Here is a 72089-nt window from a genome sequence, read left to right as displayed (position 1 = left end):
AGCTCACAATGAGCTACAAGAAACTACAGGGAAGCTACAATGAACTCACTGCAGACTATATCAGCATGAAAAGGGAAATAGGAACTATCAACAAGGGCCATGAGGAAATGAAGAATACAATTTCTGAACTGAACAACACAGTAGAAGGAATCAAAGGCAGGATTGATGAAGTAGAAGATTGGATCAGTGAGTTAGAGGACTAAGTAGAAAACAAAACCCAGAAAGAGCAAGAAAAGGAAAAGAGGCTCCAAAAGAATGAGGAGGGATTAAGAGAAATGCAAGACAATAAGAAATGTAATAATATCCGTATAATAGGGATACCAGAAAAAGAAGAAGAGCAAGAGATAGAAAACCTATTTGAAAAAGTAATGATAGAAAAATTTCCTAATTTGATGAGAAAAAACGTCACACAAATCCAGGAAACACAGAGTCCCAATCAAGAGGAACCCAAAGAGACCCACTTCAAGACACATCATAATTAAAATGAGAAAATTTCAAAACAGACAGAATCTTAAAGGCAGCAAGGGAGAAACAAGAAGTAATATACAAGGGAGCCCCCATAAGACTAGCAGCTGACTTCTCAATGGAAATGCTCAAAGCCAGAAGAGAATGGCAAGAAATATTCCAAGTAATGAGAACAAGAGGCCTGCAATCAAGGTTACTTTACCCAGCAAGGCTCTCAATCAAGATAAGGCCAAATAAGGAGCTTCCCAGACAAAAGAAGTCTAAATACACCTCCACCAAACCAGCTCTGCAACAGATGCTAAAGGGACTGATCTAAGGAAAGGAAGGAAAAGAGAGAGACAGAGAGCAACACTGGTATGAAAATGGCAATGAATAAGTGCCCATCAATAATAACCTTAAATGTAAATTGATTAAATGCTCCAATCAAAAGACATAGAAGAGCTGAATGGATAAGAAAAAATGACCCACACAAATGCTGCCTACAAGAGACCCACCTCAGGATAAAAGACCTACACAGGCTGAAAGTAAAGTCCTGGAAACAGATTTTCCAAGCAAATGGACAGGGGAAAAAAAGCCAGGGTTGCAATACTCATATAAGACAAAATAGACTTCCAAACAAGGGCCATAAAGAGAGGCACAGAAGGTCACTTCATAATACTCAAAAGAAGAATCCACAAAGAAGACGTAAATATTGTAAATATATATGCACCCAACATAGAAGCACCCAAATACATAAAGAAAATCTTAGAAAACTTCAAGAAGGATATTGATAGCAACACAATTCTAGTAGGGGATTATAACACCCCACTGTCAAAAATGGACACATCTTCCAAACAAAATATCAGCAAAGATATTGAGGCATTGAACAAAGCCCTAGATGAAATGGACTTAATGGATATATACAGGGCTCTCCATCCCAAAAAGCTAAATACAGATTCTTTTCAAATGTACATGGAACATTTTCAAAGATAGACCACATGATGGGACACAAAACAAGCCTCAACAATTTCAAAAAAATTGAAATTATACCAAGCATTTTCTCAGATGATGAAGGACTAAAAGTAGAAACCAATCCCAAGGGAAAAACCCCAAACACTCAAAATCATGGAGATTAAATAGCATACTATTAAACAATGAATGGGTCAAGAATGAAATTAGGAAAGAAATCAAAAGGTTTCAGGAAACAAATGAAAATGAACTCACAACAACCCCAAATTTATGGGACACAGATAAGGTTCGCTGAACTTTCCTGAGAGAAAAGTTCATAGAAATTCAGGCCCATCTAAAAATGATAGAAACATTCCAAACAAACAACCTAACCCTACATCTACAAGAAGTCGAGGAACACAACAAAGAGAGCCCAGAGCAAGTAGAAGGAAGGAAATAACCAAGATCAGAGCAGAATTAAATGACGTAGAGACTAAAAGCACAATTCTAAGGATCAACGAATCCAAGAGCTGGTTCTTTGAAAACATAAACAAATCAACAAGCCTTTAAGCAGATTCATCAATAAAAAAAGAGAGAAAACCAAAATAAACAAAATTTGAAATGAGAGAGGAGAGATTAACACTGATACTACAGAAATACAAAGGATTATAAGAAAGTACTATGAAGAACTATATGGCAAGAAATTTGAAAACCTAGGTGAAATGGACAAATTTCTAGAAAAATATAATCTTCCAAAACTCAATAAAGAAGAAGCAGAAAGCCTGAACAGACCAATAACAGCAAAAGAAATTGAAGATGTAATAAAAAAGCTCCCGAGACACACAAAAGCCCTGGACCAGATGGTTTCACAGGTGAATTCTACAAAGCATTTAAGGAAGATCTAACCCCTATCTTTCACAGACTGTTCCAAAAAATCCAAAATGGTAGAATCCTCCCAAACTCTTTTTATGAGGCCAACATCATCCTAATACCAAAGCCAGATAAAGACACAACAAAGACAGAAAACTTCAGGCCAATACTGTTCATGAACATAGACGCTAAAATTCTCAACAAAATACTGGCTAACCACACCCAACAATATATTAAAAAGATCATACACCATGACCAAGTGGGATTCATTCCAGGGATGCAAGCATGGTACAATATTCACAAATCAGTAAATGTAATACATCACATAAACAAAAGCAAAGACAAAAATCACATGATCATATCAATAGATGCAGAAAAAGAATTTGATAAGGTACAACCTCCATTTATAATAAAAATACTCAGCAAAGTGGGAATAAAGGGAGCATTCCTCAACATAATAAAGGCCATAGATGAGAGACCTACAGCCAACATCATACTCAATGGGCAAAAACTAAAATCTTTTCCACTAAGATCAAGAACAAGACAAGGCTGTCCACTTTCACAACTTCTATTCAATATAGTACTGGAAGTTTTAGCCACAGTGATCAGACAAGAAAAAGAAATAAAAGGCATCCAAATCGGAAAGGAGGAAACAAAACTGTCACTGTTTGCAGATGACATGATAGTGCTCATAGAAAATCCTATAGACTCCACCAAAAAACTTCTCAACCTAATAAATGAATTTGGCAAAACAGCAGGATACAAAGTCAATATCCAGAAATCAAAGGCATTTCTGTACACCAACAATGAAACAGCAGAAGCAGAAATCAAGAAAAAAAATCCCATTTGAAATAGCAAAAAGAAAAATAAAATACCTATGAATAAACCAAACCAAAGAGGTAAAAGCCCTATATTCAGAAAACTACATAACACTGAGGAAAGAAATTAAGGAAGACACAAACAAATGGAAGCATATACCATATTCATGGATTGAAAGAATTAGCATCATCAAAATATTTATACTACCCAAAGCAATTTATGCATTCAATGCAATTCCTATTAAAGTACCAATGGCTTATTTCACAGACATAGAACAAACATTTCAAAAATTTATATGGAACCATAAACAACCCCAAATAGCTGTTGCAATTCTGAGAAAGAAGAGTAAAGTAGGAGGGATCACAATACCTGATACTAAACTACATTACAAAGCCACTGTAATCAAAACAGCCTGGTACTGGCATAAAAACAGGCACATGGACCAATGGAACAGAACAGAGAGCTCAGAAATAAACCCACGTCTCTATGGTCATTAATATTTGACAAAGGGAGCAGGAACATAAAATGGAGTAAAAATAGCCTCTTCAACAAATGGTGTTGGGACAACTGGACGGCTACGTGCAAAAAAATGAAACTCGAGCACCAACTTACAGCATACACAAAAATAAATTCAAGGTGGATAAAAGACTTAAATATAAAAATGTGACACCATTAAAGTCCTAGAACAGAATGTAGGTAGGAAAATCTCAGATACTTTACACAGAAGCATTTTTACTGACATGTCCCCTAGAGCAAGGTACATAAAGGAAAGAATAAACAAATGGGATCTTACCAAAGTAAAATCTTCTGCATGGCTAAAGAATACAGTATTAAAATAGAGAACCACTGTATGGGAAAACATATTTGCCAATGATACCTCAGACAAGGGTTTAATCTCCAAAATATATAAAGAACTTGCATGACTCCACTCTAAGAAGACAAACAACCAAATTAAGAAATGGGCAAAGGACTTCCGGCAAGATGGAGGAATAGGTGGACGCACCGTACCTCCTCGTACAACCAAGATTAGAAAACCAATAATTTACAACAATAGTTAACTATCAGAATAACACCCAGATCCGGCAGAGGATTTATCTGAATGGAAGTCAGGCAGCCAAGAAGTTGAAGTAGACACGTTCATCCGGACTGGTAGGAGAAGACGAGCCGGCGGGCGCAGAGGTTGGGGGAAGGTTTGGCGCGAAATCAGCAGAAAAGCCATCCGGCGCGCAAGAAGGCAGCGGTGATCCCTGAGTACGCAAGCTGCGGCTGGCAGACCCAGAGGGGTAGCGATTGTGGACCAGGGCAGAACTCGCGGCCCAGAAGCCCAGACAAGGGTCTGAGTCCAGGGGAACCGAACTACCGCCATTGTTTTCTCCCTCCCCGCTCCCGTTCCCGCCCGGCCCCCACATATAACGTCACAATCTAGCAACTGGGGTGCCCAGCCCAGGTGAGCACCTAAGGCTCCGCCCCCCACCGTAACAAGAGCAACCAGACCGGAAAAAAAAAAGGAGAGACAGGGGGAAAAAAAAAAACCATGTTTTCAACAGAGCAGATCAGTCCCCCGGGACTCATCCTTTTGAGCGACCAAGAATTAGCCAATCTATCAGATGCGCAGTTCAAAACACTGGTGATCAGAAAGCTCACGGAACTGGTTGATTTTGGATGAAATTTAGATGAAAGAATGCAGATTACCATAAAACAAATGCAGGAAGACACGCGGAGGAGAGCCAATAGTGAAAGGAAGGAATATGAGTCTCAAAACAATACAGTGGACCAGAAGGAAGATAGAATCAACCAAGCAGGAAAGCAGGATGAAATAAGAATTCAAAAAATTGAGGAGAAGCTTAAGAGCATCCAAGACACCTTTAAACGTTCCAATATCCGAATTATAGGGGTACCAGAATCAGAAGGGGAAAAGCAACAGATTGAGCATGTATTTGAACAAATAATAAAGGAGAACTTCCCCAATCTGGCAAAGGGAACAGTCTTCCAAGAAATCCAAGAAGCTCAGAGAGCCCCAAAGAAGTTGGACCCAAGAAGAAACACACCAAGGCACATCATAATTACATTAGCCAAGGTAAAAACGAAGGAGAGAATCCTAGAAGCAGCAAGAGACAAGGGGACAGTAACCTACAAAGGAGTTCCCATCAGACTGTCAGCTGATTTCTCCAAAGAGACCTTACAGGCAAGAAGGGGCTGGAAAGAAATATTCCAAGTCATGAAAGACAAGGACCTACATCCCAGATTGCTCTATCCAGCAAAGCTCTCATTTAGAATGGAAGGGCAGATAAAATGCTTCTCAGATAAGGTCAAGTTAAAGGAGTTCATCATCACCAAGCCCTTATTTTATGAAATGCTAAAGGGACTTATCTAAGAAAAGAAGATAAAGAAAAAACATGTATAGTAAAAGGACAGCAAATTCACAATTATTAACAACCACACCTAAAGCAAAACCAAAAGAAACTAAGTAAACAATTAGAACAGGAACAGAACCACAGAAATGGAGGGCACATGGAGGGTTAGCAGCAGGGGGGTGGGAGGAGGAGAGAGGGGGAAAAGGTATAGAGAATAAGTAGCATAGAATGTAGGTTGAAAACAGATAAGGGGAGGGCAAGAATAGTACGGGAAATGTAGAAACTAAAGAACTCATAAGTATGACACATGGACATGAACTAAAGGGGGAAATGTGGGTGGGAGGGGGGTACAGGGTGGAGGGGAGAGAATGGGGGAAATGGGACAACTGTAATAGCATAATCAATAAAATATATTAAAAACAAAACAAAACAAAACAAAACAAAAAAGAAATGGGCAAAGGACTTGAACAGACGCTTCTTCAAGGAGGACATACAGAGGATCCAGAGACACATGAAAAGGTGCTCAGTATCACTACCTATCATAGAGATGCAAATTAAAACCACAACGAGTACCACTTCATGCCGGTGAGAATGGTCACCATAAACAAAGCAACAAACAACAAGTGTTGGAGAGGTTGTAGAGTAAAGGGGACCCTAGTGCACTGTTGGTGGGACTGCAGACTGGCACAACAACTATGGAAAACAATATGTAATTTTCTCAGAAAACTAAAAATGGTTCTGCCTTTTGACTCAGCAATTCCACTGCTGGGGCTATATCCTAAGAACCCTGAAACATCAATCCAAAAGAACCTTTGCACCTCAATGTTCATAGCAGCACAATTTACAATAGGTAAGTGCTGGAAGCAACCTAGATGCCCATCAGTAAATGAATGGATCAAAAAACTATGGTACATTTACACAATGGAATTCTATGCAGCAGAAAGAAAGAAGGAGCTCCTACCCATTTGAAACAGCATGGATGGAACTGGAAAGTATTATGCTAAGTGAAATAAGTCAGGCAGTGAAAGACAAATACCATATGATCTTACCTTTAACAGGAACCTAAACAACAAAACAAAGAAACAAGCAAAATACAGTCAAAGACACTGAAAAGGAGGACAGGCTGACTTTGACCAGAGGGGAGAGAAGAAGGAATTTCAGGGGAGAATGGGAAGGGTTTACAGGAACAAATATGAAGGACACATGGACAAAAACTAGTGGGGGGGTAATGGGAGGGAGGTGGGGAGGGATGGCCTAGTGGGCTGGAATGGGAATAAAAGGCAGAAAACTGTACTTGAACAATTATTAAAATAAAAATAAAGAAGAAAATCTAATCAAGGAGTTTTGCATTTAGATGTTAGGTCAATTTAGTCTTCTATATTCTAAAATGGTTTTCCAATGTTTTTGTTGTTGTCATAGTTAATTTTTAAGACATATTTTTTATAGAGTACAGATGAGTTATAGATTTTTATCAAGTACAGGTCTGTTGTTTTACAAGATATTCCTCATATATCTATTTATCTAACATTTCTCTCATTATTGGATTCAGGTTGTACATGTTTATCAATAATTCTACATAGGTGATCTTATGTCCTTTTTCAATGCAGTCAGACATTAAAAAAAATATATTGGAAGACACATTGTGTCATTTTGTCCCATTACTGGTCTTTCAGGGAGTACTCCTCAGTAATGTACTGCATGGAAATCTCAGAGTTCTAAGAAACCAAATTTATGAGAGTCTGTTTACTGTACTTTTACTACAGTCGTCATAGCACTATTTGTTAATGTTCTATCTAACTCATTTTGAGAGGACAGAATATTGGGGAGAAGTAATATCCTTTGGCTATGGCTGAGACAATTAAAATAACACTCTTTTTGTTTTGCTTAAGAGGCCACATCTTTGCTTTTTGTTTCACATTTAATTTTTAAAATTAAATCTATTGGTTAATAAAATTATATGTTTCAAGTGCTCAGTTCTACAATACAGCATTTGTATATTATATTTCATGTTTATCACCCCAAATCAAATCTATCACTGTATATTTTGTGTTTATCACCCCAAATCAAATATGTCACTACACCCCGCTTTTCCTCTGGTAACCACCATACTGTTATCTGTGTCTATGAGTTTTTGTTTGTTTGTCTTGTTTGTTCATTTGTTGTTTGCAGTTTTCTATCCCACATATTAGTAAAGCCATATGATTCTTGATGTTTTTCTGTCTGACTTACTTCTGTGTTACACATATACAATGGAATACTACCCAGCTGTAAGAAAAGATGAAAAACTGCCATGTGTGATAACATGGATAGATCTTGAGAAAACCCTGCTAAGTGAAAGCTATTTATCTTTGAGTTGAGATAAGCATGAGGTCTCCTTTACAACTTTTATGGGATGATTTAGAATTTATTTTTATTCATAGATATTAATAAACTAATACCAAGCTAAGTCCTTAAAATATTCTTACTTCTAGATTTCTGCTTTTCATTCTTCCTGCAATTCTTGCATATCTTAAAGTTTCTTCTTTCTTTTTAAACCATCCACACTTCCTTTCTTTGTGAGCCCTCTGTCATGGGACAGCTCACTATTTTAAGTACACCTAAGTTTTATCTAAGTTATAGCTTAGTTCCAAGTAATATTCAGAGGTTTTCAACTAGGTATAGCAGGCTTAAACAGTGAGTGAGCCCCATCTCTTATGTATGGTTTTCTGCTCATCTGGTGGTTAAAATAATTGAAGGCGGTGCCTTTCAATTTCAGACAAGTCTGCCTTTGATTGAATTCTGCAGAGATCTGCCTATGCTCTTGGCACCCTCTTTCAGTGTGAAATTAGTTGCACTGTTTTTGAAAACAATTATTCATATAGTATGCTGCAGGGTTAATACTGTCTTCTAGTTTTATTTTTAAAAGAGTATCTGATGTATTTAGTTTTAACATTTTTAATTGACACAAATTAAGAGATTGAAGGCAATTTTCTTTAAACATCACTGTGTAGAAATCCCCAAGATTTCAATAATCATTTTATTAATGAAAACATATATAAATTTTATGTACTTATTTGAAATAGGGGTGAGTATATGGTCCTTGTTTTTAGATTTATTGTTTTACATTATTATCCTGTGATTTTCCTTTCATTGTAATAGATAGAATGCTTCAGCTTCAAAACTAAATTTGCTTTACCTTTATTAGATTTTGGATTTGGAAGGAACTGGCATTTGTATAACATACTGATATCAATAAGTTAAATGAGAGTTTTTACTTGTCTTTTATAGAAACATGGTTTTAAGTATATTCAGTCAAGTTTGAATTCCTTTTCTAGGAATTCAAAGCAAAGTTATCTTGTTAATTGTAGCTTGGATTCTCTAGTTACATTAGGAATCAGAGTGTGAATACTCTTTGGATGAATTATATTCAAATTTATTCTTCAGAGAGTCATGCAGGTTGGCTCTGGTGTTTCAAATCCTAAGTAGAATTATATTGTAATTTCAGATAAAGATGTATATAATTATTGATATTTTAGTAAGTAAAACATAATTTATTCATGCTTGTGTGTGAAAATTTTAGATCATTGCCAATATTAAGTTCCATTCTGATAATTATACACAGATGCTTATATTTGTTTCTAAAAGATTTGTCTTACTTTCAGAGTATTTGTCAGAAGTGTCCTGACTTAAACAATAAGGAACAACATCACCTAGCTGCCACTGCTCAAGCTGCTCTCTTGCTAAAGGCAAACATGGGTGTCTCTCTCCCATCTCACTGTTTTCTTTCTTATTTATCCTGTGTACCAAGCTGATTGTGTATGTTTTTCTGTGTATATTTCTTTGATCTCATACTTAATAAATTCACTTTACCTAGTGAGTATTAACAACTTGCTAACCTGTAACATTTTATTTGAAGAGGAAAAGTGATGTGGCAAGGGTCTTGAAAAGATAAGCTGGCCTCTTGGAGTCTCCATACCTGCAATTGGGCAATTCAATCATTTAAATTTTCTCAACCTCACTCATAATCCATAAAACTGGAAGATCATATAATCTCTAATAATCATTGTAGCTCTATCATCTATACTTTTGTAGTAATTTTCATGATCTATTCTTGTTGGATTCTTACATGAAAACAACTGAAAATTGTTTATGACTCAGTGAGTAAGGAACAGAGAATTGAATAGAAAATCACTCTCCTGCTAAGAAATCCTTTATACCTCTATTTCTGCCTTATACCTCATGTGTAAATGATATCCATTATTTAAAATCTCATATGCAGAGACCATCTGGTCTTCATAAATGCTGTTTCTGCTTTACCAAATATTGATAAATTGTGTAGCTTTGTGCTTCCAAATACTTAGGCCTCTTTGTCATGGCTTCATACCAAATTCAAAATGAATATTGAAGATAATTATTAGGGATGAAAGAGGAATAGTAAATAAAGCCATATGCTTATTATTAAAGCATTTTATTTGAATAACTCTTAGTAGCATATTTTCAAAACTTGGTCCACTTGTAATGCTGGAAGAGTCCCATTTTCATTTGATTCCCAAAATGATAACTTTTGGGCAATAAGCCCATCTGTATTAATGGTCCAGGCTGAACTGAGTTTGATTAGTATTTGAAATGATTCTGTCCAGATACCAGATGGTCTAAGTTAGTATTTTATTTTTCACTTTCAAAGGAAAAGTATTTCTTTTTCAGGGGGAATGAGTAGATTGAATATTATAACTGTTCTCCCCCAGGTTTACAAACAACCATTGAGTATTAATGCTTATATAGATGGTCCCCAAAACTCACAATTAACTAATGACTCTGCTCCAGATATTTATAGACTGTATTTTTCTCTCAGTACCCTAGCCCTCTTTAGAGTTCACATTTTATTCCTAACTCTTTAAAAAGTCTAGTTTCTTAGCTACAATACTGCAGCAAGGGTATGGCATGCTTCAACTTCTGGAATTGAATGTGCAATGAATGTGTTAATAGCCTATGTTTTAGAGGAAATAGTGAAGAGTTGGCTGGTATTAACTGAAGTGGTGGATTTATAAAATGGAGAGTAGGAGGTAAGATGGGAGAATAATGACAAGCTTTTAAGGCAGCTAGATTTTTTTAATTTAGGAAATAGCAATTCTGAAAAAACTGTCAGGAAAGTGTGCAAGAAGAACTAAACTAAAGCAGGGGTAGAGAGATAATTAGTGTCGATCCAGGTGGGAGATGATGAAGATTTCTGTTTGGCAGGTGCTGGGGCAAAGCAGGGATAAGGGACAAGTACGAGTCCTTTGAAATAAGAATTCATGGCAGATAGGATGAATCTGATGAGGGAGCTGCACTGCCATCTTGGCTCCTCTGCTTTTCATCCTCTGACAAAAATAAAGACTGCTTGGGAGAGATCTGCTGACCCCCTTCTCCACAAGCCCTTGCAGGCATTTTGAAGGTAGTGTGAACAACTCTTAACAATGAAAGTAGAAACTAAGAGTTGTTTTTATTCTTACTCCAAATAAAAAAAAATGCAAGTGGGAGCAGAGAGCTGACTTCTCCTCTCAGGGCTCACTGGAGTGTGTCTGTGTATCAGGGGCAAGTTACAAAGCCAACCACTGACTCTCAAAAAAGGAGATATTCAGGTTCATGATTTACCAAGCAATGTCTTTTTGTTTCATTTTATAATTTTTTTAAAATCCTTTAAAAAATGGTAAAGTAAAATAAAACACACAAATGAGGAGATATGTTTGGCTGTACTTTGAAAAATTTCAGGATACACATTTTGCCTTTCCCACCACTCCCTTGCTCTGATGACATGCCATAGCTCAGGGAATGGGATCTGCTTTCCTCAGGGATCACATGGAGGGGCCTACAGGACAGGTCATGAACCACAGCCAACAATGGCCAATGAGATAAAGGACACAAGGTAGAGGTTTTTTCCCCTTTTTGGTGGAAAATTTTCCAGGACATGTTAAATCCTCAGTTAATATTAAATATTATTATTTTTCAGCCTCTCCCTTTCCACTCTTGCTAGATTTATCTTCCTAAAGTAGATAGATCAACATTAATTTCCTCTTAAATAGTAACAATAAATGTTTTCTATAAGCACCTCCATTATATACTAAATAGTTATCTCAAAAATATTGAAAACAGGTAATGGGTTTGTGTGTGTGTGTGTGCACATGTGGTTGTAACTTCTGCTTTATTAAGATAGAGCAACAAAGAATGGGAGTACATTGTAGCAAGAAAGGGCTGGATGAAGCCAACATTGAAGAGACTTGTAGAGAATTTCACTTTCATGGAATTTGTAAATGAAAGCCTGGTTGTTTCGATATATAATTAAACAAAGCAGACTTTGTTTAACCTCAATTTTCATTGAGAACAGGGAAAGACAAATCACTTAGTACAAGTGTTTTACTGTCCTCTAGTGGTTACATATGGTATATGTGCACAGGGAGGACAATGCCTCCTACCTGAGAGCAGGAAAGAATCTTAGAGAATTAATCAGGAGCCAGGTCATCCAGGGTTTCATAGGCAGTTACTCCAAAGGAAGGTCTTGAATGATGCTGTGGATTTAGGGAAAACAGTTTTAACTTTACATTTTTGCTGTGATTAATGAGTTAATGTATGCCTCCTCAACCATCTTGAAATCTTCAGGAGACAGGGACAATGCTACTTTAATCACTGTTGTTCTAATAGAATCTAGATATGGATATGGATAAGATTACAGAAGTGAATAATGAATGAATAAATTTAGTACCTAGTGTGGAAGTCAAGTTTTAAGAAACAGCAACAGTTCAAACTCAATTATGAATGTCAGTAAAATATATCATTGACACTTGGCAATCATCATGATAAAAGGAGCATGATAATAGGAATAGTATTGTCACCCAATTTTATATATAAATACTTCAATGCATAGAAAGCTAAAATAATTTGTTTAAGGTTATGTAGCAACTAAGAGGCTAACTCGGGACTTGGCCAAAGAGACTTTGCTCTAACCCCTACCTTATACTGTCTCTAAACAAAATTTTCAGAGACATATGCAGTGAATAGGAGGTGAGGTGGACATAGGATTTGTGGAGTGTTATCAAAATATTTCAATGAAAAGAAAAGAGAAGTAAGGGAATGGTAGTTAGAAATAGACACAAAGATAATTATTTTAAAGGAAAAAAGAGTTTAATATGCATGTTAGTGAAAGTGGAAGAACAGCTGGAGTGAAATTATTAGATAATGAATTTGATATAAATAATTTAGAATTAGTTATTGATGGAACAAAATCTGGATGGAAGGATACAAATTTAAAGACATAAGTAGAATTTTCAAGTGGATAATAGAGACAACAAGCAAAAAGTGAAATGATAGAAATATGTAGATGTGTAGAAGGTGGAGGGGATATTTAAGGTTGATCATATTTATTTTCTCAGTAAAATCTGAATAAAAATAAAATGCTTGTTTATTTCTTAAATTTTGACATTTTTGACCTTGAGTAGAAATTGAACAACAATAAAATAATTTAAATTAAAGAAAAGAAATAGTTACTGGCATATTCTTATGTGATTTTAATTGATTATAATATTAGAAAAACTCTCCTGAGAATAGATTATTGTTACCTTTTTCCTAGTCCTTTTAAAAATGTTCTTTGGGATTTTCCATTTGACTATACAGTTCCATTTCTAGTTCATTTTAGCACCTGGAATAAAGAGAGTATTAAATTGATTCGTCCACATGTAAGTAGCCTCCTTTTCCCCAATCATGGCTTTACTTACACAATTACTCATTAATTCATTATGCCTACTTTGTCATAATTTAAATATTTGAATATATTGAAAACAGTTTCTAGAATATGCATGCTTTTTTCCTTATGTTTTTCTATACAATATTAAAAGACTAGAGATTAAACTGTCCAGAGATTATCTGAGTGTCTATTGCAAATCTTCATTTATTAAGACTCCTCCATTCAATTTTATTTTTTATCCTCACCAGAGGACATTTTTTTTCCTCAGAGCTTTCAAGAGAGAGAGGAAAACATTAATGTGAGAGAGAAGCATTGATTGGTTGCCTTCTCGTGCACTGTGCCTCAAATTCACAACCTACGTATGTGCCCCGACTGGCAGGCAACCCTCCAGTTTACAGGACATCGCTCCAACAGACTGAGCCACACCGGCCAGGCCTTCATCCCTCATTTCATTCTCCAGTTTCTTCTCTTATTGCAGCTACTATTGTTGAATAACAAGCATAAACAGCTATTTTATATTGTTTATAGATTGTGTGTATCAGACATTGGGAAAAGGGCTCAGCAGGGATGCCTTATCTCCATTCATGAAATCTGGAGCCTCAGCCAGGAAGACATGAAGCCAGGAGGTGACTTGATGGCTGGAGACTGGAATTGTTTGAAGGTTGTTGGCTCACATGTCTGTGGGTTGATGCTGGCTGTCAGCTGAGACCTCAGCTGGGGCTCTATGATGCATGAGATCTCTTCAAGTAACTATCTGGACTCCTCTACAGATGGCAACTGGGTTGCGAGAGCAAGTATCCTCAAAGCACAGGCAGCAATGCATGGCACTTGCATTGATCTAAACTCAGAGGTCAAATAGAATCAGTCCTACTGTACTCTGTTGGTTGAGGGAGCAACCAAGGTTCACCTGGGTTCATGGTGATGAGACATAGACCAATTGTCAATGAGAACAATGACAAGGTCACAGTGCAAGAAGAACATGTGGGAGGTATTATTGTGGTCATTATTGAAATATACAATATGTCATGGTATCACTACTTTGTTTTTAATACTTAAGATTTCATGAATTTTATTTTTTTACTGTATATGCACAAAGAAATAAAAGTATAATGCTGTATTATGTGTTATAAAACATTATGCAAATGATATACTTAAATATTTCCTAATGCTGTTTTGAAGACCGATCCAGATTAATATATGTAGCTGTGGTTCTTTAATTTGAATATTAGTATATCTTTCTGTATGACTACACCCCTACTGATTTGTTCCTACTCTTGCTAATAGATGTTTAGCTATAGCTATATTGGATACCACATAGTTTATTAATATTTCCACATTGATCTCCCAAACTATTAATAACAAATGTGAGAATTCAGTGGGCTTTTTTGTTTGAAACTAAAATAATGCTTATAGGCAACATAGGCAGAAATGTATTTATTAGAAAGTTACTGAATAACTCATAAAACAGAAGGAAAAGCCAAATAACCAAGTCTAAGGAAGGACAGAAACCAGGGTTTTGTGTCAGAAGCAGGAATTAACAGTTATCTGTTTTCCTTGATAAATGTTTTATTGTGGTAAAGACATAAAACATAAACTTGTCCTTTAAACCACTTTAGAGTATATGACCAGTGGCATTTTCACTGTTTTGCAACCATCACCATTACCTAGATTCAAACATCATCCCCAAAGGAAACCCTTACCCATTAAGTACTAATCCCCATACCTTATCCTCTCCCCACCAGCTTCTGCCAACTCCTAACCTGTTCTGTCTTTACAAATTGGCCTGTTCTGTATATTTACTACAAATGGAATCATACAACATGTAGCCTTTTTGTATCTGGTTTCTTTCATTTAAGATAACATTTTTAAGGCTCATCAATGTTTTTTTTGTTTATTTTAAAAATTGTTTTATTTTTAGAGAGAGGGGAAGGGAGGGAGAAAGAGAGGGAGAGAAACATTGATGTGAGAGAGAATCATCAATTGGTTGCTTCTGATATGCACCCCTTCTGGGGACTGAATCCACAATCCAGCATGTGTCTGACTGGGAATTAAACTAGCTACCTTTCATTTTGCACGATGATACCTAATCCACTGAGCCACACTCGTCAGGGATCAACCATATTTCATGTATCACTATTTCATTCCTTTTAAAAAAATAGTTGAATTTTATTCCATTTTATGGATATAGCACATTTGTTTATTCATTTATCAGATTTAGTTTATTACCATAGTTTTCTTTTTAAAGTCTTGCTATTAGTCACCTGATGCAGACACTGGCCCGCAGTGTCCACGTCATTATGGATGAAATGAAACATTCACACAGACTACCTAGTCCAGTGAAGGAAAAGGGACAGCATGGCTTTTCTCTCAAGGGGAGTAAAAGCCGTGGCCTCCGCTGTGACAGGCCTTTATTTCTCTTCTCTGTATATTATATGATGGTCCTCATTTGCTATGTACAGGTTTGCTTTAGGTGGTTACCTTTCACAGAAAACAAAGGGACCAATGTCACTAATCACATCACAGAAGAGGTATATTTACAAATGAAAAGGCAAAAGTGGTTGAATCAGTTACACTCATCCTTGGAAGGTTTAACATGGATTTTAGGAAGTTATTTTGCAGTAAATGTCCTCAATTCAGGGTGAGGGAGTTTTTTAGCAAGACAAAGACTCAAAGCAGCCTAGGCACATTGCAGGCCTGATTCCCCACGGGAGAACCTACTGTGGGCATGGGTCCTATGCATCTCTGAGTGGGAGCTGGGCCCATGGCCACACAGAACAGCCTCCTACAGTCATCTCCATCTAAAAGCACATTTTCATGTCTAGTTTACATTCTTGGGACAGTCAGTCTCACTGGCCTAACTTAGCTCTGTCACTGGAAAGTGATGTCCTGTGAGTGATAACCTTATCAGATTTACATGAAGTTGAGATGGTGGGTTTGTTGTATTCCTTAAAAAGTACAAAGTAAAATGAATAAAAATCAATGCTCATTTTGAGTCCTTTAGACATTTATCTAGCAGAATTTTCTAGCATTACTCTAACATCATATGTTATTTGATGATGATCATTTGCTCACTATATACTCTGTGGAGATTTTGGGTGTGGGAGAGAGTGCTGCTCAGATTATTAGGTAATCAAAAGCTATGATCTAACTATTTACAAAAAACTGGTGATGGTATGTGAACTACCTCTGTCTAGAAAAGGATCAGCCACCAAATGATCCTGGAAACCAATTGGGAAGATAAGAATCTTCTTTTAGAAAGAAAAACACTTGCAGCTAACTTCAAAACTGTTAATAATCAGTTGAAAAATATTGATCCCTATGTAGTTACTGTGGGATGAAGCAGCTGTGGGACTTTATGAGGGAAGAATTTGGCTACGTATAAGGAAGGAACATCTTTGATAACTAGACATGACCAGCAAAGGAATGAGCTGACTACTGCAGAAAGTGTGCAATGAGGCCTCATGAAGATCTATCACAATGATACAGATTCCTTCATTTATTGGGAGTTATGTGTACCTCAGATACCTAGCAGCTCAGTAATTACAGGTTTCAGATGAAAGCTAGTTAGGCTTTCCTTGCCTATTTACTGGTCTTTTAAAATGATACATCAAGTTTTATGTAGGAAAATAACATAAAAAGCCACAGGACCAAAGGTGATAGCTTATGTTTGTTTTAGGTATTTAGTGCTAAACTGATGAAAATTTGTAATTCCATTCCTTTCTAGACTACTGATAAAATAATTTTAGTTTTGTAAATTTTTAAAACTAGATTCATCAAAATCCTTATAAAATATATTTAATAGATACTAAATGTTTTTCAATTAAAATGCAGTGTTTTAGGAGCTTACAATAAAATATCACAGTTACTTCACTAGCATGCCAAGCATCCATCACTTGCAAGCACATGGTAAGCACATGGGCTGTGCCTGTGCACTGCTCACTGGAAAATTTTCCATCAACATGAGTAATCATCATACTATTAGGTGGTCTGAGGAGGGATGAGAGGACTGTGTAAAGAAGACTTCCCAGGGGAAATAGTTATTTAAATGGGTATAGAAGAATAAGCTATCCCAAAGAACTAGGACAGATAATGTCATTCCAATAGAAAAAAATGTTCAAAATAATTAATATGGCATGTTTTGAGGGTTGTATGAAATTTGAAAATGTTGCAGTAAAAATGTGGGAGATGAAGCTGGTAGGGACCATATCCAGAAGAGCTTTGTATGCCACTTAATAAGATTAAATTTGGTTTGCGAACACATTGTGGAGCCAAAGAAATATTCAAGATTACATCACTACCAAGGTTGTAACAATCAGGAACAAGGAGGTTGGGAAGTTAGGTAACAATGAAGAAGCTCTGTAAAAAGGCAAGGACATTGTTCAGAACAAGGAAAGGATCGAGGCTTGAAGAAGGGAGGAAAGTTCATGCCCAGCCGCCATGCATTGAGGTCAGAGAATATAATATGTGTATGATGATATAAAAATATTGGCTTCTGGTCAAGATGGCAACATAGGCAGACATGGCTTGCCTCTTTGCACAATGACATCAAAATTACAACTAAAATATAGAACAGCAATCACTCAGGAGTGTCAGAAATCAAGTTGAATGGAAGTCTGACAACTATGAAATTGAATTGAATGCAAGTCTGATAACTACTAAACAGACTTGAATGGCAGTTTTACAACTACTAAATCAAGTGGAATGGAAGTCAGAGGACTACAGAATTGAAGGAACCAATCCATCTGGACTAGTAGGAGGGGCAAAGATGTGGAACGGGCTGGCCGCATACCCATGTGAATAAAAATTCGGAAGGGATATCTTGGGAGTGAGGAGTTCTAGACTCACACCAGGCCCCCTAGCCCAGGACTCCAGTGCTGAGAAGATAAATCTCTACAACTTCTGACTAGAAAAACCAGCAGGGATTGAGTTGGTGGAGGAGGCTGCTGGAGCCCTAAGCATTTTCTCTTGGGGAACACACACAGGCTCACCTATTCAGATGTACTCCTTCTGAGCTCCAGCACTGGGGTGGCAGCTTGAAGGGCACTAGTGGTGTTCAGAGAGAGACTGAAGTGTCTGGCATTGGGGCAAGCAGAGGCCATTGTCCTCTGAACCCTCCCCCTAAGAGATTCATCTGGCTTCACCTAATAATTTCCAAGCCCAGCACAAGTAGCAGCCATCTCAGATTGCTTTACAGCTCAGGAAGGGTGACCTGGTAAAAACACAGATAGGGGCTAACCTTGGCCTGCACCACTTAGGAAATCCCACTGCCAGCATACCCAGTGGACACCAACAGACCACACTGGAGCACCACCACTCTGCCCCTGCACGACTTATCTTCCATGGTGGGTAGAGGTGGGTGGTCAGTGATCACAGCCATTCCTTACAGCTGATTGGCCTGGGTAAATCCTTCCCATTGATCCACCAACAGCAACCAAGGCTCAACTAAAAGAGGAGGGTGTACTCAGCCGACCGAAAAGGTGCACCTCAAGTACCAAGCTTGGGTGATAAGGGAGGCTGTGCCACTGGATCACATAGGACATCCACTACATTATACCACACTACGAAGACGCTCAGTCAAAGCAGCTCTACCTAATACATAGAAACAAATGCAGGGAGGCTGCAAAAGAAACAGCCCAAATGAAAAAATAAGTCAAAACTCTACAAAAAGAGCTAAATGAAATGGAGATAAGCAATCTATCAGATGCAGAGTTCAAAATACTGTTCATAAAGATGCTCAAGGAACTTAGTGAGGACCTCAGCAGCATATAAAAGACCCAGTCAGAAATGAAGGATGTACTAATTGAAAAAAAGGACAATTTACAGGAAAACAACAGTAGAATGGATGAAGCTGAGAATCAAATCAATGATTTGGAACATAAGGAAGCAAAACTGAAGCAATCAGAACAACAAGAAGAAAAAAGAATCCAAAAAAATGAGGATAGCATAAATAGATTCTGGGTCAACTCTAAGAGGTCCAACATTCATCTCATAGGTGTGCCAGAAGGAGAAGAGAAAGAGCAAGAAATTGGAAATCTATCTGAAAAATAGTGAAGGAAAACTTCCCTAATTTGGTGAAGGAAATAGATATGCAAGTCCAGGACACATAGAGAGCCCCAATTATAATGGATGGAAAGAGGCCCATTCCAAGACACAGCATAGTTAAAAGGCCAAATGTTAAAGATAAAGACTCTTAAAAGCAGCAGGAGAAAAGAAGTTAGTTACGGAAAGGTTGCCAGATGGGAGGGGGGAGTAGGGTAAGAGTTTGTGAAGAGGTGAGGGGATTAAGGAGTACAAATAGGTAGTTACAGAATAGCCATGTGGATTTAAAGTACAGTACAGGAAATGGAGTAGCCAAAGAACTTATACACATCACCCATGGACATGAAACAGTGATGGAGGGATTGCCTGAAGGAGTGGGGGTTGCTGGGCAGAGGGGGAAAAATCAGGACAACTGTAATAGCATAATCAATAAAATAGAATTAAAAAACACACAGGTGAAGAAATAGCACAGTTATAAAATAAATAAAAATATTAACTATCCTGACTAGTGTCAGAATAGAAAATAACACACTTCCTTAATTATATTCAGGTGGGGTTAGAGACAATTTAGGCATAGAAAGGGGATGTATGATGTATAGAGGAATATACTGGAGAATGAATATTATAGAGCACCCAAATTATAGATTTTTTTCATGTCAAAGAAAACAGGTACTCCATTCATTACTGTGAAAATGGTAGCAAACACTTTTTTAAAAAAATATTTTATTGTCATTCAATTGCAGTTGTCTGCATTTCCCTTCCCAACCACCTCCACTCCAGCCAAACAGTAACAAACACTTTGGTTATGGCTTCTATTTAATGAATTTATAATTATAAATGGTCCAATTTATATTTTCTGACAGATTACTACCAAATTCATAGAATCTTTAGATTAGGTTGAAACTTTATAGATATTATGCAAAAAGTCCTAAAAACAGCAGAATAGGAAATTGGAATTTATTATATTTAGGTAATATGTTTGTATGCATTTTGTGTGTATTAATCCATCAAAAGATAATAGAGAAAATCAGTGATTATTTTGACAGTAGAAATAAAAAAGAATATTTTCTAGAATTAGTTAATAGGTTATAGAAATAGTACTGTAGAAATATAGATCTGTTTTCTGAGGTAAGCATTTGCTGACTTTAGTAATTAAAAAATCTTAAAAAGTATATGAGTATTAGGGGAACAAAACATTCACCTGGCTGGTGTAGCTCAGTGGATTGAGCGCGGGCTGGGAACCAAGTGTCCCAGGTTCGATTCCCAGCCAAGGGTACATTCCTGGGTTGCAGGCCAGAACCCCCAGCAACCGCACATTGATGTTTCTCTCTCTCTCTCTCTCTCCCTCCCTTCCCTCTCTAAAAAAATAAATAAATAAAATCTAAAAAAAAAACAAAAACAAAAAAAAAAACATTCTTGGATAATGTCATTTAAAGAGGCAGTCAAGTGAAACAAAATAGCCTCAGAGTTGTGATTTTGCTCTTGACAGTCCCTACTTTATCAAACAGTGAACTGTCTTTGCTGGGAACCATTAGAAACTATGCTTTCACCACAGCTGAGAGATATGTTTTCATTATTAGCTGCAGGGAATAAAATAGAAAACTAATTTAGTGAAAATTATTTTACAACAATTACATTTTAAGCAGAGAGAAAGAATAGTTTATCTTTTAAAAAGAGAAATTAATATTAAATTATACATAATTTTTAATTGCAGCATGTCAAAGAAATAAAAATCTTTTTTTTTTAAATAAAAAAGTTCTTTTGATTTGGAAGGACCAACTATGGATTGTTTTAAAATAATACAAAAGGGAAATACATATATTTCCTGAAGGAAGTGTAAATGAAGACTTTTGTATTTTGCTCTTTTCCTTCCAACAACACTTTTTCCTATTTAGGGTTCTGCCCCAGCCCTGGGTTAGTCTGACCTGGACTAACTCCTCCCAGTTCCATGGTTCTGCTTCTGTAAACTGATTACTTCAGGTGGTGGCATAACTCAGGCCTTGTGTTGAGGGGTTCTGGTAGATTTTCACAGGGAGAGTCTTCGGCCAAAAATTGGAAGACAGCCAGGGGAGAAAGAAATGGAGGAGAAGCCTCAGGTGTCGCATTTCTGTCTGCAGCCTGCCTACATTGCCCCAGCTTCTCCTGGATAGAATGACATGGTTCCACCCTCTACCCAGTGACACCATCCATGGCTTCTTCACACTGTCTCCCATATTTGTGTCTCCACCTACGGACTCGTACTAGCTTCCCATTACTATCAGCCTTTGAGTTTCTTCACTCTTCCCTTTCATAACATGTGTAATGAATTTTTATGTATTAAATACTTTGTGTTAGAATCATTGGACTCTTCTTAGATCTCAACTGAATCAGAAAGTCACATATTCCGTTCTTTCATAAATTTCTTTCTCTTCGATAAAACTACATAATGAAGTAAAATCCAGAGATGACAATGATGTTGGAATGGAAAGAAACCATCTTAGCATATGAGATGGATAAAATTATGATGAATTGGCATTTAAATATTTGAATATTGTACAGCATCTGGCATTGAAATAGCCTTGTCCTGCCTGAAGGAAGTTAAAGGTGGTCCCAGTAATCCTTTTCATCTCCAATGACATTGGCTCTCAAGCTTCCTCCCTCACACAGGGGCTCTTGAGAATTTTATCAGCACAGAAGCCATGTTCAGGGGCTTTTGATAACTTCTCCCAGTATGAGGGGCTTTTGGTGCCGTTACAGTGAGGGAGGTTTAAGGACTCTTTTTCCCTGGGACAATGTAAAGATAATGATCTATATTGAGCATCTTTGCAGGGGCCAAATGAGGGTTCTATGCCTAGAACCAAGTTGGGATTAACACTATGATGCTATTGAAAGAATGCTGGAGGCCAGGTCCCCAAAGGAGATGCCAGTGACTTTAAATAAGAAAAAAAAAATTACTATTTCCACATGTAAGATCTGCCTTTTAACCTATGAGCTTGATTTCATAGGTACAGAGAACAGATTGGTGATTGCCACAGCTGAAGGGTGAGGGTGGGTAGGAGAAATGGGTAAAGGGGCTCAAAATGTACCATCTTCCAGTTATAAAATAAATACACCCTTGGAATGCATGTACAGTGTGTGACTGTAGGTAACACTATCACATATTGGAATGTTGTTAAGAGAGTAAATCTTAGAAGTTTTCATAACAAGAAAAAAAAACTCAGTAACGTGTATAGGGACAAATGTTAACTAGACTTATTGTGGTGATCACTTTGCAATATATACAAATATTGAATCATTATGTTATACACCTGAAACTAAACTATTTCATTATACCTTGATAAAAAAGAAAACTCATAGTTTTCTTCTTGATCTCAAACCATAACAAAATAGTATGTTATATAACTGAATCGAATTCCTTTTGTAATGGGAATTCATTTTTAAAAATATGTCTTTAAGACAAGAAAAAGAGAAGAAAGCAATTCAGGCCCTTTTATCAGAACTGAAGTTGATGTTGGTGTTTCTATTTTTGATGATTCTAAAGGTGTGAAAGTGCTGCATACAGGTGCACAGTGTGGGCAGGATGGGAAGAGAACACTGTAAGAACAAAGGCAGTTAAAAAACAGTTCAGTAGTTTTATTTTTTCCCTGCCTTTGGTTTTTCCAGTAAATAAGAAGAGCTGAAGTAAGCATGACCTATGCACTGGGTAATTTCCCATCCAATATCTGACATGAAATTAATAGGGCTCTTTGTTTTACACAATGAAGGAAAGAGAAAGAGAAGTAGACAGAATTTTGAGGATAGTGGGAAGAAATCAGATTTAAGCATCAGCACGCATGACTGAGAGACCATGTTTTCGTTACATGAGAAACCTTTAATAATTCAAACAAACAGTAAATGGACTGAGAAAAATGAATAATAAACATTTAGTATCTTCATTGATGTATTTGTAAAAGAAAGCTGAAAAAGGACATAATATAAGCTTAGGGATAGTAATACAAATCTAACACAAATAGAAGAACAAGGTAAACTTTGTTGAGACATTTAATAAAACATCTTTTTACAATTTTTTAGATGTACTTTGTGATGATGATTTCAAGTACTGAATCACCTGAGATTGATTTGTACTTTGATTTCATCTGGATATGAAGTTCTTATGTATTCATTAGATAGTCCTTCTAGTGCATTGCTTTGCTATATTCTTTCTATTATCTTTTGTTCTAGTCCCACTGCTAAAATAGCGTATTCTTTTTTTGAGATAACTTAACACTAGGTGTTGAGACTTCTGAGGTGCTTTGCTGTAGTTTCTTATCTGCTACCCTATGACATCGTACAGTAAATAAGTAAAGCTAAGATGTTTCTATGATTGGTTTAAAGTACTATAAGAGCTTTAGGGTATGACTTTGTAACTTCAGAATCTGAATATTTTACTGACTCCAAATTCACCAAACTGTAATTTCACAGTTGCTTAAAACTTTAAGGCACATCCTATTTCAGTCAATAAACTACTTATGTATATAGATTTGTTGGTTGAAGGGTTTCAGTTATAGTAAAAGTCATTGTATTTCATTCTGAAATAAACTTTAATTTCCTGGATAATTAGATTTTGAATGAAAAGAAAATATCAAAACCCTGGGTAACCCTGGAGATGTACTTTTTCTGGTACTTTGTTATTGTGGCCTCATGATGGCACCAAAGAGTAGGGAATTATTTTTTGAATTCCCGTTTAGTTACTGAATAGCAATAAAAAATAAATAAAATGAGTAAAGGACAGCTAAATTTTCTAAGCTTTTCCTATAAAAAAGGTTGGAGGGGTTGGCATGCTTTTGCCTATGTTCTGTTTGGTATAGATGGTTCTAGGTCCCTCCTAGACACTTTTTCTTTTTTCTCAAATTATTTTTGTCCCCTTTCCATGATCCTTTCTCCCAATTCATTTCCTCTGTTGTAGCAAGGCAGGTGCTGATGACAAAAAAAAAGGAAAAAGAAAATTTAGTTTGATTTAATCAGAACATAAACTGTATCTTAACGACTTTGAAAGACACACAATTAGTGGATGACCAATAAGGAGACTAACGTGAAAGAAAATATACCTCATAAAATATAACAAAATGCCATTTCTGATGGTATTTTACTCATTTTCTAATTTTTTAGAGAATAAAAATTTTAAATCTAATTTGACACCATAATAACTCTTACTTAAGATTAATGGCAGCAATCTTGGCTGTTATTGTCTATCTCTTGTTGGTAGATGATGTGCTCCATGTGCTCCTTCATATATCACACCTGAGCTCTAGGTTCCTGTTACACACTGAGAGGGAATGAAATAGATATAAGATGTGTCCTTTTTCCCTTCACAGATGCTTATAACTCAGCTCCAATGAGAAAATATGTGTATGTTTCAAAATAACTAATAATAATGGTAACAATTGGAAAGTCTTGAATAATTGGAAATGAAAATAGTACAAAATGACTTGATTACGAAAAAACTTACAATGCTATATAATGGATTTTTCCTCCAAATGTAAAACAAAAACACATTTTTAATTTGGGTAAATTATGTTTGATTACACAGCCTTCCTCAATCTGAGGAATATAAAGATTTTTTAACATGTTTTCTGTGTTTTCTCAGTTATCATAATCTTTTGGGCTGGTACAAAGCATTATAAAAATAGTTTTTGTATAGCACCCAATCCTTTTTTTTCTATTCTCTTTGGGATTTGGGGCCCTCACTGTTGCGCGTGGGTCACCGGCCAGCAGTGATCTCGGAACGCTGTGGATGGCTTGCCGAAAAACACGCGAGAAAAAACACGTGCACAGAGACAAACTAGTTTCTGTGGGGAAGTAGGGACGAAATGGCCACCCCTCCCCAGTGGGGAGCACGCCGATTTACCATCCATACCTGCTTTTATTGGGCTCATTTTGCATAATAATTCAGGTAAAGTACAGTACTCATTAGGGGGAAGTAAGGAACTATAGAAAACAAGGAACTCTGCTGGTCTATTGATTCGGGGTCAAAGAGCTGTAAGACTTTGAGGAACAAACTAACTTCCTCCTAGGACCCCTCTCATTCAACTGAGAGCATTCTAAACAAAGAAGGTTTCACAGTAATTTACATATTCTTTCTTAGGCCTGATCACCCGAGGAATCCGCCCTTTTCAGCACAGAGCTACACCACCCTGTTATTGTTTCAGGCTTAGGTGGAGCAAGGGAACTAAGGCAATAAGGAGATTTTGTCCCAGACGATGAGAACTCAGGCTAGGTCAAATCCGAGGAGCGAGGGTCCATCACCCTCTTTTGCTGCAGCCCCCCAAGTCCTTCTTTTGGGGGGCCTCCCAAAGTGATTGTGCCTGTCTTAGGTCATTCCCCCCGTTAGGAATCTTACCCGGCTTTGGCTAACCGACCAAGCTTTTTGGGGTTCAGTTATGAATAAAGCAGCAGAAGCAGCATTCCTGCCAGGGAGGTAAGCTTTTGTCTCCTTGCTGGCTTACGGTTCCAAGGGCGTTCCCTTAGCTTTAGCCTAGGCAGGGGTTTCAGCTTCTGATACCAGTCAGGGCTGTTCCCAACACCTCACACCATATTATGTGCAGTGATTGCTGGTATCATCTTCTTCTACCTTCCACCACAGTCTCTCTTTTCCCTACAACTACTTCTGGTGAGAAGTATTTTCCTGTTTCCCCAAAGACCCCCAGACCAGCTAGCTTAGATAGTGTTCCTTGCTTTTATGTAATGAGTATCACTCTCCAAAGTCATAGCAGTAAACAAAGCATGTATTGCTGACATTGGTGTAAAATGACATAGTTCTTTGATACTGCTTTGTTATCAAATTTTGCATTTGAAAACATGCATATTTTCTCCCTTGCTAAAAATCCCTGAGATCCTTGAGGCTGGGGAATTTGAGAAGCATGACTTGAGTCACTGTCTTGAATTGACTTTATCTTTTAACTAGCTTTGCCTTTTAAGGAAAGTTCCTTCTCCACTGGGTACTGTGCCTAGATAGCTAATGGATGGACTTTGTCCCTCAATAGTCTGGATACCTTCATTTTAGAGGTTTTTGTATGTTAGCTCTTAGCATCTAAATTACCATGTTTATGAGGGTTATTAGCATTCTCTTTAAAATAAATCCTTAGTGGGATCAGCTTGCCAACTATATATATATAGATATGTATATATATATTCATATATATATATTCATATATATTATTCTTAGTGTGTTTGTCTAGCTTAGCCCTTTACTCTGCATTTTTTACTTCATTGGAAATAATCTATAGCTTCAGATTGTTAGTAAAATAACACAACACAGAACAATTTTACACATTAAAATGTTTTAAAGGTCATTGTAATTTTAACAAGAAATGTAAAAGATTTTTTTAAAGACATTTTCATAGTGTGCTGACTTTTGACATAGGCATGAAGATATATTCTTGCAAAATATTTGTTTCATATTACATGTTTTTAACAAATATCTTTTAAATTCAATCCCTCATGATCCATAAGCATGGAATAACAGTGATATATGTGATAATTGCATTGTACTGAATTGCATAGCAAGCAATACATTCAGTGTTTGATGTTGAAAGGGCACCTAAAAAAGGTAGTGTTGTTACAGAGTGCAGCCAAGAGGGGGTCCCCAAATGGGCATTTGAAATGGGGTCCAGAACTTAAGGTGTCCAGGAGATTTTGGGATGTCTCCATCCCCCCCGCCCAGTGTGTGTGTTGGGGGAAGGGACAAATGGAGCAGGGCCATTGAGAGCTGTTTAGCATAGCAACAGCCTTGCAGCTAAGCTCTGGCGTGGTTATTTGGCATATCTATAACCTTTGACTGGTTGCATAGATATGTTAAGTAGCTGTGATCAGCTCTAAGCCAGGGGAATGGAAGTAACTTCCCCACCCAGATGTAACTGGGGGGGGGGGGCGGGTCCCCTGAGTTACAGTGCCTGCGTGGGAGCTCAGAGAGGATTGGCTCCAGGATATGGGGCCACGCCTGCCCAGACTCATGATGGCAGCCCAGTAAAGCTGGAAGGATACGAGTTCTGGCATGTGAAGCCGAGTGTGGGAGGAGTCGGAAATGAGGCTGCAGAGGAAGATTGGCCGCGGGGATTTAAAACCCAGATTTGGCGGCCATTGAGGGGGAGAACCATGCTGCTTTAGGAGGAGAAGCACACGGACTTGACGGAGTGTAGACTCCTGCAGCCCTGGTTAGAGAACCACGCGGCAGCCCTGAGGAGAGAACCACGTGGCCTGGCAGAGTGGGGCCCCCACAGCTTTAGAAGGGGGAACCACCACCTGGTTTTAGCAGAGATCCTGGCGACTCAGCCGAGGGTGCCGGGAATCCAGGGAGGTCTCCCAGTCGAGAGGGAGTACTAACTGAGAAGAACCAGAGGACTGCCTGAGCCATGGACTTCTATTTCCTTTCCTGAGATACGGTACTCTGGACTGGACAAAGGGGGAAGGAAAGAAGGACTGTGTGTTTGTGGGTGTTTTAAGGGACTTTGGGATTTTGGTAAAGACATTAGGTCACTACTTTAAGTTAGTATAGCATTAAATAAACATTTCCTTTCCTTTTCATGAATCTCTGGCATTGAGAGACGTTTTTCCTCTGGCGGCGGACATAATGGACCTGGGGCCTTCTTTCAATAATAGTATATCATCCCAGGCCCCCCTTGTTGTGTTCTGTAACAGTGTTTCCATGAAAACAGAATAATCCTGGAATTTTTTCAAGGGTACTCCCAGCCCAGAGGCAAGGACTTTGAGTGACCTTGTCTACTTTTCTGCTTTAAATGACTTCCATCATCTACAGTGTGCTTATAATTGTGCCAATTCAGGAAATGTTAAACCTATAAAAGGGTAATGTAGGTATAGATATAGGATTCCTACAATTTTATTTAGTCACTTTCATCTTTATCAGCTTCTGAAAATGGATAGTTTTTGCTGGGATTATATTAAAATTAAGTTACATAATTGTATTGTAGAAACTGATAGATATGGTTCTTAAAACTCATTTGAATAGACTGTCTTCCAGATGGGCAAAATCATACATAGATTTTTAAATTTGAAACTGAACTAATACTATTAGTTGGATTGGTACCTCTCATCTTCAGTTAAAGAAATTGAGGAACAGAAAGGTTAATTATTTGAAGCAAGAATAGAATCGAAGACTTTTAGATAATTGTTGAGTATTTTTTGTTTTTGTCTGCATTTTTTCTGCTGAAAAATAAAACTAACATTTTTATTTGCTGGATGAAATGAAGGAGGGCCTTGAGTTCAGAAACATAAAATCTCATTTTGTATTATTCTATGTATTTGAATTTTTTCTTCTAAAATCTCCATTTCTTCCTCAAAGATAAAAAATACTAAGATATACTGTTTTTTTGTTGTTCAGCAGCCTGCACCTTTATCTATTATAGAAGTGAAAAAATATTATTAGCAATTTATTGATGCATTTATAAGTGCCAGAGTACTAGTTTACTTCATTTCTCCAACATGATATTTATAGGAGCAAAACAAGTATGTATATGTACATATATGCACATGTATATACATATATAAAATATAGTCACACATACATACATACACACTCACATATATAAGTGCATACAAAAGTACACACATGAAATCTCTATTGTCAGCAACATTACATGTATACTGAGAACTTATAATATCTTTAGGTTCTCAAAACAATATCTGGCATATTGTAAGCATTACATACATACTTCCTTTTCCAACCATGATGTGGCCTATAATCAAACTAGATTTCAGATCCATGAAGAACAATACACATAGGTCTATTGTGCTTTTAAAAATATATATATTTATTTTCTATACAAAAAGATAAAAATGTCTCTACCGTGGCTAGAACATTTCTGAAAACATTTCATGTCTACCAGTCAGTAAATAGTAAGTGCTAGCTGAGAGGTATGGAAAATAGGTCTTGTGGAAGTTTGGAAGAAGGAAAGATTGCTTCCAGATGAAATGGTCAGGGAATGCTTCACAGGAGGTAGAGTTTAAGCTACACTTTGAAAAATGGGCAGGATTTGGATAAACAAGGCAAGGAGGGTTGGGTTGAGAGGTGTTATAACAAGAGGAAAATGGAATGGCAGAACTTAATGGTCATCTTTCTCTGCCTTGGGGTTGATAAAGGAGGTAAATATACTTACACATGAAGCAAAAAGGGAAAGCTCCTTTGTTTCTTTTGGTGACTTTTGAACTCACTTTCACTATTGCTGTGCTTGTCAAAACAAGACTCCCTGGAAAAGTCTCCTTTCTGTTATGCTCTTTTTGATACTGATATATACATACCTGTTGCTAACAAAATAATATATTTCCATAGTTATGATACTCCTTTGTATTTACAATGTCAAAATCAAAGCAAGTAAGCATGTATGTGTATGTGTGTGTGCTGTTCTTTAAGCATGGGTATCTCTAATTCATCAAGAAACAAGGAAACTGGGGTCTTTTCTTTTGTCCAGAGTAGCGGGAAACATATTGTCCCTACATCAGCAAAATAACAATTGAAGTACATACAGCTGAGCATTAGAAGATGCAAAACATATCATGTTTAATAAACTTCATGAAAATCAGGCCACTTTTAGGTTTATTTAAGGTTAAGCTTAATAGAGTATTTAATCCCAGTTTGGATCTTAGCTGTCATGTGTTCAGGTAGTTTAAAGCCACTTTCATCATAGGTCTTACAATAGCTAGGACTTTTTACAGTTTAGCTAATATTTAGCTTTATTATTTAAGTGATTTTAACATGCTTTATGCTATATGTCTATTAATTAGGGTGGCTACAGAGACATATGTCCCCCCAGAAAACAAAGCTCTACTCTCCATCCTCAAACAGCTGTTACCCTTATGACCTTAACTGACAAAAGACACACTCTTGTGTATACTGGCTAATAAAATGTATGTGACAATTTAATTCATTAGTAAGGTGTATATTCACAGAATGTTAACCTAAGGAAAATGAAATTAGGAATGGATGTCTGCTGGGAAAAAAATCTTGTAAATGTACATCCAAGCTGAAAAGAAACGATTTGGGGATTTTGTGCTGCTCAGGATTACCTGCATCAGTGAGCTTTTCTATTTCTTGTAACGGAGGATTGACTTAGTTTGTCTGCTAGAAGCCTACCCCAGCTGAAAGGATATTTAGTAATTATGATAGATTTAGGTTATCTGTCAATGCAAATCCCTGAATCAGATATGTATACAAATAAAAGTATTTTATTTCTTTATTTTATTTGATCAAAGTGGTTTTGAAACATACTAAAGGTGAATTTGGGGTTAATATATAAAGAGAATGTTTTAGCAAATACCAGATTGGTGAAAATTAGCCAGATCTCATTTTCTCTAAATAATGTAGCCTCCTCTGTTAATATATACCAGTTCAATCTATAATATTTATTACACCCTTTTTGTGAGCAAAGTCCTATGATTGCATCACCTGAACAGTTATTTCAATGTGATTAAAGGCTAGGATTTCAGCTGGACAAGCCCACAATGCTTGTGGCTCCACTTTGCACCTTAAAACTTGCATTTGCACCTGCAAGAGGCTAAAATGAATCACAAGTCAGCACATGTGTGTTCCATTATTCATTTTTTATGAACAGATGTGGGTGATGTGGACAAAACTAGATGCATCTTTAATTGAGAAAACCTGTGGAAAACTTATCCCTAAATCTCTCCCAGGGAATTGATTTAGAACACGACAACTGTGATTTGGAAACTACGAGTCAGACTCAAATGTTGACCAGACAACCTAAACTTGAACATAGGCTGTCAGAAATGAATATTAAGGACATTAATCCTCACAATTTCCTTTCTTTCAAAATTTCTCTTTGAATAATGCTGTGTCCATTGGTTTTTTTAAAATGTTCACTCTAAAAATAATATAAACCATCAGGATTAAAGACATAAAACTCAGTGGCACTTATTTATAGAAAAATAAATTGGGTCCTCAACTTACTTTCCCATGCTTCATTCACACAGAAAAAAATCCTAGAATTGTGTGATTAGAAGATAGTTTGTTTCCTTTACACTAATTAACACATATTTGAATATTTATTCTACAGAAGATACTGTACTACACTAGTTGCTAGTTATGAGCAGTGAAGGCAAAAGTGAATGAGACACAGACCTTAACTTAAAGAAATACATATTTCAAAAGAGCCAGAGAGGAGAAATCTTTAAAAAGTATTTTTGTGGACAACTTTGGGAATGGAATGATAACATGATAAAAATGGAGGAAGTAGTAAGGGTGACATATTTACAAATTTGTCATTGACAGTGGGGCCTGGGAGTATGGGAATACAAAGCATAGATAAAAAGCCAAGTGAAATTGTGTTGAGCACTATGGAGGTAGAACACAAGGGAAACCTTATCAGAATCATTATTGGCTTGATGATGTAAGACTCAGCGTTGTCTCCTGCCATTGAGCATGTTCTCTGTGCTTAAGACTTCAAAAATTATTCTGGCTTAGAAGTGGGGCAACATCATTAACCAAACGTTCAATTGTGTAGTTGGTTGGAGTCTTACTTGACTTCTCTTATCTCCCATCGATTAACTACTTATTACCCTTTCTATCACCTGAATATATTATATCATCCTACATCCTGTTCACCTGATTATGTATTTATCTATAGATTTCTTTATGTGCGGAGAACAACTTCTTAGTGATTGGGTATCACTTCTTTCTATCTTCCTAACATTTCACATGAGTCATGCATGGAAAAGACATTTGAAAACTGTTAAATATATAGTAGAAAAATGTGATATGATGATTTTATAGTACTTTGTAAGGAGGGCGGATTCACATGACAAATGGGAGGATTTTTTATTTGCTGCCTTTTTGTCAACTTGTAGACAATATAAATGATGACTGTAGGATATGATATAGTAGAAGAGATAAATTAATCCACATTTGAAAAAAAAAAGAAAGAAGTAAATGGGCCAAGGTGAAAGTACAGCACATTGGGGGAAAGAAATGAGAAGTGTCATGGAGAGACTTTAACAGAGAGAGGAGCTGGATGCTGTGGACTGAACTTGTAAGGAAAACACAGGATTTTGAAGTAAATTTTATGCCCTGAGTTATAGAAACATATTGTACTAATTCTAAGAATATTTAATAAAATACTCATTCCTCTGAGGAATCTAGTAGAGGTTTGTTGATACTGGGGGGACTGAGAAGAAGGGCTGAGTCCTAGTGATGAAGGCAAGAAGAGAAACTTCCTATAGGGTGCAACTGCCTAGAGTTAGAAAGGAATGTCAGAAAGGAATATAGGTAAAAATAACAAGAAAGAAAATAGGTGTTTTGTCACTGTGGCAAAACACCAGTGTAGCAAGATAAGGGGGAGAAACCATCACCAAGGCAAGTCAGAGCAGGGACAAGGCTCAGTAGTGCCATGGAGAAAGTCACAGAGCTCTGGTTCATCATTCATACTCTATGAGAATCAGTGTATCTAAAATGGAAAATTTGACTGCTGGGATTAAGCCCTAAGGGCCCTGAAACACCTATTCAAAAGAACCAGTGCACCCCAGTGTTCATAACAGCACAATTTACAATAGCCAAGTGCTGGAAGCAACCTAAGTGCCCACCAGTAAACGAGTGGATCAAAAACTGTGGTACATTTACACAACAGAATAATATGGAGCAGAAAGAAAGAAGTAACTCCTGTCTTTCAGGACAGCATGGATGGAATGGAGAGCACTTTGCTAAGTGAAATAAGCCAGGCAGTGAAAGATAAACACCATGTGATCTCATCTGTAAGTGGAACCTAATGAACAAAACAAGCAAACAAGCAAGCAACATATAACTAGATACAATGAAATAAAGAACAAACTGGCAGCAACCAGAGGGGAGAGGTGAGGCAGATAATGGGGGAAAGAAGAGGAAGGGTCATCAAGGAATATATATAAAGGTTCCATGGACAAAGCCAAAGAGGGGAAGGGTTGAGGGTGGGATTAGGGAAAGTAGTGGCGGGAATGTGGGGACAACTATATTTGAATAATAAAAAACATTAAAAAATAAAATGTGAAATTTGAGATACTAAAAGGTTAAATATGTTAAAATATATGAAAATACAAAACATAGATGCTTAGAATATAGTAGATGCTCAAATAACATTTATTTTTTTCCTGAAACTTCATCTCTTCAGATAGTTGCTGGAATTTTTATTCATGTCTAAACAGTGAGGAGGTAAAGAGAGTGAGGAGACCCACTGTAAATCTAACTTTTAAAATGGAAAATTGTTTTTTAATAGGAAATATTGGAGACCATGTGAAAAGGGTTGCATCATCTTAAAGTTCCTAGTTCTTAGTGAATGGAAATGCTGGTTATAATCAGTCATGTGCCTGAAGTATTGTAAAAGGAGCGTTCAAATTCTTCAAAGTGAGGTAGTTCTCAGGTAACACAAGCCTGTGGAAAGGGTCATGGTACTAGATCATCACCACCATCATCATCATCACCACCACCACCACCACCATCATCATCCTATTGTTTTTTGGTAATGTCTTTAAAATTATCAGCTCTCCCAACTCTGACTTGCCTCTTGGATTTTGGGATGATAGAAGGTTGTTCCAATACTTTCTTGATTATTTTAACTATACCGAGTGACATGGTGGCTACAATTTCATAAATGCTCAACCTATTACTATTCCTATCAACTTTGCCCTCACTAAAGATCACCTTTGCTGAAATTATCTGACATTAAATCCCTCTTTGCTGACCACAAGGAAGCAGCCCTTGTCAGAGACTGGAATGCAGTCACAAGGCCAGGACACGTAAGTCTCACTTTAATGGTCCTTTTATCTATCTCCCCTAGGACTAATAGGATTAGAAAGTAGACTGAACACCACAAGGCTCATCCGACCTACACAGTTTCTTCCAGGAAAATGCTTTATTCCTGTTTCCAGATAGTCACAGTTGCATAAGATTATTTCATTTAAGTCATATCTTATCTAAGCTTCCACCCTAACAGATTTGATCCCACTGTTTGACCTGCTAAAAGGGAGGATGAGTTAAGAAGGCTGGGAGACTCCCAGAAATAATTTCAGACTACAATTACAACTGATCCAAATGAAAAAGGAAACAAGGAAGATAATATATAGAAATAGCTAGACAAGGAGCAATTTACTAAGACATAATTCTAAAAGGATTGGTAGGAAGATGGACTGGATAACATTGAACTAAGGATGTGCATTAGAGTAACAGTAGGATGCATGTTACACTAACAAACAACAATATAAGTTGCACCATGAGAATGGCAATAAGAAAAATACATAGACAACAAAAAAGGTATAAAACAACAAATGTATAGACACCAAAATGGCTTTCTTAATTTTCTGTGTTTTTTTTTATTTTGTTCAAGGCATGACTATGTAGTGAAGCCAGAGATGAAATGCTTGGTTGACTAAAGTAGATGTGCTCAACATTTTCCTTTTTTCCCCCTCCACATCAAAGGGGGTAGGTTTTAGATGAGGAAGTTTAGAATGAGAAATTTCAGCCCTGGGTGGCATGGCTCAGTTGGTTGGGCATTATCCCACCAGCTGAAAGATTGCTAGTAGGTAGCTGATTTGATTCATGGTCAGGGGACATGCCTGGGTTGGGGGGCTCTGTGCTCCATCTCCAGTTAGAATACTTGCAGAAAGGCAACTAGCAGACGTTTCTCTCTCACATCGATGTTTATCTTCCTCTCTTTTGTCCTCCCTTCCCTCTTTCTAAAAATAAAATTAAAAAATAAAATATTAAAATAAGAAATATCAAATCATGGTTGAGTGAAAAAACTTGAGATTACTTAGCAGCTCTTCCACCTAAGAGACTAAACAATCAAAGCTCAGCTACTATAAAGACTTACATATGCACTTGAAACTTTCTCAGTGATCTCTGAGCAACTAAAAATACAGAAAGAGATGAAACAGGCACCTGTTGTCCCCATCTTCAAGGGAAAGCTGGAGTCTGCAATGTGTAAATCAATAAACATGGTTTCAGTGCTGGGCAAAATTCTAGGATGGCTTATCATATAGGTCATTTTTAGAACATTAAGATTTAGAGCACTGCTTGCCTGAATTCATCATGTGCTATATTCTGTGTCAGCCTCAATATTTTGGTACATTAGATAGATGATATTCAATAAATATATAGATATATTCTTTGGATGTTAACAAGGAATTTGAATAAGTTTCTCATTATAGTCTTTGAAAGAAAGTGGAGAATGATGGCTCTGTAATAGGAAATAACATGATAAATATGTGCTTTCTTGAAACATTTATATAGAATGGGCTGGGTCACAATTTTCTTGAGGACAGGGAGTATCTTTTGTTTACCTTAATACACAAGCATGGACCACACAGTATATGCTCCAAAAATGTTAATTTCTGACTGAATAAGAGAATAAATAGTGAAAATATTCACTAATTATTGGTTGGTTTTAGGCATTTTTGGTTTTTTACTTTTATTATTTTTTAATCCTCACTTGACATTTTTCATTGGAGAGAGAGAGAGAGAGAGAGGGAGAGAGAGAGGAGAGAAACATAGATGTGAGAAACATCAACTGGTTGCCTTTGCCTTCTCGTATGCACCCCAGCTGGGGATCGAACACTGAATCTGGGTATATGCCCTGACTGGGAATCAAACCTGCAACCATTCAGTCTATGGGACAACACTCCAATCAACTGAACCACACTGGCCAGGGCTATCTGAATATTTTAAAATAGAAACTGACTGCTAACAGAAACCTTGCAAGGTGGCTTTGGTTAAGGGTCCATGGATACTTCTGGATTAAATAATCTCTGGCACTGATTAGGCTGATGCCAATCTAGTTTTTATTTTGAAACACACTAATGATTATTATCAGTTGGACTGAGACATTTGTGTCAACATTGTAGGTAATTGTATCTATAAGGCACAGAAAGTAGAAGCTCAATGATTGTTATGCTCTTTTAAAATATTTTGAATATGCCCAGGTCCCTTGCAGAACCACCTTACATCACAAAAAGCTAAAATTTTTTGAGATATTGTCTCTACAATTGCCATTATCTTCTGTATGTGATGTGACAAACTTGAGGTTGCATATTTAATGAACTTGAAATACTTTAGTTTAAAATATCTAGTTTAATTTTGCAGTGGGCAAGGAAACTTTGACCTTACAATGAATAGGTCAGAGTTGGCAAGAATTGTGCATGGTGGTTTTGGGATGCAGATTTCAGCTAATGGACCACATAATTAAGATGACCAATTGCTAATGCAGTTGGAGAAATTCCAAGAACTCTGATACAAAGCCTACCAATTACAGTGCATTTCCCACTACTCTTCAAGGGGATTAATGACGCTTTTCATTGGCTTTATTGAAATTCTTCAACAATTCATAATGGAAGAAATGGTATTATATCTACTTGTATGGCAAAGTACAGGAAATGAGAGAGACATAGCTCATCTCTAAATATGTATAAATAGTTTTATCTGATACTTCTTTATGTAATAGTACTTTCATAATTATATTTTATCTCACTGATATTAACTGCATAGAAATTAATTCACAATATATTGATCTTTTTGTGAAGGATTAATGGTATAAATAGAGGTGAAAGGCAGGAGATAACATACATAGATGAGTTCATTTTTTTAGATGTACAGTCTCAGTAAGTAATAAAGAGATTTTCTCATAATTAGAACACTTTGTTCCCCTTTATTTTCATTGTTAGATCTTTCCTGGGTGCTCTATAGGCGTTTTTGGAACCAGATTGAATTATCAATAAAACAGTCATAGTAAAATTTTATTTTGTTAGGCATCGTTCCAATGTTGACCTAAAATAGAAGTGTTTTAAATCTCCAGTGCTAGCCATTGTATATATTTAATTTGACTCAAAGTATGATAATTGAAAAAATAAATAAATCCTCTTTTCTTCAATTAGCTATAATTTGAAGCTATTATTTTTTATAATATTGTATAACTCTAAAAGAAGATTAAAATACATTTTGAGGAATGTCAAGATTTATAATATCTGGGTGGTCAGAACTTGATATTTATATTTTATTTTATTTTATATTATCATCTATATTTTTCTATATGTTTAAAGTATGTACAAACTTCTAAAATATTTATTATGTCTTATTTTTGTATTTTTTAAAAATATGAACAGTTCTGTAGTATCTTTTAAATAAATATCTTTGTGTTCATACAGTACTAAGTGGTGGGAATATAGCTATGTGTAAAAGCATACACAGATTGGTTTCCTTCAAGTTTTTCCTTGAAAATCTTACGGGAATCAACCAAGATAAAATAAACATATTTGAAAATCTATAGCTGAGTTCTCAAGAGAGTACAGGACATCTTCAAGTTCTGCTGCTTTCCCTTAAAACACAGAGGATTTAAAAGTGAAATAAAAATTACAAGACAATGTGAAATTGGGAGTATTTCTTGGGGCATGCACAGGAAACACCTGATAAAGCACCCAGCTGGAATTTGGGGAAATAATAGCTAAATGGGGATCAAGATATTTGGTCTTGGGCTTGTAAAGTAGGGGAAGTCAGGAGAATTTGCATAAAATTTTGCTTCTCCAAAGAGATATACCCTCAGTGATAGGGCAGGATGGAAGAATCTGCTGACCAGGTATGGGAACACATGAAAATATGTTTATTTTGGCCACCAGAGATAGATAGGGTAGTAAATTGGGTCCTTGGATGTGTGCCATAGGCTTGCCTCACTCCACCCTAATCCTTGGCTTCTGCTTTATATTACCTGGGTGGTCAGGGAATCTGGAAGATGAGAGGTGAAATCACGGTGCTCTCAACTTGTTGAGATGTCTTGTCTGTGGCAATAGACTACAAACTTCCACTCTGGAGGGAATCACCCTTAACCCAGACCCCTCATATTCTTCCATTGACTCAATTCAACCAAATACAAGCATACAGCTTAAAAAAATCAAATACATTTAGTAGAAAACAATTAACAAATTTAAACCCCATGGATATCAGTTATTGAAATCATTGCTTATAGAATATTAAATAAGAAAGGATAAAATATACATTTTAAAAAGTGACCAAAGTATAAGAAGATATAAAAAAATCAAATAGAGCTGAAAAAGAATGAATTGGAATTTCTTATTAGTCTAGAGACTAATGATTTGTATTAGACTGGGCTGTGCCATAGCAAAATGCAACCCTGAAAACAAATGTTCCTTTTGCTCACTTAATGTTATCCAAGAGTCAGTTGATTTTCTACGGTAACTATCTTCAATGAAGCAACTTAGATTAGATATCCAGGCTGATTGAATGCCATTCTCTGCTATCTCAACATAAGGTCCTCTTTTTGGCTAAGGCTAAGGGCCAGCTGAGACATAGCAAACAAGACCATCTGAGATTCTTCTTGGAAGTGACTCATATCATATGGGTTGAGAAATGTGGGGTAACACAGAATATATTCCTTCTCCACATTCCTAGAAAAGAAAAATATAATAATTTAAATCAAAAACCTCATTTGATGGGATAAATATGAGACTTAGAAGGAAAGATGAATCATAAACTGAAAGATCAATTATAAATTAATGTATTAACTTACTAATGTATTAAATAATATATTACCATATATAAATTAATAATAAGGTAAATTAAGTAAATGTACCACAGAGATGCTACCCTCTTAACAACTTAACATACAGCAGTGTTAGATGTATATATCATATTATACATTACATACTTTGTACTTATTTATCTTAGAACTGGAAATTTGTATCTTGACCTTCCTTTAATTTTCTCCCCCAACCATATAGGCCCTGTACTTGTAGTAACCACAATTCTGATTTCTTGTTCTGGGTTTGGGTTTTTGTTTATTAAATTCCCTGTATATGTGAGATCATATAGTATTTCTCCTCCTCTGTCTGACTTACTTTACTTAGTTTAATGCTTCCAAGGTCTGTCCATGTTGTTACAAGTGGTAGAATTTTCTTGTTATTTTATGGCTAAATAATATTCCATTACCCAACTTTTTTACCCATTAATCCACTGATGGTTACTTAGATTGTCCTCATGTCTTGGCTATTATAAATTGTACTATGACATAGGAGTATACATAACTTTTCAAATTAGTGTTTTTGTTTCTTTGGATATAGTCCCAGAAATGGAATTGTTGGATCATATGTAGTTCTTTGTTTTTTGTTTTGAATATTTATTACTTATTTTTAGTGTAACTTATTTAATTTTAAGTTTGTATAATTTATTTTAAATGATATTTTATTGATTATGCTATTACAGTTGTTCCAATTATTCCCTCCACTCAGTCCCCAACACTCCTTCAGGCAAATCCCACAATGTCATCCATGTCCATGGCTCATCCATATGAGTTCTTTGGCTACTCTATTTCCTATGCTGTCCTTTGCACCTGCATGACTATTGTGTAACTACCAATCTGTGTTTGTTAGTCCTTCACCTTTTTCACCCTTCCCCCCAATATCCCATGCAACCATAAAAATGTTCTCTGTATCTATGATTGTTTCTATTTGGCTTGTTTGTTTATTTTCTTTTTGTTTTTTTAGATTCAGTGTTGAGATATAGATATTGTTGCCATTGTATTGTTCATATTTTTGATCATCTACTTTTCTTAAAGAAGATCCTTTAACATTTCATATAATGCTCATTTGTAATGATAAATGCCTTTAGTTTTTTCTTGTCTGGGAAGCACTTTATCTATGGTCAATTCTAAATAATAGCTTTGCTGCATAGAGTAATTTTGGTTGTAGGTTCTTGATTTTCATATCTTTGAATATTTGTTGCCTGCAATCCCTTCTGGCCTGCAATGTTCCTTTTGAGAAATCAGCTGACAGTCATATGGGGGCTACTTTGTAGGTAACTAACTGCTTTTCTCTTGCTGCTTTTAAGATTCTCTATTTTTCTTTAACTTTGACATTTTAATTATGATGTGTCTGGGTGTGGGCCTCTTTGAATTCATCTTGTTCGGAACTTTCTGCACTTCCTGGACTTGTATGTCTACTTGCATTACCAAGTTAGGGAAGTTTTCTGTCATTATATTTTCAAATAGATTTACAATTTCTTTCTCTGTCTCTTCTCCTTCTGGACCCCCATGATGCCATGTTAGCATACTTGAAATTGTCCCAGAAGCTTCTTATACTATCCTCATTGTTTTGCATTCTTTTTTCTTCTTTCTGTTCTGATTGAGTATTTTTTGATTTCTTATATTCCAAAACACTGATTTGATTCATGGCTTTATTAACTTTACTGTTTGTTCCCTGTAAATAGTTCTTCATTTTAATTAGTGTATCCTTCATTTCTGACTGGTACTTTTTTATGGTTCCAATACCCTTTTTCATGCTGTTGAAGTTCTCACTAAGTTCATTGAGCATCCTTATAACCAGTGTTTTAAACTCTGCATCTAGTAGCTTGCTTGTGTTGTCTCCATTTTTTTTTTAGCTCTTTTTTCTGTTCTTTCATTTTGGCCATATTTCTTTGTCTCCTCATTTCTTTGAGCCTCATGTTGATGGTCTCCTTATATTTGTTTCTATGTGTTAGGTAGAGCTCATATAATCCAAACTTTGCAGAGTGGCCTAATGTAGTAGGTGTCCTGTAGGGTCCAGTGGAACAGCTTCCCCCATTACCCAAGCTGGGCACTCTAGTTTCTTCCATTGTGTGGGCTGTGTATACTCTCCTTTTGTTGCTCCCATTGTGTGGGCTGTGTATACCCTCCTTTTGTAGTTGAACCTTGTTTGCTGTTGGCACATCCACAGACATCCACCACCAGTGTTTTGTCTGGGGTCACACAGTGTAAACCACAAAGTGATCTGCAGATGGCTGCTACATGTACTGGACTTGGAGGTGCCCAGGCGAGGCCAAGTTGTGGAACAAGGCCAGCTGTTGCTCTTTCCAGGTTTGGGGCAACTTAGTGAGAGGTACAGGGCTCATTGATACCAGATGCTGGTAGTTTGAAATAATTTAGGAAAATCTGAAGCATAGGCCAAGACAAGCCATTTATGTGAAAAAGCCACTGAAAACAGCTTGGGTGGTCCCAAAAGCTGGGTGGGGCAGAGCCTCAGGGAATCACATGGGTGGGGCAAACAGTGTGAGCAATGTTCTTGGAGTCTCAGATATGGTGCTTGCTTGCCCTCTCTGTGTCTCTGTGGGTGGGGGGCTCAGAAAAGGGAGAGTGACCTTTGCTAGCAACTCTCTCTGTGAGAAAGCTGTCCCCCAATACTCACCCTGATGCAGGGCAATTCTGTTCCTCCCCATATGTCTCTGATGCCTTTTAATCTGCTGCCTCATGCTAGGGTTCAGAGGTAGTAAGTCCAAGTAAGTTTGTATGTGGGCCCTTTAAGAGGAACTGCCAGGAAGTCCAGCATTTTTATCTTCCACAGCCTAAATCCCTTCTGGTTTTTACAGCCAGAATTTATGGAGACTTCTCTTTCTGGCACTGGAACCCTGGGCTGGGAGTTTGGTGTGGGGCTGAGACCCTTTGCTCCTTAGAGTCCCCTGTCAATTTTTATCTACTACACATGGGTGTGGGGCCAGCCTGTTCCACATCTCCCCCACAAACCTACCAGTCACGATGTAGTTTCTTTTTTAATTCCATAGTTGTAGGATTTCCATTCACCTTGGTTTCTAATATTTCTGAATAATGGCTATTCTAGAGTGTAGTTGTAATGTTGATGTGGTTGTGTATGGAAGTCAGCTGTGTTTACTTACACCACCATCTTGACCTCTCCCTAAGTTTGTATATCTGTAGTTCTATTTTTTAATTTTTGAGGATCCTCCATGTTGTTTTCCATAGTGGCTGCACTTACTTATCACCTCACCAACATTACAGAAGTGTTTCCTTTCTTCATATTCTTTCTTTCTAGTGTTTGTTAGTTCTTGTCTTTTTGATGATGGTCATTCTCACAGGTACAAGATGATATTGTGTTTTAAATTTATGTTTCCATATGACTAGTGATATTGAGCATCTTTTCATGTAATATTTTCTATTCGTATATCTTTGGAGAAATCTTTATTTAGATCCTTTGCCCATTTTTAGTTGGGGTATTTCATTATATATTTTTTACTATATATGAGTTCATTATATATGCCGGATTTAGCTCTTTATCAGATCTATGGCCTGTATTTTTTCCCCATTCCATAGGCTGTTTGTTTATTTTGTTGATAGTTTCTTTTGCTGAGCAGAAGCTTTTTATTTGATCTAGTCCCACTTTTTAAATTTTTTATTTTATTGAGAAGGTTTATCACTTCCACTGTGACAGTAAGGCAAAGGGTACAACAGTTTGTGGGGTTGAGATGTGGGAGGGTTATTTTGAGAAGGTGAGAAAGTTTTTACCTGATGGTTCTTATCTGCTGCATAAAGTGGTTGAGTTCCTTTGGTGCATCTGCTGAGGGAAGACAGAAAGGATAGGGGCATGAAAAGAGGGTAAGGGATTGAAACAACTGTGGTGAGGAATGAATGAAGGACCTTAAAATAAACACATGCACTACCCAAATTATTCTTACAGCAACCCTTCTGACAAAATTCTGTTCCCAAGATACTGCCCATCTTTATACACTCCTTCAAAATCAAGTTCTTGGAAAGAATAGACTGCACTTCTTGCTCTCTCTTCTGTTTTCTCTTTCCTTTATCATCTATTTCACCAAACCTTCCTTATATGAGCCATGACTGACCTCTTTAGGCAAAATAGTAATGCACCCACTTCAGCTTTCACAATAAATGTCACTGTTAGACTCTGTTCTTTGAACTCATCCTACTCTTTTGTTTCAAGAACTGCTCTTCTTTGCTCATCTTGTTTCTTTAGCCACTGATTCTCACTTTTTTATTTACTGGCATTTAAAATATTGATTGGTGGCAATGCTCTGCTCGGAGACATTCCCCTTCTGTCCTCACCTCTTATCCCCTATCCCTCCCCTCCCTTTTCCATGTTAGGTATTTTTAAAACTTAACTTACTTATAAAAATTGGAGAATTCCTTTTTTACTTTTCTTGATTCTTTAAAGTCTTATGAATAAAAACATTGCTAATAATTTTATGATTTGAAATTTCTTCTCATAAAATAAATTTTTGCTGAAAATGAATTTTTTTGTTTTCTAGAACTCTTAAATTACTGGGTATTGCCAATGTTCTTGTTTTTGTGCTCTCTTCTTCCTTGCTCTACAAATTTTCAATTAATTTAAATTGGCCCTGGTTGGTGTGGCTCAGTGGATTAATCACCATCCTGCAAACCAAGAGGTCTCTGTTTCAAGCCCCAGTCAGGGTACATGCCTGGGGTTATAGGCGAGGTCCCCAGTGGGGGGTGCACAAGAGACAGCCACACACTGACATTTCTTTCCCTTTCTCCCTCCCTCCCCCCTCTCTAAAAATAAATAAAATCTTTTAAAAATTAAGTTAAATTGTTAGAATGAGTTACATATCACATCCATTGTGCTAAGTACATTTTTATTGTCCCTTTCTCCCCTCCCCTTACTGAAATTACTATTACCACATAACTTTACAACCCTCAAGACAGGTCTTTCAAAACAGTGCCTTACTTAAAGCCACAATATCCAGGAATCCTCATGAAAATCATTGCTCTTTGCTTTAGAAATGCTCTCTTTAGACTCTAAATATCTTCTTCTTTTTATTAGCTCATATCTTTACTAATGTTTTAGCTAGTTATTGAGGTAACTGAATTTCAAGTTGTTTTATTATGTTCTGTAATACTATGGGGAGATACTGTAAATGCTGTAATACTTATTAATATTAGTAACTGGTGATGCTTCACAGGTCAGTTGCTGAAGTAAGCCTAGTCATGGGTTCAAAAATGTAAAATGATCAAATATTGCACAGTGGGAGATCCTGGTTTCCTTCCTTTGTTCCTTATTGAATAAGTTGACTGATCTTCATATTGTTTCTTTCAAATTATGAACTAGATGCTTTGCATTTATTTAGATCTCAGCTACATCTAAGGATATTTGCCTTCCAAAATTACAATGGTATAGAATTACTTAGTAATATGTGTCTTAATAGTTCAACTTGTCCTGACAATGTGCAATGCAAACTTTCCTTTGGCAGCAATGAGTTAAAGATGATGGCTGAGTAGATGGAAGCTGAGTCTACCTGCTCTTGTCCCAACTTGGATTCTTGGCTGATCTTCCAAAAAATAACCTGAACAATCAACAAAATCTTAGCTGATAGGAAGTTTCAGAGCCAAGATGTACAGAGGACACTTCACAACAGATAGTAAGGATATTTTATAACTTGAAGGGGAAGTGCTCTGTGCATGGTGCCTGCAGCAGTGGAGAGACTATTCAGAAATCACAGGCTTGTGGCTCCCTCCCCTCCCAGGGCAGGGGGCCCCATTCCCATGCAAGGAACTCCCATACCCTGGCTGGGAGTTACTTGGGAAGATATATGGATTTGGAGAGATCCAAACTACACACATAGAGTGCAGAGCATTTTTATACAGTTAGTACTAAATGCCAGCTGGGAGAGTACCAGAGAGAAAGGGACTCCATTTCCCAAAATGATCAGGGGCCACATCTGGGTCAGGTGGAGGCAGGCTTCGGCCAGCCATGACCATGAGAAACACTTGACTTTTTGGGGAGGTGATGTGCATGGAGAACTGGACAATGACTCGATATGGTACTGCAGTGAGAGTGCCACAGAGAGACTTTTAAAAAGGGGAGCTGATGTGTGCTGGGCAGGGACTCCACATGCAGCTGCCCTGCCAGCAAAGGGACAAGAATGAAAGTGCAGTTTGCTCCCACTGAATACAGCTGGGCAGGGAGATCAGAAAGTTACACAGCAAAGAAATTTCTGGGTCCCAGCCCAGCACAGTTAGCAAGCAGGAGACTATATAAAATGGAGAGTTTAGGACTTCATCGTCTGCAAGGCAAGAGTTGAACACAGATTATTTACAGTCAGACAGAACCCCCTTCCCCAGCAGAGTTCAAACCTCTGGGAAGGGACAATTGTACTCAGCCCCCACCTCCCGCAGCACTGCAAGTGCTGCATCCAATAGGGAAGCTCTGCAAAACAGTCAGGACAGGCTCAGGGACCTCCTGCAGGGTGCATATCAGCAGGAGAAAGACAGAAAGAGAAATTCCAAAAGGACTATTTTGAATTTCTTTCTGGGAGACAAAATACCCTGGTTCTTAGGGTCCTATTCCACTGAGGCCACCAAGGCAGGGAGATCAAAAATTGATGCAGCAAGAGGTAATCAGGGCCCCACCCAGCCTTGGCTAACACACAGAGCTGCCCTCAATACCAATCAGGAAAGGGCTGACCCTCTTACATAGATTGAAATGGACAGCTAGTTTATCAGAAACTATACATTATTGGAAATAAGCTGGGACAGAACAAGATGGGTAGTACAGGGACAGGGGAACACACCCATAATTTTCCCAGAAGACTGAAGAGCACCTGCCAGGGAAAACCAGGTGTTCCATCCTCCCTGTTGCAATAAAAGCCCCTTCTATAGGCAGGTGAAGGTGGTGCATGCAAGTACTGCCAGAAGTTGGATGACCCACCCCTGGACCTTGAGCTGAAAAGTAGCTGGAGGTGGATCCAGAAGGGGGAGACAGAAGGCAAACACCAAACTGTGTTGAGATGAATAAAAATTACACCTCATTCTTCTCTAGTATATGCATTATTTATTCTCTCATATAGCCTTAACATTTTTTCTTTTTCTTCAATTATATTCCAACTAATTCACTATTTTTGTCTTATTTTTAATTTATATTTTCATATTTTATTTCATTTTTATTTCAAATCTCACATTGTACCCTTTCCTTGTCTTACTGCATTTTTCCTCCTTCCTACCCTTTATTTTCATTTTAATATTATTTCACCCTTTCTATGACTCGTTCCTATTTCTCATTATTTATCCTCCCTCTATTCCTTCAAAATCATTTTTATTTCCTTTATTCATCTCAATTATTTTCCATTTCTTATAATATTCTTATTTTATTTCTACCTTTATTAGTCATTGCTTGTTTGTTGTAGATATCATGGTTATTGCTGTTTTCCTTAAATTTTTATTCCTATCTCTTTACTATTTTGTCATTTTAGATCTTATAAGTTACTCTCCCTCTGTCTTACTTCATTTTGCCTTTCTCTTGCCCTTGCTTATTTGAGTTTGAAATTTCATTTTTTCCTTTTATTATCCTGGATTCTATTCCTTACTCTGATTAATTCTGCTCCCTCTATCCTCTCAAAATCATTTTCCTTTTTTTTTAATTGTTGTTCGAGTACAGTTGTCTCCATTTTCCACCAAAAACTCCTCCCCACCCCAGCCATCCCCACCTCCCACTCCTGATCCCATCCCCTCTTGGTTTGGTCCATGTGTCCTGCAGAGAGGTTCCTGAAAACGCTTCCTCTTTATATCCCCACTAGCCTACCTCCTCCCCTCTGGTTACTGTCAGTTTGTTCTTAATTTCAATGTCTCTAGTTATATTTTGCTTGCTTTGTTTTGTTGATTAGGTTCCACTTAAAGGTGAGATCATATGGTATTTGTCTTTCACTGTCTGGCTTATTTCACTAAATACAAAATCATTTTTCTTATTCTAGATACCACATATTCTTTTTTGTCTTTCTTATAATATTCCTATTGTCTTTCCACCTTTATTCATCTTTGCTAATCCATTGTTGTTATTGACCCTGGTGTGGTTTTTCTTCAATTTTCTTCCTATCAGTTTCCTAATTTTTTAATTGTACTTATGTTTTAAATTTTATATTCTTCCTTTCTTCACATTGTTTCTATTTCCTACTCATCATTTCTCCTCCTTCTACCCTCTCAAAAACATTTTTCTTTCCTTTAGTCATCCCATATTCTCTTTTCTTAGTTTGTAAAATTTTTAATCCCTTTCCACCTTTACTAACCTTTTCTCATTTGCCGTTGATATTACTGATGTAATGGGAGGTATTTTGCTGGCATGGGCTTGATTTTCTGGATAGTTCTGCTTTGTTCTGTAAGCACCTGTACTATAGCATACAAGACTTAGTGGGGTTATAATTCTCAATCAGCCAGCTGGAGAAGAGAACCCAATGAATGAGCCATCAATAATAAAAATCCCAGTACAATAAGAGAGCCCACATAAACTTAAAGGGGATTCCTAGAGCATCTAGCTCAAGAGATTAAAGATACTGTACCACTGAGTCCCACAGAACTCCTACCACAGAAGGCCACCTGACAAAAACAGAGTCACAGCAGAGCAATCTGATATGCAGAAACAAACAAAAAATGTTACCTAAAATGGGGAGACAAAAAAAAAAACAATTAAAAGGAAAGGAAGAATCCCCAGAAATGGAGTTAAATGAAACCGAAGCAAGCAATCTATTAGACATAGAGTTGAAAATAATGGTTATGAGGTTGTTCAAGGAGCTCAGTGAGAACAACAAGGAAGCTTAAGAGAGCTACAAGGAACATAGTGGGAACTATATCAGCATGAAAAAAAAAAAAAAACCATAGAAACTATGAGTAAGAACCAGGTGGAAATGAAGAATATAATATCTGAAATGAAGGATATACTAGAAGGAATTAAAATCAGACTAGATAAAGCAGAGGACCAAATCAGTGACCTGGAAGACAAGGTAGAAAAAACACTCACTCAGTCAGAACAACAAAACAAACAAAAGACTGAAAAAGAAAAAGGAGAGTTTAAGGAAGTTACAGGACAACATGAAACATAACAACAATTGCATCATAGGAGTGCCAGAGGGAGAAGAAAAAGAGCAAGGGATAGAAAACTGGTTTGAAAAATTAATGACAACTTCCCTAACTTGGTGAGGAAAATAATCAAACATGCTCAGGAAGCATGGAGTGTCTCAATAAAGATGAACCCAAATAGGCCCACTCCAAGACACATCACAATTAAAATGACAAAATTTAAAGACAAAGAGAATCTTAAAAGCAGCAAGGGAGAAACCACTGGCAATGTACAAGATAGCTTTGATAAAGCTATCAACTGATTTCTCAACAGAAAAACTACATGCCAGAATGGACTGGAATGTAATACTCCAGGTAATGAAAAGGGAAGGAGAAGAAAAAGAAGAAGAAGAAGAAGAAGAAGAAGAAGAAGAAGAAGGAAGAGGAAGAGGAGGGGGAGGAGGAGGAAAGGAGGGAGAAGCGGGGGGGAGGAGGAGGAGGGGCAGGAGGAAAAAGAAACAGAGAGATAGAGAAGAATGAAGATATGAAGGGGGAAATGGCAATGATCAAGTACCTATTAATAACCTTCAATGTGAGTTGATTAAATGCTCCAATCAAAAGTTATAAGATAGTTGAGTCAATAAGATAACACAATCCACACATATGCTGTCTACAAGAGAACAGCCTCAGAACAAAAGAGCCTTAAAGGCTGACAGTGTAGGGAAAGAAAAATATTCCAAGAAAATGGATGTAAAAACAAAAAAACAAATAAACAAAAAAACCCTTGGGTACTTATATCAGACAAAATATACTTCAAAACAAAAGCCATAACAAGAAACAAAGGTCACTACATAATACTTAACTGTTCACCGCAACAAGAGGATATAACCCTTGTAAGCATATATGTACCCAACATCATGTGCAACATCATAGCACAATTTACAGGAGCACCTAAATACATAAGAAAAATCTGGGAGGACTTCAAGGAAGAGATTGACAACAATACAGTCATCATAGGGGATTTTAACACCCTATTGTCAACAACGGATAGATCTTCCAAACAAAGATCAACCAACAAGAATATTGTGGCATTGAATGACACACTATATCAAATAGACTTAGTTGATATCTGCAGAACATTTCACCTCAAAGAAAGAAAGTATACACTCTTTTCAAATTTACAGAGATCATTTTCAACATTTAATCACATGATAGGACACAAAACAAGCCTTTACAAATTCAGAAAATTGAAATCACATAAAACATCTTTTCAGATCATAATGGCTTAAAATTAGAAACCAATCCAAGGAAAAAACTAAAAAATATTCAAATGCATGGAGACCGAATAAAATGTTATTAAACAATAAACAAGTTAACAATGAGATCAAGAAAGAAATCAAAAAGTACCTGGAAACAAATGAATATGAGCTCACAATAACTAAAAACCTATGGGACACAAAGAAGACAGTCCTGAGAAGGAAGTTCATAGCAATATAGGCCTACGTAAAAAGACAGAAAAATCTCAAATAAACAACTTAACCTTATATATAAAAGAACCAGAGGAACAACAAACAAAGCTCAGAGCAAGTAGAAGGAAAGAAATAATCAAGATCAGAGCAGAATTAAGTAATATAGATACTAAAAAACAATAAAAATAATCAATGAATCCAGGAGGTGGTTCTTAGAAAATATAAACAAAATTGACAAACCTTTAACCAGACTCATCAAAAAAAGGGCAGGGGGCAGAGGACCCAAATAAATAAAATCAGAAATGAAAGAGGAGAAGTAACAACTGATAACACAGAAATACAAAGGATTGTGAGAAATTACTATGAACAACTATATACTAAAAAGTTGGACGACCTACATAAAATCAACAAATTTCTAGAAGCATAAAATCACCCAAAGCTGAATCAAGAAGGAGCGGAAAACCTGAAGAGACCAATAACAACTAGCAGTATTGAAGCAGTAAACAAAACATTCCCAGCACACAAAAGCCCTGGGTTGAATGGCTTCACGTGTGAATTTTAACAAACATTCAAAGAAGAGCTAACACATATCCTTCTCAAACCATTTCAAAAAATTCAAGAAGAGGGAAGACTCCAGAATTCCTTTTATGAGGCCAGAATTATATTAATTCCAAAACCAGGTAAAGATATAACAAGAAAGAAAATTATAGGCCATTATCTCTGATCAACATAGATACTAAAATCCTCAACAAAATATTGGCTATCTAGATCCAGCAATGCACTAAACAGATTGTATACCAGAGCTAAGTAAGATTTATCTGAGGGATGCAAGGATGGTATAACATTTGAGAATCAATAAATACAATACATCATATAAACACAAGGAAAGACAAAAACCTCGTGATCACAGGGAGTGCAAACTGGTGCAGACATGGTAAAAAACAGTATAGAATTTCCTCAGATAACTATAAATGGAACTGCCTTTTGATCCAGCAATACCACTGCTGGGATTATACCCTAAGAATCCTGAAACACCAATTCAAAAGAACCTATGAACCCCAATGTTCATAGCAGCACAATTTACAATAGTCAAGTGCTGGAAGCAACCTAAATGCCCACCAGTAAATGAGTGGATCAAAAAACAGTGGTAAATTACACAATGGAATACTATTCAGCGGAAAGAAAGAATGAAGTCATACCCTTTGTGACAGCATGGATGGAACTAGAGAGCATTATGCTAAGTGAAATAAGCCAGGTGGCGAAAGACAAATACCATATGATCTCACATTTAACTGGAACCTAATCAACAAAACAAACAAGCAAGCAAAATATAACCAAAAACCTTTAATTAAAGAACAAGCTGAGAGTAACCAGAGGTGAGAAGGGAGAGGGATAATGGGAGAAAATTGGGGAAGTTCCATCAAGGAACATATATAAAGGACACATGGACAAAGCCAAAGGGGGCAGGTTCAAGGGTGGGAGGTGGGGATGGGTGGGGTGGGGGGCCCAGATGGGATGATAATGGAGACAATGGTACTTGAACAACAATAAAAAAATACCTCATGATCATATCAATATATACTGAAAAAGCATTTGATAAAATCCAACACCCATTATGATGAAAAAAACACTCAACAAAGTGGGAATAGAGGGAGCATACCTTAACATAATAAAGGCTATATACAAGAAACCTGCTGCTAACATACTCACTCAACAGGCAAAAATTAAAAGTGTTTCCCTTAAGATCAGGAACAAGACAAGGGTGCCCACTATCACCACTCTTGCCACAATTATTATCCACATACACACAAAAAAGAAATAATAGGTATCCAAATTGGATAGGATAAAGGAAAACTGTGATTCTCAGACAAATGATAATATACATAGAACACCCTATAGTCTCCACTGAAAAACTACTCAAAATAAGAGTGATTTTGGCAAAGTAGCAAGATACAAAGGTAATATTCAGAAATTGATGGCATTTTTGTACACCAACAATGAATTATCAGAAAAAAACTAAGGAAAAAATCCCATTTATTCTAGCAACAAGAAATATAAAGTACCTAAGAATAAATTTAAGCAAGGATGTAAAACTCCTGTCATTAGATAATTATAGAACACTGAGAAATAGAGAAAGGTACAAATAAATGGAAGTATATACTGCATTCATAGATTAGAAGAACTAACATAATTAAAATGTCCATATTATCCAAAACAATCTATTGACTCAGCACAACTCCTGTTAAAATACCAATGATACATCTCTTAGATCTAGAACAAATATTCCAACAATTTATATGGAGCCAAAAAACACCCCAAATAGACTCAGCAATCCTAAGAAAGAACAAAGTTAGAGGGAATCACAATGTCTGATGTTAAATTATATTTCAAGGCCACTGTAATCAAGACAGTCTGGTAGTGTTATAAGAACAGACACATAGATCAATGACACAGAATATAAAGCCCAGAAATAAACCTGTGTCTCTATGGTCAATCAATATTTGACAAAGGCAGCAGAAGCATAAAATGGAGTAAAAATAACCTCTTCAACAAATGGTGTTGGAGATCTGGACAGCTACAGGCAAAAAATGAAACTCAACCACCAACTTACACCATATACAAGAATAAACTCAAGATGGGTAAAATACTTAAATATAAGTCATGATATCATAAAAGTCCTAGAGGAGAACATAGGCAGGGAAATCTAAGATATTCCATGCAGCAATATTTTCACTGATATGTCCCTTAGAGAAAGGGACATAAAGGAAAATGCAAACAAATGGGACTTCATCAAAATAAGAAGCGTCTGGGTGGCTAAAAAAACCATCATCAAAATGAAAGGGGAACCAACTGTGTGGGAGAGCATATTTTCCAATAATACATTGGACAAGGGTTTAATATCCAAGATATATAAAGAACTCACATGACTCCACTCCAGGAAGACAAACAACTCAATTTAAAAAATGGGCAAAGGACCTGAACAGACACTTCTCCAATAAGGACATACAGATGGCCCACAGACATATGAAAAGAGTTCACTGTCACTAGCCATGAGAGAGATGCAAATTAAAAGTACAATGAGATACATCACCTCACACCTCTCAGAATGGCCATCATTACTAAATCAATAAACAACCAGTGCTGGCAAGGATGTGGAGAAAAGGGAACCCTAGGGCACTCTTGGTGGGAATACAGACTGATACAGCCACTATGGAAAACAGTATGGAATTTCCTCAAAATATTAAAAATTGAACTTCCTGTTGACCCAGTAATTCTGTTATTGGGATTATATACTAAGAGTCCTGAAACACCAATTCCAAAGAACTTATGCACACTTATGTTCAAAGCAGTGATATTTACAATAACCAAGTATTGAAAACAGCCCAAGTGCTTGTCAGTAGATGAGTGAATTAAAATCTGCTGAATTTATATAATGGAATGGTATTTAGCAGAAAGAAAAAATGAAGTCCTACATTTTGCAACAGCATGAATGGAACTGGAGTGCATTATGCTAAATGAAATAAACCAGTGAGCAAAAGACAAATGCCATATGACCTACTTGTAGCTGGAATCTAGTGAACAAAATAAACTAATGAGAAAAATAAAACCAGAGACATTGACATATGGAACAGACTGATTTTAATAGGAGGCAAGGCAGAAAGTAGAGAATGGTGGAAGGAAGGAGAGGGGACTAGTCAAATAACATGTATGAATGACTCTTGGGCATGGACAACAGAGACGGGATTAACTGTGGGAGAGAGGGATGTGTTACGTAGAGGGGGCAAAAGGGAAAAATTTGGGCAACTGTAATAGAATAAGTAATAAAAATAAAGTATAAAAAAGGCAATAATAAGTTTTTAAAAATCCAAAAAACAAAAAATGAACCAAAACTTTTCTTTGGGACTAAACTGAAAAACCCCAGTTGCTTCTAAAGATGTTTAGCCAACACATAATGAGAAGAATAATTCAAGTAAATGGGACTGAGTTTCATAGAGCAAAGGAAAATAAAAGCAAAAATAATTTTAATAAGGAAATTAGTTGGTACTATATTTCAGCTTTTACAATCTTATTTATTAGATCATCTTTTTATTATTCCCAATTAAATCATTATTATTATTATTTTGTTTGTTGGGGAAAGGGGCATTAAATTTCTTTCATGAAACCACCACCCAAATTACCCTTCTTTCCTAGAATAAGCATAACTGATATCAGATATTACTTTGTTTTAAAGGGAATATATGATATCACTGATACTATATTCCACTAATATGATGGAAGAATTTTGAATGTTATCAAAGAAAAGGTTTAGTTTTACATATTTATATGTATAAATGTACATGAGGCCTGTCCAGAAAGTATCCAGCCACATAATATGTAAAATAGAGACATATATTGAAGAACATACAAGATACAAGAAGCATTGTACAAAGAACAATGATGCCTAAGTCCCCTTCAAAGCAGGCACCTTGAGACCTCACACAGTTCTCCCAATCTCCATCAGCTGTCCCATTGTATTTTACTGAATCTCATTGATGGTCTGAAATCTCTTCCCTTTCAAAGGCAATTTTAGTTTAGGGAAAAGCCAAAATGCCCACCTGCCTGCAGTGAGCATGAAACGCTGTGGATGGTTCATCAAAACACGAGAAAAACATACACAGAGACAACCAGGTCCTGTGGGGGAATCGGGACAGAGTGGCCACCCTCTCTCAAGTGGGGAGAGTGCCCTGCCCCCCTGCACAAGCAGGGTTTTATTCTTGAATACCAATATAGTTTGCAAATTACAAGTAGTTAGCTTTTGAAAGGTGCTGGCAGATTTCCTACTGGGATCCTAAGCCAGAGATTTTGGGGTTTTATCATTTAAAAAGACTACAGGACTTAGAGCTTAGTTCTGTTTCCTGCTCGTGACTTCATATTCTAATTAAAGAGCATCCTCCAGCAAGCAGATTTCACAGGGTCTTTCATATTCTATGTCTTAGGCCTAATTACCCCGGGGGTCCGCTGTTTCTGGTCTGTACTGTACCGCCCTTGTTATTTCCAATGGGCCTGAGTTGGGCAGAGGAGACAAAGGCATCTGGGAGACTTGGATTTCTCAAGGACTCAGGCATTGGCAAAGCTGAAGGGGCAGGGGTTGATGTCGATCACCCCATTATTTCTACAGCCCTGTGAGTCTTGTCCCTGTCATTCCTTCGTGAACACGTCTGTCTTAGATTCATTCTCTATCCAAGAGAATTGTTACCTGCCATTGACTGCCATTCAAGCATGAAAAGGATGAGGCATATGAACAGGCAGCATTCATGCCAGGGAAATAAGTTTTGTCTCCTTCGAGGCTCCTGGTCCAGAGGCCTCTTACTCAGCCATAGTTATAGGCAGTTACAGATTCCTGAAACCAGGTAGGGCAGTCCTCAACACTATAGGGGGTCTGAGTCACCTGGGTGATTTGATGTTTTGCCAAAAATCTCTGCAGGAGATGTGAAGTATGAGCAGGTGCATTGTTGTGATGAAGCTGCCAATCACCAGTTGCCCATAACCACAGCCATTTTCATTGTATTATAATCTCTCAACTGAAAAAGAACATTGAGGTAGTAGTCCTTATTGTTTGGAGGGTTATACTTGTGGTGGAAAGCACCTTCCAATAAAAAAACACAGTTAACATTATTTTGATTTTGCTTTACTAAACCTGGTATAGGTTTAGTAAAGTTGCAGCAAAGTGTGGAAAATCGGACAACTTCCATTGGGATGACTGGGCCTTTGTTTCTGGAGCATAACTGCAGAGCCACGATTCAAGTCTGGTTATAACCTTTTTGAGGGAATATGGTTCATTGGTAGCAGTTTGAGTCAAGTCATTAGTAATTGCAGCACGATGTTCCTCCTGCTCTGATAGCAGAAGCTGTGGAATGAATTTTGCCATGACATGTTTCATGTCAAGATCCTGTATCAAAATCTTGGGTACAGTAATTTTTGGAATCCCCCCAGGTCAGCTTCTAGTTCTTACACTGTCGCTGATCTTTGTTTACTGCAGCCCATACACATTCAACATTCTCAGGTGTTCTGCTTGTTGCAGACCTTCCAGATCATTTTCAACAAGTTCTTGACCATCTTTGAAGTGTTTGTGCCACATTTTATTTGTGCTGCACTTATTGCATCATCCCCAAAAGCCTTGTGAATCATCTAAATTGTTTCTATGGAGGAATGTTCAAGCTTAATGTAAAATTTTATGCAGATTCATTGCTCTACTTGCTCAGTCATTTTGAATGTGACATCCACACATTGCACATGCTCACTCAATGGCATCTACTGCTCCCATTGAATTCATTGTTCTCACCTGCTCATTTTAGTACACTTTTCTTGTCTTCCATGTTACATCTATGTTGTGCAAACCATTCTCATATTAATAATGGCTGGACTTTTTCTGGATGTATCTCATATAAATATATATATATATATATATATATATATATATACATACACACACATATATGTCTTTTGTTTCTTAATATGTGTATGCACACACATTGGTATTGTTATATTCCCTGCCTCTAATTATTATGTGTGTATTTTTTCTAATCATGTAGAAAGAAAAGTCATTTTGTTTTGTATAAGCTAGAATACAAAATATTGTTATAGCCCATGTAAACTATTTTCTGTTTACTGTTATATTCAAATGTCTATAGACTGTTTAGTCTATATCATTGATTCTAAATTCTAAGATACTCATTTCTCCTTTTTACATTTAACATTTCTGAAATAAGAATGCACATTATACTAAGTGACCTATCATAATTCAGTTGTTAACATTTTTTTCTTTCTAGGTTGTTCAAAATATCATTATACTGTGAGGCTCAAAAGTTCTTTTAGAGTCTTTTGTTTCTTAATAAGCAGCTGAAAATTAATATCTTAAAAGGCATATTTAGAGATGGCAAAACTTTGGTCCCCCTCAATGCTAATATACCTTTCACAATAATTAGTGACAGATGGAATGAACTGTTGAGTGCTGAGACCACCTCTCAGAGGGCAGCATACTTTGGCTGAGACTGCCTGCTACCCTGCAACTTAGTTTTCCTCTTTTTCAAAATTTTGGGTAGACCTATAGCTACAAAGCTAAATTTTGCCAGACCACCTTATTGTATTGATTTACTAGGGTTGCTATAAGGAAATACTACAAACTGAGCAGTTTGAACAATGAAACTTCCTTGTTTCACAGCTTTCGTGGTTAGATGTCCAAGAACAAAGTGTCATGTGGGCCATGATCTCACTGAAAGTGCCAAAAAGATCTGCTCCAGGCTTTTACTCAGCACCTGCTAGTTTCTTGGCTTATGGCAACTTAATTCTAATCATCACTTGGCCTTGCTCTCCTGGTGCTCTCACCTGTCTCTGCATGGCATGCATAGGACTTTGGCCATATGGAACCATGGGCCCATCCTTCTCAGTGCAACTGCATTTCAACTAATTTTACCTTCAAGGGCCCTATTTCTAAACAGTGTTATATTATGAGGTATGGAGGATTATAATGTCAACATATGAATTTAGAGGGACACAGTTTAACCCATGACAGTGACTACATTTGTTACAGGTACAGTTTGTGTGCCCAGTACCTCAAAAAAAATCAATACTTAATACATCAGAGTTTGGAGTAAAGAAATGTTTATTTTATTGATTGAGAAGACCCAGCCTAAGAAGATGGGGTGCCTTATGGCCTCTGCAAAGTCATGTTAAGAGAGGCTAGTGTTCTATTATTACCAAGAGAAGAGGCAGGAGGTAGGTGTGGGCTAGACAGATGACTAGACAGCTAGGCATCAAAAGAGATTCAAAGAACAGCTCAAAATTTCTAAATTTCTTTCTCGTGGTTAGTCTGTAGACCCTCACTGAGTGTGGTTCTGGAGACCCTTGTAAATCTTTGAAAAACAGCCATTACTTTGTGCATATTTCCCCATCTTTTGGGGAAAGATGCCCTCTGACCAGGGGCTGCTGGAGTCTCACACAAAATCCCTCTAGTTGATTAGCGTATCTGAGGCAAAAGCTATTAGCCTGAAGGTCATGGGAGACATGCAGGCTAGAGTTAAGATAGAGTGAGCATTTCACTCTGTTGCATGTTTCAGTCAGCAAATGTAGCACCTTATGGTGCTTTCCTTAAGACACGGTCTGTATGTATTCTGATTATTTTTCCATCATGCTCCCGGGAAGAGAGATATTGCCTTTGAGTGTGAAGATAAAAATTACTGCCCAAGAAAAGTTACTGCCCAAGTGTTAAGAGTAGTGACCTGGGTGGAGCATGGGTTCCTAAAAGCTTTGTAGAGAACAACTTTCTTGCAGCCCTGGGTTTAAGTCACTATCATGATGAAGTTTTCTGCTTTTCTTAGTCAAACTTAAATTGATTTGCTATAATATATTAACTTTTCCAAGATCAATTAGAATCTTTGCTTTACAACTAACTAGCTGTGGGTCACTCACATGTGTCTTGAACTTTATATAAGCCTCATTTTCTTATTTGTAATAAGACATTAATCATATAAACTTTCATATTGGTATTAAAATTTCTACTGCATGCACAGCACTTACCATAGTACTGACACATACTAGGTAGCTGTTGTTGATATTTTCATTTGAGTAGATTAGAATAAATATTAAGGAGCTCTCAATTCCTTACATTTATTATTTTATTGAAACGATATTGTAAATTCTGGGAAGGAATAGATGTTACCAACTCCAAGAGTATTCACACATTCATGTATTCATTCAACAAAACTTTATTCCATAATTTCCATGTACCAGCACTGTATTAGGCAATGGATATGGGAAGAGTAAACATGCTCAGAATAGTCCCCATTTCCACCTCCCGGAGGCTTACACTCTAGTTGAGTATAAAAGTGACAGAAGAAAAGTAATATTGGTGATGGTGGTGATGTTACACACAAGACCTCATGTACCTTGGAATATGTTAGTCATGTAAATGTGGAGATGTGAAGGGAAAGGCAACCTGCTTGAGAGAATCCACCTGGGCGATGGGTATGATGGTATGCAAAGCCTCAGAACCACTGTCACTCAATGAATGTTGCTTGCCAGTGTTACAGGGTGCGGCCAAGAGGGGGGACCTCAAATGGGCATTTGAAATGGGGTCCAGAACTCAAGGTGTCCAGGAGATTTTAGGATGTCCTCACTGCCCACCCCCCAGGGTGTGGGTTGGGGGAAGGGACAAAATGGAACAGGGCCTTTGAGAGCTGTTTCGCATAGCAACAGCCTTGCAGCTAACCTCTGGTGTGGTCATTTAACATATCTATAACCTTTGGCTGGTAGTTTAGATATGTTAAATAGCTATGGCCATGCTCAAGGCCAGGGTGGTGGAAAGGGACCTCCCCCCAAGATGGGACTGGGAGGCAGGTCCCCCAAGTTACAGCGCCGGCGTGGGAGCTCGGAGATGATTGGCTCCAGGACATGGGGCCACACCTGCCCAGACTCATGATGGCAGTCCAGTAAAGCTGGAAGGATGTGAGTTCTGGCATGTGAAGCCGAGTGTGGGAGGAGTCGGAAATGGGGCTGCAGAGGAAGACTGGCACAGGGATTTAAACCCAGAGGCGGCAGCCATTGGCAGAGAACCATGCAGCTGTGGAAGTGCAGAGAGGATCACAGCCATTGAAGAGGAGAACCACACAGCTTTGACAGAGTGGAGACTCCCGCAGCCCTGCAAGAGAGAATCACCACGCGGCTTTAGCAGAGAACCCCCACTCGGCTTCGGCAGAGTGGCGACCCCCCCTCCCTTGCAGCCATTGTGCAGGGGGAGAAGCACGTGGCTTTGGCAGAGTGGGGACCCCCGAGGCTTTAGAAGGAGGAACCACCACCTGGTTTTAGCAGAGATCCCGGCAATTCAGCTGAGGGTGCCGGGAACCCAGGGAGGTCTCCCAGTCGAGGTGGAGTACTAACTGGGAATAACCAGAGGACTGCCTGAGCCATGGACTTCTATTTCCTTTCCTGAGATATGGTACTCTGGACTGGGCAAAGGGGTAAGGAAAGAAGGACTGTGCCTGTTTGTGGGTGTTTTAAAGGGACTTTGGGATTTTTGGTGAAGACATTAGGTCACTACTTTAAGTTTGTATAGCATTAAATAAACATTTCCTTTCCTTTTCACGAATCTCTGGCATTGAGAGACGTCTTTCCTCTAGCAGTGGACGTGACGGACCTGGGGGCTTTTTTTCAATAATAGTATATCGTCCCAGGCCCCCCTTGTTTGTTCTGTAACACCAGTACACCTCACATTGAACCTAGTGTACTTAAGTTTGCAGTTGCTCTGATTTTTTTGACCCCATTAACTTAATGACACTTATAACAATAAAAAGCCAGTGAAGCACATACCATTTATATCAGTAAATAGATGTTCCAATGTTTTAACTTAAAAAGGAAAGCTTTTTATTATTACTGAAACCAACAATTACAGTAACTTTGACTTTTTATCAGTGTTTTCTTTTGAATTATATTCCATCATTGCTGTATATAAATAGTTGTCTACATTATCTTTGAATAAATAGTATGTCTCTAACTTAAAGCTCATTATTTTTGCTATTTGACTTTTCCTTACAGTAGAGATTTTTACTTGTCTTGTGTTTCCTCAGCAGATTTACTATTTTAAATGGATTTCTATGTTTATATATTCTGCATCTGGAACTGACATGATTATATTTGTGTCTTAATGGGAGAATTACTAAAAGGAAGGTTTAATCTCGATAAAACTACACATTGTCTTTGACCATAAAACTCCAAGAATAGATTTGTTATAAGAGATATTATTTTAGAAAGAAATATTCAAATTGACAATATTGACATAATTCCTAGTTAGTATACGTGAAATTGGTTCATCCTTCAAGAGAGCCTGTGGAAGAATGAATACCTATGGCTTTGCTGATACATAGGGTCTAATAGTAAATAAAGAGTAATACAATAACATAATTTTTCCATGCTTATGCTTATGTCTTTTCCAGTTTATCTGAGGCCAGAGTTCATCATCTGGATTGGGCTCTGCTCTTCTCAGTTGTCTGTCAGAGCCTAATTAATTATAGAATGCACCAAACTAATAGCTAAATTTGTACTACCAAGATAGAGGACATTTAGATAATATAAAAGTATGCATTTATTTTTTTGTGCCAAGATTTTTATGATTCATTTCAAAGTTAACTGATTATTATGTAATCCTCATATAGTATTTAAGCTTAATGGTAACCACAAAGTAAAATCTTATAGTAAATGCTCAAAAAGATAAAGAGAAAGGAGTTTAAGCATATCACCAATGAAAGTCATCAAACCACAAAAGAAGATAGCAAGAGGAGAAAAAGAGAGGAACTACAAAAACAGCCAGAAAACAATGAACAACATGGCAATAAGGCCATACCTATCAGTAATTACTTTAAATTTAAATAGACTAAATTCTCCAATCAAAAGGCATAGAATGGTTGGTTGGATTACAAAAACAAGACCCATGTATATGCTGCCTGTGATAGATTCATTTCACATGTAAAGGCACACAAACTGAAAGTGGAGGGATAGAAAAAATTATCCCATGAAAATGAAAATCAAAAGAAAGCGGGAGTAGCTATACTTACATGAGAAAAATAAACAGATTCTAAAACACACTGTAATCAAGATAAGAACATTACATAATGATAAAAGGGTCAATCCAACAAGAAGATATAATGTTTATAAGTATTTATGCAGCTAAAATAAGAGCACATAAACATGTACAACAAATATTAACAAACATGAAAGTAGAAGCAGACAAGAATTAGAATGACAGTAGGGAACTTCAATAACTACTTACATCAATGAATAGATGATCTAGACTGATAATCTATTAAGGAAACTTTGGACTTAAATGACACATAAGGCCAAATGGACATATTTACAGAACATTCATTCCAAAAGCAAGAGAATACACATTCTTTTCAGGTGCACATGGAAAATTTTCCAACGTTGATCATATATTAGGCCACAAAACAAGTCTCAATAAATTTAAGAAGTTAATATCATATCAAGCATATTTCCAAACACAATGGTATTAAATTAATTACATGAAGAAAACTGAAAAATTTTCAAATCTGTGGAGACCAAACAACATTATACTGAACAACCAATGAATCAAAAAGAAATAAAAGGAGAAAAAAAAATACCTTGGTACAAATGATAATGGAAATGTAACATTCCAATATTTGTGGGATGTAGCAAAACTTGTTATTAAAGGAAGTTCATAATGACAAATACCTACCTCGAGAAATAAGAAAAGTCTTAAATAAAGAACCTAACTTTACACCTCAAGTAACTACAAAAAGAATAACAAATGAAGCCCAAAGGTAGTAGAAGAAAGGAAATAAAAATGTGAGCAAAAATAAAAGTGAGTTTAAAAAGACAAAAGATCAGAGAATTCCAGCCAAGATGGAGTCATAGGTAGACACATTGTGCCTCCTCACACAACCAAAAGAAGAACAACAAATTTAAAAACAATAAACAACCAGAACTGACAGAAAATCAAACTGCATGGAAATCTGACAACCAAGGAGTTAAAGCAGAAACATTCATCCAGACCAGTAGAAGGGGCTGAGATGGGCATCTGGGTGGAGAGGACTCACAGCAAGGCAGCAGCTTGCAGACAGGGCAGTCCTACATTTGCATGCAGATACATGGGGAGGAACAACTGGGGAGCAAGATAGACCACGCAACCCATGGTTCCAGCTTGGGGAGGTAAAGACTCAAAACCACTGACTGAAAACACCTGTGGGGGTTGAGGCAGCAGGGTGAGAAACTCCCAGCCTCACAGGAGAGTGTTGGAGAGACCCACAGGGCCCTAGAGTATACACAAACTCACCCACCCAGGAATCAGCACCAGAGGGGAACAGTTTGATTGTGGGTAGGGGTGGGTAGTGACTGAAAAATGGCAGAGAGTGGAGCAAATGGCACTGTTCCCTGTCAGACCCCTTCCCACATACAGTGTCACAATGCAGTGGGGTGGTTGCACTGCCCTGGTGAACACCTAAGGCTCTGTCCCTTGCTCTGTACAGGCGCAGAGAGACAAAAAATAAAAAAAAAAAAGTCCCAAATAAAAGAACAAATCAGAGCTCCAGAAAAAATATAACTAAGTGACAAAGAGATAGTCCATCCATCAGATGCACAGTTGAAAACACTGGTAATTAGGATGCTCACAGAATTGGTTGAATATGGTTGCAACTTAGATGAAAAAATGAAGGCTACACTAAGTGAAATAAAAGAAAATGTACAAGGAACCAACAGTGACGAGAAGGAAACTGGGACTCAAGTCAATGGTTTGGAACAGAAAGAAGAAAGAAACATTCAACCAGAAAAGAATGAAGAAACAAGAATTCAAAAAAGCCAGGAGAGGCTTAGGAACCTCCAGGACATCTTTAAATATTCCAACATCGGAATTGTAGGGGTGCCAGAAGAAGAGGAAGAGCAAGAAATTGAAAACTTATTTGAAAACATAATAAAGGAGAACTTCCCTAATCTGGCAAAGGAAATAGACTTCCAGGAAGTCCAGGAAGCTCAGAGAGCCCCAGAGAAGTTGGACCCAAGGATGAACACACTAAAGCACATCATAATTACATTAGCCAAGATTAAAGATAAGAAGAGAATCTCAAAAGCAGCAAGAGAAAAGGAGAGAGTTAACCTACAAAGGAGTTCCCATTAGACTATCAGCTGATTTCTCAAAAGAAACCTTTCAGGCAAGAAAGGGCTGAAAAGAAGTATTCAAAATCATGAAAGACAGGGACCTATATCTAAGATTACTCTATCCAGCAAAGTTATCATTTAGAAAGAACGAGCAGATAAAGTGCTTCCCAGATAAGGTCAAGTTAAAGGAATTCATCATCACCCAGCCCTTGTAAGAAATGTTAAATGGAATTATCAATGAAAAAGATAAAAAAAATATGAACAGTAAAATAACAACTCACAGCTATTAACAACTGAACCTAAAAACAAAAACAAAAACAAACTAAGCAAACAACTAGAACAGGAACAGAATCACAGAAATGGAGATCACATGGAGGGTTATCAGTGGAGGAGTGGGAGGGGGAGAGAGGGTGAAAAGGTACAGAGAATAAGTAGCATAAATGGTAGGTAGAAAATAGGGGAGGATAAGAATAGTATAGGAAATGTAGAAGCCAAGGAACTTATATGTACGACCCATGGACATGAACTAAAGCAGGGGAATGTGGGTGGGAAGGTGTGTGCAGTGTGAAGGGAAATAAAGGGAGGAATATGGAACACCTGTAATAGCATAATCAATAAAATATATTTAAAAAATAAAAGATAAATGAAACTCAGATCTGTTTTTTTAAGATAAACAAAATTAGCAAATCTTTACTTAGACTCACTAAGAAAAACAGAGAAAGGACTCAAAAAAATCAGAAATGAAAGAGGAGATATTCTGACTGATATCCTAGAAATACAAAGAATCATGAGACATAAGTAATTATACACCAACAAATTAGACAACCTAGAAGAAATGGAGAATTCCTAGAAATGAATAATGATGAAAGTCTGAATAAACAATAGTAAGGATAATGAATCAAAAACCTCCCAACAAACAAAAGTCCAGGACCAGACAGCTTCACTGGTGAATTCTACCATTTAAAGAAGAATTAATACCAATCCTTCTCAAAGTCTTCCAAAAAATAGAAGAAGGAATGCTTCCAAAATATTTCATGAGTCCCTGGTGCCAAAACCAGATAAGGGCCTCAGAAAAAGAAAATTGCAGGCCAATATCTATGGTGAACATAGGTGCAAAAATTCCCAAGAAAATATTAGCAAACTGGATACAATGATATATTAAAAGGATCATATATCTTGATCAAATGGGTTTTATTCTATTCTAGAGGAGGGATGGTGAGTATACTGGTATAGACGCAGATAAAAGTAATAGTTTTGTTGATAGGCAGAGGAGGATCTACTCCTGTTTGTATTTTTTCCTCCTTTGTTTCCTGTTTTATTCCAACTCAAGAAGGGGGGGGAAACATTTTCAGTTTGTGCACCATGAGGTGCTGATGATTTCCCAACTTTTAAATATACTAAATAAAGTTTTTTTTCCCAGGAGTAAGAATTTTACTTTATTTTTATTTATTTTTTTAGTATTAATCTTTTTAAAAATTGTATTTATTTACTTTTAGAGAGGGAAGGGAGGGAGAAAGAGAGAGAGAGAAACATCAATATGCGGTTGCTGGGGGTCATGGCCTGCAACCCAGGCATGTACCCTGACTGGGAATTGAACCTGTGACACTTATTATTTTATTTTAATTGTTGTTCAAGTACAGTTTTCTGCCTTTTACTCCCATCCCAGCCCAACCCCCCAGCTCTCCCCATCTTCCTCCCATTTCCACCCTCCCTTGTTTTTGTCCATGTGTCCTTTATACTTGTCCCTGCAAACCCTTCTCCTTTTCCCCTGAAATTCCCTCCCCTCTCTCCTCTCCACTCTGGTCACCATCAGCCTGTTCTCTATTTCAGTGTCTTTGGTTATATTTTGCTTGTTTTTTTTGTTTTGTTGACTAGGTTCCAAATGACTTTAAACTGTTGATAGATGCCATTGGGAGAGAAGTAGCCTGCATCCTCCTACAACATTTTTTCTTTTTGAACATTGTCATGTATAGGCATTTGAGAGTCCTGTGAGTGATCAAAAATATGTTGAAAGACTCTTTGTGGGGCTCTCTGTGTCATCATAGTGACAGAATCCAATAGAGAGGCAATAGGGCAGAGGCAATAGAGAGATAGCAAGGTAGACTCAGGGTGGCTTGGGCTCATGGACACCACATAATTTTACTAGCTTTGCACTCTTATGAAAGGTATCTGCCTCCCTAAGCCTCAATTTCTTTGCACAGCAATTGTGGTAGAAATAAGAGACAACACAGTATTTTTTTCTTTTATTTATGCAGAAACAGCAAGATGTTGCCAAACACAACTACAGTATAATTGCTTCTTTCAAAATTTTAAGACACACTTGGAAAGCAGGCAGGGAAGAAAATACCAATCTTATTTTTTGCCTTAATATGAATTAATTGAATTAAATTGCTGGCTTTCTCTTCTTACTCATCCAAAGGCACTTGAAATGAATGATTATTAAAACGAGTGACTATTTTGAAGAATGGGGTCTGTCTGAAAGGCAGAAGGTAGAATGCTGCAGTGAAAGGGCACACAGGCCCTGGGTACATGGAAGGAGGAAGAGGGGAAGGATGGAGAAATGTGAGTGGCAACAGGACATTTTCCCTCATTTGCAACATTACTTGGGACTGACACTGTTAATTTTTCCAAAGGAACTGTATGTCTTTCTTTCATTTAATAAATACATATTAAGTAGCTACTATGTTCTGAGTATTTCTTGTGCCTCAAAACAGTGATGAACAAGAGAGTTAATGGAGCTGCCTCATAAAGCCTACATGCTGTTAGGAGGAGAAAGATTAAACAAACAATTTAACAAAATAATTGAATACAGCAAATTCAAATTGTGATTGGTAAAGTAAAGGAAATTATCAATGACGCATGATAGAAAGTAATCAAGTGTTTTTACTTTGGATACTCAAGGAAAACTTCATTTAAAGATATATGAAAATAGTGACCATTATAAGAAACATGGAAAGTTTATGAATGGAGATTTTAAATTAAGGAAACTTTTTAGTAAGAATGAGAGTTACTAGTAATATATACTTTTAAAAATAGAATGAGGTGTACTAAGGTATATCTATGTATTTTGGAGAATAATCAAATGTAAAGGAAGAATTTGATGAGGCCAAAGGAGGATAATTTCAGGTGGAATCCTGAGTAGTGAACTGGGATGGAGTCCTTAGCCCTGAGAGAGCCATAGCCTTGGGTTGGAACTGACATTCCTTTCATTCCAGAAGAGAGATGCTGAGTATGAAGGACAGATGCAGATAAGTTAGTAGTTCTGTTCATAAGCAAAATAAAAAGCCCCACATTTCCCCCCCTATGTTTTCTGTTTCAGTCTCACCCAGAGTGGGGAAAGAAACATTTAAATTTTTCACCATGATGTGCTATTCAAACTTCTAAATACACTAAGTAAGGGGTTTCCCATGGGTGAGAATGTTATTTTAATGTAAATGCTGGTATACTTAGTAGTATTTATATTTTAATTTCAAAGTGTGAAGAAAAATGTCTTGTATAAACTCTTAATTCTATAAGGAGGAATGCATCCAACACTGTGTGAGCAATTTCTTGAAGCGTTGGTCTCTGCTATCACACGTGAGAAAGTTTTTTATATTATATCTAAAGCATTGCTCTGTAGCATTCTAGTCATGTTTGTATGCCCACAGGGAAGCATTACATTTTTATAAACAAAATGTCTTAACACATGAAAAGAACACAAAAACTGCTTTAAGAAGGAGATAAATGAAAAATTAGCAAAAATATTTTTTATTTTGAAAAATCATTTTCTTGAAAATGTCAATCTCATCTTTACCTTAGTACAAACTTCTGATATACTGAAAAGAAAACTTGAATTTCAGTGCTATTTTTATTTGATTAATGTGATACATATTCTAAGAAGTCTGCATCTCATGTCATTTGAATGAATTATGATGGTATTAGTGTAGAAATCATAAAATTCAGTACACCAATGAATTCTTGTATCCTGTTTCTTTAATACTTAAGTATAGAATGTTAATTTTATTTTAGTTTCTAACTTTTCCTAGGAAGGCAGGAGACACTGCAGCTGTCATCAGTCAGCATCCTGATTTCTGAGAATTGCCTTGTGACACCTGATAATAAACATTGTGCTTTCCTCCCCAAGTGGGCAATCAAGGGAGATTGTGGTAAATCGAAGATTTAGAAGCTTAGGTAAAAACCCTTCAATAAAGCCCGTAACCCTTCAATGGAAGAGAGCTATTCCCTGGCCTGGGACAGCCCACTCCTGGGTCTTGGGAAGAGTATTTTCCTTAACAAATTTCCCACTTGCTTTGTTTTACAATATCTGTGTGGTTAGTCCAGTGCTTTTTATGTGATCACCACAAGCCTGGACCCCATCTCCATCTGTAACACTAGGACTCAGGTAACTTGAAATCGACTTCTTCACCTACCCATGCTTTACTGTTTGTTAACTTCCTTCATATAACATTTTACATGAAAAAATTTTTAAAAGATTTTATTAATTTTTAGAGAGGGGAAGGGAGGGAGAAAGAGATGGAGAGAAACGTTGATGTGTGGTTTCTTGTTGGGTTCCCTCTACTGGGGACCTAGCCTGCAACCCAGGCGTGTGCCCTAGACTGGAAATTGAGCAGGTGACCCTTTGGTTTGAAGGCCACCACCAATCCACTGAGCAATACCAGCCAGGGCTGCATGACAAATTTTAAACAAACCATCACCAGGTAAAATTTTTGGTAAACACAAGGTCAATTCAAACTCTCCAGCTTCCATTCCCTAATTCATTTATCAGTCTGATTAGTTAGGTGTTCTCTCCTTTATTAAATAATTAAGTAATTCAACAAATATTGATTTTAATATAATAGCATTAGATACATAGAAGAAAATAAGACAGCAGAGGCCCTTCAGCTAATGAACTTATTGTTTAATGGAAGAAATAGACATCTAACTAATAAGTTCAAGGATGTTAAGTGCAAATAAATAGAGCAACACAGGTTTTGTGGAAATACAAGCCTATCCTGGGTTTCATGGCCCAGAGGAAGGATGGAAATAATCAGATGGCAGAAATATAAGCATTGTCCAACCAATCCTTGGTCTTAATTTTCAAACATGACTTTTTACATTCTTGGCTGAGAAATACATTTGTATACTTTTATAAAATGATGATATCCTGGATCCTGGGCCTGAGTAGATTAATAACTTAAGTTCATAGAGCAAAAATCATCCTGATTTCTACATAATTACAGCATATTTAGTTCAGTCTGATAATGAAACTCTATCTACAGTTGTCCAAATATCTTGGGTCTAGAAATAGCTGTAGGTCTCCAAACAAATCACTTCTAATTTTTATGTGCTAAATGTAATGACAACTTGAGAACTCAGTTCTAAATGAATAATGTCAGAAAATATATCAGTGTTTCTAATTTGTACTCTTTTTTCATTTGGCAGATAAACATTTTCAGTGGAGATTATGAAATCAGTGGAGACATGGCTGCTTTTATTTTTAAAAAGAGGAATGAAAAGCAAATTTTTAAACTAGTGATTGGCAAACAAAGTCAGAGTTTAAAAGATCTGACTGTAGCCTGACTGATTTAAAGGTATGGATATCTAGAACTTGGAAGACTTACTTTTAAACTATTTTTTAAAAATATGATATCCCTTTAATCAGTTATCAAGATACATAAAACTTTTTCACCGTTTCACATCACAATAAAATTCTTCATGTGGCCCCTGAATAATGAGAAAAATTGTATAAAGCTTTACATTTTAATGAACTAATATGAATAGCTAGATCTCCTATACATGATATAAGAAATCCCTTTGAAATTCATTTAAAAAGTTCAGTTTACCAAATTCGAGTACAGCTAAGCTTTCTGCTTTATTTACTAAAAGTAAATAGGTAAGGTCCTGTGAAACCATAATAAATTGGAATAGATTTCAAGTATACCTCTTTTAAATCAAGCATACCACTTCTAAATCACTCTGCCTGTTTAGTAAGTTCTATATACCAGATAATTTAAAGTTTTTAGTTAACTAATGTTGATGTGTGTGTATAAATTATATCTGTGTTAGGTGGCAATGACAGGGATTGAAAGAGTGTGCATTTAATAAAAAAAATACAGATTAATTACCTTGCTATAATCAAATAAAGTTAGAATTCCCTGTGTCAGAGAGAAAATGTCATCAGCACTGTTCATGGAACCTAAAGAAAAAAGACGAATATCTGTTACGGGGTTTAACTCTTTGCCCAGGATTCTAGTGCTTCTGGGCATCCTTGTTTCAACCCTTCACCTTCTTGTAAAACATAATAAACACAATAGAAAGGTGACAGAAAAGAAAATAAGACATGGAATATTAATTTGGAAAATCTTTAAAGAAATAGAACAAAAAAGACAGATAAACAAGATAGGGAGCCAACTGGAAAGTTAATTCAAGAAATATCAATATTTAAATAGTACAAGTTCCAGAAGGACAGAGCATAGAAAGGCTACAAGGAGGACTCAAATAAGTAGTTTTGTAATTCTTCAGGTCTTTTCTTACATTGGGATACATGTCTGAAAGCCACTGTTTCCTTACATGCCAAATATAAAAGCAAGTAAAAACAAACAAGCAAACAAATGAAATTGTTTAAAAAACTAACTCTTTTCTCTCTCATCCAAGTTAATTCTCTTCTCCCTAGAATTACTTCCTACAAGTGATTTTATGTTTCTTAGAAACTTTTATACTTATATCCATAGAATTATAGACCAACCTGTTTTCTCCAGATAGCATACATTTTCTGTTTGAAAAATTATTTATTTTCATATGTCTCTCAAGGGTTTATCCATTCTCCTAGATATGCATTTTTCCTGTGCACTTTCACATCATTGGAAGATAAATTCTACTATTGATAGTGGTAGCCTGGTCATTGAGTCACAAAAAGTTATTACTTACACAATTTTTCAGTAATGTGCAGATTTTGTGGGGGTGTAATATTAAGATGTAGGTATGTTTTTCTACACTCAAGCTGCACTCCCCTTGTCATAGAAATTGACCAGTGATGCAAGTTGCTGACTTTTCAAAATCAATGTACATATAAGCCATTGTAATTGTATATAATATTGGTCAGAAAAGCATACTGTGAAATGTTGCTTTTATTGAAATTCCCTCTAATATCATAGTACAGACACCTTCACAATTTAACTTCTTTATTGCCCTCTGCTGGTGGGCTTTTCAACTACACATTTAGAGGTCTGATGGCTTATTTTCAAAGAGCTAAGTAGATACTCAACTTCTCAGTACAGACTAAGGAGTAGGTGATGGAAAACAGATTTGGTGAAATGACTAAAGAGGTCAACAATTTGACTGTTAGAGTTTCCAAAGGTATGATATATTCTCTTTTTTTGTCAATCATATTTCATGAAGAGGATATAACTCCTTGTTTTCTTTGGAATAAAATAGCAATAATTGAAGATTTTCTTCATTTGTACAAAATACCTTCCTTGAAAAAATAAAGCAGTAATTGAACTTTCCAAAATATTCTTGTAAAAATAAAACTCCACAAATAATTTCAAATTTTAATTTATTAATAATTTCACCTTAAATTTAAGTATCTGCATCTATGTTGACTCAAAGGTTGTGTGATACGTGCTCAACAGCCTGCAGTGATTGTGGAACAATGCGGATGGCTCGTTGAAACATGAGAAAAACATACACAGAGACGACCAGGTCCTGTGGGGAAGTAGGGATGGAACGGCCACTCTCTCTAGTGGGGAGCACCCCGTTTCCATTCCCAAGCAGATTTTTATTAAGAATACAGACTTAGTTTGTGGATTCACAGTCTGGCAGAAAAGATCAAAAGAAATAGGTGACTTTCAAAGATGCTGACAGAACTCCCGCTGTGATTCTGGGCAGAGTTTGGAGTTTTATCATTTGAAAGGACAACAGAGCTCAAAGGGCTAGTTTTGGTTTCCTGTTTGTGCCTTCAAATTCTAATCTAATAACATCCTCCAGCAAACAGATCTCACAGGATGTTGCATATTCTATGTCCCAGGCCTAATTACCCCAAGGGTCTGCTGTCTCTGGTCTGGGCTGCACCGTCACTGCTATTTCTGTAGGCCTGAGTCAGGCAGAGGAGACAAAGGCAGCCAGGAGACTTGGATTTCTCATAACTTAGAACAAGGACTCAGGCTTTTACAAAGCCAAGGGGGCAGGGGTTGATGTCGATCACCCCTTCATTTCCACAGCCCCAAATCTCTTCCCTGAGGCCTCCTCTTGATCATACCTGTCTTAGGTGATTCCCTCCATGGGAAATCTTACCCATTGTTGGCTAACTGATCAAGCCTAGAAGTCCAGGCACAGAACAGGCAGCATTCATGCCAGGGGAATAAGTTTTGTCTCCTTAGTGGCTCCTGGTCCAGAGGTCTTTCACTCAGCCTAAGTCACAGGGGGTTACAGCTTCCTGAGACCAGGCATGGCGGTCCCCAACAGTTGTGCACTGTAGTTTCAAATGACACCCTAATCCATATGTTCTTCCTCCCTTCAATACATAAACTACATACTGAGAGCCTAGTATCACTTAGGGAGTGATACGTGCAATTGTGATGCTGGTAAATCCTGATCTTGACTGTGCAGAACATGTTGCTACCAGTGTATTGATGTATTTTTCTAGGGGGTGTGGAAGATGGTGGATGGGGAGAGGTCAGGCTTGTCTCTGTGCTCCCCAATTTTCTCTGTCAGCTGTCAGCTGTCAGCTTCCAGCATTAGAAATACCTTCCTTTGTCTGAAAGGGTTTTGAGTCACTAAAAGTTTTCTATTCAAGTGCAAGTGTTTTCAAAGTCTGTGAAAGATAGGACATTATATGCTCCTTAGTGTAAGCTGAATTTCAACAGAGCAAACTGGGAACACTAGGTATGTGTGCACCTGTGTGCATGTGTGTGCATGTGTGTATGTGTAGGCCCACTGAGGCTATGAAGGGGACCCTGGAGAGGAAAGATCAGTGGTATAGGAGAGGGGAAAGAGCATAAAAGACAAACTTCACCTACTTAATTTGCCCTATAGCCTGCAGGTCATCCTATTTTCTACCATCCTTTGCTGATCTATTTACTAAATGGCCAGTGTTGTGTAATTTTGCCCATGTTGTTTTCTTTTCCCTCAGGGTTTTTCTCTGAGCCATGTAGTGAAGTAGATGCTTTGGTGAAAATCTGTATTTCTTTGTTAAATACAGGGTAGAACAAAAGTAGGTTTACAATTGCTTGTATAA

At 37.0% G+C, this 72089-nt stretch overlaps 1 long non-coding RNA gene across 1 annotated transcript; it reads left to right on the top strand.

Annotated features, from left to right (window-relative positions):
• Positions 1-36958: 36958 nt before the first annotated feature.
• LOC118501866 lies at positions 36959-58362 on the top strand. Its single transcript, XR_004904528.1, has 3 exons — positions 36959-36970; positions 48900-48906; positions 58277-58362. It is a non-coding gene; the product is annotated as an uncharacterized LOC118501866 (long non-coding RNA).
• The last annotated feature ends 13727 nt before the right edge of the window (positions 58363-72089 follow it).

Source organism: Phyllostomus discolor, chromosome 7, assembly GCF_004126475.2.
Source record: "Phyllostomus discolor isolate MPI-MPIP mPhyDis1 chromosome 7, mPhyDis1.pri.v3, whole genome shotgun sequence".
Classification (NCBI taxonomy): domain Eukaryota; kingdom Metazoa; phylum Chordata; class Mammalia; order Chiroptera; family Phyllostomidae; genus Phyllostomus; species Phyllostomus discolor.
This window is presented reverse-complemented; position numbering and strand designations above follow the sequence as displayed.